Below are 72,089 nucleotides of genomic sequence, written 5' to 3'. Positions count from 1 at the left end.
CACACACACAGACAGTGAGAGAGAGAGAGAGAGAGAGAAAGATAATTAGAGAATGGAAACAGAATGTATTCCTAAGTGTTATTATTTTAAAGATAGAATCCTAAGATGTAAATAGAGAACACGGCATGTTCGTGCAAAGGAGAAATTGGTGGAAGTGCACCAGAATGTGTTACCGGGAGCATATGGACGTTCCCCTAAAGAACAAGTATGCTGTTTTGGATACTTGTGGGGGGGACGACTTACCAGGGGTAAGCAATGGGGTTCAGGCCTCTGGCACGGAGCCTGCCCCATTGCTCAGAAGGGAAGGGTGGAGAAGAGCAGAGCAATAGTTATTGGGGACTCGATAGTTCGGGACACAGATAGGCGGTTTTGTGGGGGCGAGAGAGACTCACGTTTGGAATGTTGCCTCCCAGGTGCAAGGGGACGTGATGTCTCTGATCATGTTTTCCGGGTCCTTAAGAGGGAGTGGGAGCATCCTGAAGTCGTGGTCCACATTGGCACCACGACATATAGGTAGGAGCAGGGCTGAGGATGTTAGACAGGCTTTCAGGGTACTAGGTTGGAAGCTCAGAATTAGAATAAGCAGAGTTGTTGTCTCTGGTTTGTTACCCGTGCCACGTGATAGAGAGTCAAGGAATAGGGAGAGAGAACAGTTAAATGCGTGGCTACAGGGATGCTGCAGGAGGGAGGGATTCCGGTATCTGGATAACTAGGGTTCTTTCTGGGGAAGGTTGCACCTCTATAAACAGGATGGTCTACATCTGAACCTGAGGGGTAACAGTATCCTTGGGGGGAGGTTTTCTAGTGCTCTTGGGCGGGATTTAAACAAACTCTGCAGGGGCATGGGAACCTAGACTGTAGCTTAAGGGTGCAGGACCTGGAGTGTAGGGAGGTTAGGAACATGGCATCAATCTCGAAGGAGGTTGCCTGGAAACAGGAAAGTGGCTTGAAGTGTGTATACTTCAATGCAAGAAGTATACGAAATGAAGTAGGTGAACTGGCAGCATGGGTTGATACCTGGGATTTCGATGTTGTGGCTATTACGGAGACATGGGTAGAACAGGGACTGGATTGGCTGTTGCAGGTTCCAGGGTTTAAATGTTTTAGTAGGGTCAGAGGTGGGGGTAAAAGAGGGGGAGGTGTGGCATTGCTTGTCAAAGTTAGCATTACAGTTGTCGAAAGGACGATGGATGAAGACTCGCCATCTGAGATACTTTGGGCTGAGGTTAGGAATAGGAAAGGTGAGGACACCCTGTTAGGAGTTTCCTACTGGCCTCCTCAGAGTCCGAAAGACGTAGAAGAAAGGATTGTGAGGATGATTCAGGAGAAGAGTGAAAGTAATAGGGTGGTTGTTATGGCGGACTTTAATTTTCCTGATATTGACTGGGAAAGCTTTGGCTCGAGTCTGTTCCATGGTCGGTGTTTGTCCAATGTGTTCAGGAGGGTTTCCTGACACAATATGTAGGCAGGCCAACAAGACGTGAGGCCATACTGGATTTGGTTCTGGGTAACGAGCCAGGCCAGGTGTTAGAATTGGAGGTAGGTGAGCACTTTGGGGACAGTGACCTCAATTCGGTGACTTTTACTCTAGTGATGGAGAGGGATAAGTGTGCACTGCAAGGCAAGAGTTATAGCTGGGGGCAGGGAAATTATGATGCGGTGAGGCACGACTTAGGATGCGTGGCTTGAAAAGTAGGCTTCAAGGCAAGGGCGCAATTGATATGTGGAGCTTGTTCAAGGAGCAACTATTGAGTGTCCTTGCTAAGTATGTACCTGTCAGGCAGGGTGGAAAGGGTCGTGTGAGGGAGCCGTGGTTTAATAAGGAATTGGAATCCCTTGTTAAAGGGAAGAGGGCAGCCTATGTAAAGATGAGGCGTGAAGGTTCAATTGATTAGATTAGATTAGAAGGTTCACTTGGGGCGATTGAGAGTTATAAGGTAGCCAGGAAGGATCTGAAGAGAGAGCTAAGAGCAGCAAGGAGGGGACATGAAAAGTACTTAGTTGGTAGATTTAGGGGAAAAATAAGGCTTTCTATAGGTATGTCAGGAATAAAAGAATGAAAAGGATAGGAATAGGTCCAGTCAGGGATAGTCGTGGGAAGTTGCGTGTGGAGGCTGAAGAGATTGGGGAGACATTTAATGAATACTTTTCGTCAGTATTCACTCAGGAACAGGACATTGTTGCCGATGTGAATACTGAGTCACAATTAATTAGAATGGATGGCTTTGAGGTATGTAGGGAAGAGATGTTTTGTAAATTCTGCAAAGGGTGAAAATAGATAAGTCCCCTGGGCCTGATGGCATTTATCCTAGGATTCTCTGGGAAGCAAGGGAGGAGATTGCAGAGCCATTGGCCTTGATTTTTATGTCCTCGTTGTCTACAGGAATAGTGCTGGAAGACTGGAGGATAGCAAATGTGGTTCCCTTGTTCAAGAAGGGGAGTAGGGATAACCCTAGTAACTATAGGCCTGTGAGTCTCACTTCTGTTGTGGGCAAAGTCATAGAGAGAATTTTAAGGGATAGGATTTATAAACATCTGGATAGGAATAATGTGATCAAGGATAGTCAGCATGGTTTTGTGAAGGGCTGATCGTGCCTCACAAACTTTATTGAATTCTTTGAGAAGGTGACTAAGGAAGTGGACGAGGGTAAAGCGGTAGATGTGATGTATATGGATTTTAGTAAGGCGTTTGATAAGGTTCCCCATGGTAGGCTACTGCAAAAAAAAAGGAGGTATGGCATTGAGGGTGAGTTGAAGGTTTGGATTAGGAATTGGCTGGCTGGAAGAAGACAGAGGGTAGTAGTTGATGGTAAAGGTTCATCTTGGAGTGCAATTACTAGCAGAGTTCCGCAAGGATCTGTTTTGGGACCATTGCTGTTTGTCATTTTTATAAATGACCTGGAGGAGGGGCTAGAAGGTTGGGTGAGCAAGTTTGCGGATGATACGAAAGTCGGTGGAGTTGTTGACAGTGAGGAAGGATGTGTCAGGATACAGCGGGATAAAGATAAGCTGCAGAGCTGGGCAGAAAGGTGGCAAATGGAGTTCAATGTGGGTAAGTGTGAAGTTATTCACTTTGATATGTGTAACAAAACGATGGGGTACTGGGCTAATATTCGGATAATTGGTAGTGTGGATGAGCAGAGGGATCTTGGTGTCCATGTACACAGATCTCTGAAAGTTGCCACCCAGGTAAATCGTGCAGTGAAGAAGGCATATGGCGTACTGGCTTTATTGGTAGAGGAATTGAGTTCCAGAGTCCTGAGGTCATGTTGCAGTTGTATAAGACTCTGGTGCGGTCGCCTCTGGAGTATTGTGTGCAGTTTTGGTCGCCATACTGTAGGAAAGATGTGGAGGAACTGGAACGGGTGCAGAGGAGGTTTACCAGGATATTGTCTGGTATGGGAGGAAGATCGTATGAGGAAAGGCTGAGGCACTTGGGGCTGTTTTCATTGGAGAAAAGAAGGTTTAGGGGTGACTTGATAGAGATGTACAAGATAATTAGAGGTTTAGATAGGGTTGACCATGAGAATCTTTTTCCACGTATGGAGTCAGCTATTACGAGGGGGCATAGCTTTAAATTAAGGGGTGGTAGGTATAGGACAGATGTTAGGGGTATATTCTTTACTCTGCGAGTCGTGAGTTCACGGAGTGCCCTGCCAGTAGCAGTGGTGGACTCTCCCTCTTTATTTAAACGGGCATTGGATCGACATATGGAGGATAGTGGGCTAGTGTAGGTTAGGTGGGTTTGGATCGGCGCAACATCGAGGGTCAAAGGGCCTGTACTGCGCTGTATTTTGTCTATGTTTCAACGATGTTATCTGTGGCTATAATGCAGTTTCAGCCCTGAGAACCAACGCAGCAACTGATGACAATTTCGGACGGACAGGCTGAACTGCAGGTGCCCACGTTTGATCCCCGGGGTCAGTCTCTCCACCGATGGGAAGAATGCACGACTGCTCACAGAAATAGAGAAACGTTTACAACAGAGAAGGATATAGTTTGGTACAATGTATCAGTACGCCTTGGTAAAGGAACTCCAGCCCCACACTATCCGGATTTTCGTTTGTAGGTTATGGACCCTAAGATGTCCCGCCATGGTAATTAACTTCTTAACCACGGAGTAGAAAGAAGAATCTTTGCTTGCCCTCTACATATTTGTTCCCTGCTTTTCGACCTCTTTGTTAACAGAATATGTCTTCCCAATGACAACAGCTAGACCAGAAGCACAGTTTCCACTGTTATCTCAGTATTTTCAGTTGCAAACACGAAGTCTTACTTGATAGGACATGGATTGCAAAGGTGAGACTGGAAGAGGAGGAGATGCACAAGCACATCTCACTTAACAACTGGTGACAGCACTCCAAGAGTACGTGCTATTTCACTTGCAGCGAGATATTGCCACAGTGATGCAACAATGTCTTCGTCAGAAGACGTGGATAAACAGTTTTGAACACCCAAAGTTTTGTTTTTAAATCAGACACAAGAATCATGTGTAGTGGAGTCATGCTCAGATGGAAGCGGGTTTTTGTTTTGCAATCAGTTGGGGTTTTCCTTTTTCCTATCTTTCTCTCTCTCTCTCTCTCTCTCTCTCTCACACACACACACACACACATGCACACAAACACACACAGACGCTCACTCCCCCCCACCCCTCTCTCTCTCTCTCTCTCTCTACTGCAATCTAAAAAGCCTAGTTTCTTTCTACGCTTCCGTATTGTTCCTTTCAGCATTCCTCTCTTTTGGACTGGAAGGAAGATTTTGTTAGCCTCCATAAGTTCATACCTTAGCTTTGACAAAGGGGCAGTTAGACTCGAAATGTCAGCTCTTTTCTCTCCTCACAGATGATTCCAGACCTGCTCAGATTTTCCAGCATCTTCTCTTTTGGTAATATGATTTTAAGCTTTTGTTGAATATTTATTGAATTCTAAGTACTCAAGCTGTCATGGCCGGAATTGAATCTAGGACCCGATTACATTACCTGGGTCTTGGGATGAACGGTCCAGTGATAATACCACTACCCCATCGCCTCCCCGGTGGGGCGAAACCAGTTATTTCCTGTGTAGAATTCAGTGTCTCGTGGTGTAACATCAGGATCAGTCACATCAGGATTGGTTCCTGATGGAGGGTTTATCTACCACACGTTGGTTGTCCTGCTTGTCAGGTGTTGCTTGACGTGCAGTGCTTCTCCAGCAGCACACTGTCGGCCAGGATAAGGGCCAGGATTCCAAGGTTCAGTGCTAGGGCGTAAGCTACTCGAAGGAATTATGTAGGTTGAGAGGCAAGATCTTAAAATCATCTCTTCAGTTTGCAGACAACACAAATGCATGACGAGGATATTGATTTGCTTCGATGTGGTTTGAGTGGTAAATTGCATCACAGAGCTAAAGTGTAACGTGGATCAATGTGAGGAATTTCAAGTAAAAAGAGGAAGGTGCACTATTAACAGAGGAGCAACAGATTGGGAAAGGAGGGAACAGCCAAAAGACGTGTGTGACCTTGATAAACCTGGGAAAGAAAGTCAACATTGCAGGAGCAGCAGGAGGTGATAAAGGAAAACAGTATGTTGACCTTCACTGGAGAACAGAGCAAGGACGTCTTTACTGAAATTGTATAATATTGCACAATCTGGTGTCCTTACCTGAGGAAGAATTTCTGGGAATGGATGAAGAGCAAAGTAGGTTTAACAGCGTGACATCTACGATGGCAGGTCTAATGAATGAAGAATTCATGTTGGACTGTGTTCATTTTACCATATAAGAACGAGGGGATGACTTTGGAAAGGTCTACCAAATTCTGGCAGTGAAAGTGCAGGGAGGATGTTCTTAATGATCAGATAGTTCAGACCAGGCGTGACAGCCTGTGGGTACACAGACTGAGATGAGGCGAAATGGCGTCACCAAGACAGGAGGATGATAATCTGATGATATGTAACCATCTGTATGCAGTTCCACTAGATTAGAGTCATAAAGCCATAGAGATGTACAGCACGGAAACAGATAGTTCTGTATAACACTTCCATGCCGACCAGATGCCCCAACGCAATCTAGTCCCACCGGCCAACGCTTGGCCCATACCCTTCCAAATCATTGCTATTCATATACCTATCCAAATGCCTTTTAACGTTACAATTTTACTCGCCCCTACCAGTTCCCCTACCAGCTCATACATGTACCACCCTCTGTGTGAAAATGTTGTCCCTTAGATCTATCTTATATCTTTCCCCTCACACCCTAAACCTATGCCTTCTAGTTCCGGATTCCCCCAACCCAGGGAATAGACTTTGTCTATTTGTCCTATCCATGCCCTCTATGATTTTGTAAACCTCCATAAGGTCGACCTTAGCCTCCGGTGCTCCAGGAATAACAGCCTCATCCTGTTCAACCTCTCCCTGTAGCTCAAATGTTCCAACACCGACAACATCCTTGTAAATCCTTTCTGAACCCTTTCAAGTTTCACAACATCTTTCAGATAGGAAGGAGACCAGAATTGTACGCATTATTCCAATAGTGGTCTAACCAATGTCTTTACAGGCGCAAGATGACCTGCCAACTGATAAAGGAAAGCATACAAAATGCCTTCATCACTATCCTATCTACCTGCGATTCCACTTTCAAGGAACTATGAACCTGAACTCCAAGATCACTTTGTTCAGCTACTCTTCCTAGGACCTGATCTAAACTCCATCTGCCACTTTTCAGTAAAATAGCCAATCTGATCAAGACCATGTCGTAATCTTCGCTGTCCACTACTCCTCCATCTTTGGTGTCATCTGCAGATTTGCTAATCATACCTCTTATGATGACATTCAAATCATTTACATGAATGATGAAAAGTATTGGACCCTGCACCGATCCTTGCAGCACTCTACTGGTCACACGCCTCCAATCTGAAAAACAACCCTCCAACACCCTCTGTCCTCTACCTTTGAGCCAGTTCTGTATCCAAATCTCTAATTCTCCCTTTATTCCGTGAGATCTAACCCTGCTAACCAGTCTCCATTGGGAACTTTGTCGAACGCCTTCCTGAAGATCATACAGATCACATCTACCGCTTTGCACTCATCAATCCTCTTTGTTTAACTCACTTGTTGACAGAATTATGCTCCTGCTGAGGAAATGTACGCATTAGGGTAAACATAACTCTGCTTGCCTTTATAACTGATGAGACGAGCCAACAACTTAGAGGAGTCAATATATAATGCAATGCCAGAAAGAAGATTCTATTAACTCAAGCTAAGATTGATTTGCTCACTGCTTAACTGGGATAGGAAGCAACCGAGGAGAAGGAGAAGGCAGATAAAGGGCTTAAGTCCAGAATGTCGATTTACCTTTTCCTTGGACGCTGCTTGAACTGCTGTGCCTCACCAGCAACACACTCTCAACTCTGAGTGCAGAACTCACTTTCTACTAACAATTGAGATACCCGCTTGCAGATAAATGATTTGCAAATAGTAACGGGACTAGGCTATACAGCCCTTTGAGCCTGTTCTGCCATTGAAATGAGCCCAGCTGGTCGTTCAACACAGTCCCACGTTCACACTTTCTCTCCCATACACTTTGATCTCCATGTTCCCTCATAACTCTATTTCACTTCTTTTCCAAGACATGCAAAGTTGTGTCCACAACTTGTATGATTTCAACCTAATCTACACATCCCTCAATTTTCTGCCATATTTGTGCTTATCCACCTGTTGCTTAAATGTCCCTACGTCTCTGACTCTACTACCACTGGTGGCAGTACATGCTGAGCACCCACCATTCCCTGAATAAAGAACGTACCTTTGACATCTCCCTTATACCTTGCTCCAATCATCTTAAAATTATGATCCCGCGTGACAGACATTTCAGCCCTGAGGAAAGTCTCTGGCTATTTACTCTATCTCAGCCTCTCATTAGTTTTCATGCCTCTATCAAGTCACGTCTCTTCCTTCATCTCTCCAATGTGAAAAGCCTAGGCTCACTCAGCCTCTCTTCATAAGTACAAGCTCTACAATCCAGGCAGCATACACCTTCTCTAACGCATGTATATCCGTCCAACAATGGACAAGATATTCCACATGTTGCCAAACCAGGGTTTTATAGAGCTGCAGGAACTCAATCTTCTTTTCTTTAAAGGAGAAACACCATACACCTTATTAACAATCCTATAAGTGTGGGTAGCAACTTTAAAGATCTACGTGCATGCATCTCAAAGTCTCGCTGTTCATCGATATTGCAAAAAATCCTGTCTTTAAACGTATATTCACCATCAAAATTCTACTTTCCAAAATGAATCATTTCGCATTTATTGAGGTTGAACACAAGATGCCACTTCTCCGCTTGGCTCTGTATCCTTGTCATGTCTTATTACAGCCTTAAAAACAGCCCAAGATAGAATTTACGACACTTCCGACATTTGTTTCATTGGCATACTTTCCACCCTACTCTTCCACTTATTCATCTAAATCATTTATAAAAACTTGCAAAGATGAAAGGCCCAAGAACACGTCACTGCGGGAGGCCAATAATCCATCCACTGCCACTCACTGACTCTTTTTGGCCAGCCAATTCTCTGCCCAGGCAGCCAAATTTCCAAGTATCCCATACTTCCTAAATTTCTGAATGAGCCTATCGTGGGGAACGTTATAAAATGCCTTACTCGAATCCATATACACCACATCCTCTGCTCGACCATCGGCAACCTGACTCGTTACATCCTCAAAAAACTCAATAATGGCTTAAGAGGCATGACCTGTCCCTTACGAAGCCATGCTGACTATGGTTTATCAAACTATGCTCGTCCAAATCGACAGTAATCCTGTTTATTCGGACTATGGCTTGGCATTGTGTGATTTTGAACTTTGTCTACCCAAGTCCAATACTGCGCCATCCATATCATGCAAGAGCAAGTGTTTCTGTCAGTGCCATATCTGTCCTGGGAGAGTGTGATGCAACTAGTGAGGGGCTTCTTGGTATTTTGTGTTTACATATTTGGTTTTAAAAGAGGAAAGGGTTGTTTTCCAAACTGAGGTCCTGTGGTGAACACATGCATTGGTGTTGAGTCGGTTGCCATTTTCATTTATATGTAAAGAATTTCTATGGGAACGAGGAACATATTGGGAACAGATGGGGACATATTAGTCTCATGTATGAGATGAGCTGCCAGAGGAAGTGTTGGCGGGTCCTAAAATTATAACATTTAAAAGACATTTGTGTAGGTATATTAATAGGAAGAATCTGGAGTGGGAGGAGATAAATTTAGAATGGCAGAACCGTGTTTGACCGAAGGTTATGTTTCCATGCTGTATAACTTTGTGACTCTATGACTTATAATCCTTTCCATCACAGTCGTAAGATTAGCTGGTCTGCAATTTCCAGGAATTTCGCTATTGCCTTTCTTGAACAGAGAAACAAAATTCGCCTCTCTCAAATGATTCAGTACTTCCGCTTGGAGGGTGAAGATGCAAAGATCATCGCCAGAAGCGCAGCAATTACTCTTGATTAGATTACTTACACTGTGGAAACAGGCTCTTCAGCCCCACATTACTCTTTTCACGGAATTACCTCGGAAACATCTCGTCAGGGCCTGGGAACTCATCCACCTGAATACTTCCCAGAAATTTCTGCACATCCGGTTTCCTAATATCAAACTGTCCAAACCTATTAACCTGTTCCATTGTTTTCTCATGATCAACAAGATCCGTCTCTCTGTCGTGAATCCAGAAGCAAAAAAAAAACAATTTAGGGCCGCTTCTACCTCGTCAGAATCCAGACACAAGTTCTCTCCAATATCTAATATTGGCCCTCCTCTCTTAATGTAGATTACTTATTCCTCACGTTATTGTAGAACGCCTTTGAGTTTTCCAAATGTCTTCCCGATAAAGCTTTTGCGTTTCCCCTCCTAGCTCAACTCAGTCTATTCTTTAGTTCTCTCCTACGTGCCCTGTAATCCACTAAAGCTGTGCCAGATCCTTGCTTCCTCAACTTTAAGTGAGCTTCTTTCTTTCTACTGACGAGAAATTCCTCTTCTCTCACCATCCACAGCTCCTGGCGTTAACATTTCTTGTCCATCTCAGTAGGATACTTATGTCAATGCTCGCATCAAGTGTTCGTTGAACAGCATGCACATATCTGTTGTGCGTTTCCCGTGGAACAATTGTTTCCAATTCTCCTGTCTAATAGCAGTATAATTGCCCCTCCCCAATTAAATACATTCCTTTGCAGTCTTTTGCTATCGCTCCCAATGGCTATGGTGAAGATAAGGCAGTTGAGGTCACTGTCACTGGTATGTTCTCCCACCAACGATCTGACTCCTGGCCTCGCTCATTGCTTTGCAATAAAGCCATTATGACATCCTCCCACATCCCCACCACTGCCGCCCCCCACCCCCACTCCCGCACACCCGGTCGGCCAAACTGCATGTTGTGCAAGGAGTCATTCTCAGTCACATCTGACAAAATCGGTTCCACTAAGATAATCGGCACGAAGGAGGTTCCAATCAATACTGGGGAAGGAGAATTCACCAAAAACAACTCTGTTGCTTCTGCCCCTTTCCAAAAATCTGATTTCCATGCTGTTCTTTCATTTCTCTGCTGTTATTGGGGGAGGGTGGGGTGCTACAGCAAACACCCAACAATTTGACAACTCATTTACTGTTACTGACTTCCACCCCAAAGGACTCAGCTGAGAAATGTGCCTCAAAAATCGCCTTTCCTCCAGCTGCGATGCGCTCTCTAAATGACAATGCTATTCCCCTCTTGTTTTCCCAATTCCCTGCCTGACTGTTTGTTTTTCAACAGATCTAAATTTCGGAAAGTTCAACAAAAAGCTTCTCCTCTGATCTGTAGTTGGCATCCACCTGCCAAAACACGTTTAAACCATCCCGAAGTGGTCTATCAATTAAATCGCCCAGGACATTGGAGCCTCTCCAATTTAAGTGCAACCCATCCTTCCTGTACAGAATCCACCTTTCCCAGCAGCACTTCAATGAATAATTTGATTAAAAATATCCAGGCTGGATTTGCTGGCACTTGTTTCCTTGGAATATCGGTGGTCGGGAAACAAGTACAGTTTCCCCTAGGTGGAGGTGTTCAAAACTAGGCAGTATACTTTTAAGGTGAAAAGAGAAAAATATGTCAAGTACAAACGGGCAATAGTCTTACACAGAAAGTAGTTATTATGGGGGAAAATAGATACAGGTTATTTGACAACATTGAGAAGACGTTTCTGTAAGTAGATGTAAGCAGATTTGAACTGAAATGTGCCGCATGTAATCAAGTGTGTCTACGTTTGTTTTTTTAAAATGGAGAACGTGAAGTGGTTGGACTGACTGCTAACTTTCCGTGCTGTATGACACGATCAAATATCCTGGCAAGTTTCGTTGCTTTCTTTGTTTTGTCAAATAAGTGTCTTTACTTGACTGTGTGTCATTTCGGTGCTTGGGAGATGAAAATAAAAGTTTCAGTTTTGAAGCATAGATACGAATCAACTGACCTTGTTGAATTGTTCGTCAGCTAAGGGCATTGCGTGTTGAATAAATTAAGTCTTTTGTGTGAGACAGAAAATCGGTGTTTGTAATTAATTATTCACAGGGTCTGTGATTGTTCAGTTTTAAAATGTGGTTTAGAATTACGTAAACCACTAGTGGGATCTTTGATGTGTTTATATTACAAAATGAGTTACAAATCAGAACATACAGAATCACAGAAGTGCTGCCGTCCCAACAGTTCTGCACTGACTGCTCAAATGAGCATCATTGTTGAGAACATCCATCATGTAACCGAGAATGTGACAGCACAGTCCAGGCCCTTCAGACCTTGATGCTAGGCCAACCTGTGAAACCAATCTGAGCCGAAAATCCCTGCCTGTTACCAACATTCTTGGACACTCTTCCAAGTCAAATAATCATGCAAAGTCATTTCGAATTTCTTGAATACCTGCAATACCAGTCCGTAGAAGGTTCATAAGGTTGCAAGTGTTTATGGAAATGCTATCGTTGGAGAAGAGGGTGAGGAGCTGGAATCTTTGGGATTCAGCAGAATGGGACGTAAACGTGCGTATGAACCAAGTAGGTAGGAAGGAAGTAATTATGGACAGAAATGTTCTTCCTCCTCGTGAATGAATCTAGGACCAGACAGAGTGATCTCAGAGTAAGGGGTCGCACACTTAGGACAGAGCAATGAGCAATTGCTTCACTCAGTGGACACTGAATCTGTGGAATCCTTCGCTGCAGAAAGTTTTCAAAATTGGGCTCTCAAAGATATTCGAGAATGAACCACAGACTGTTATTCGAGGACATAAACAAGTATTATGGAGAAAAGAGAATTACGGGGAGCTGTGATTAGCAGACCATCAATCATTGAAGTGAATGGCAGAATAGATGCGATCATCCGAATTGACTATTGCTGCTTATGCATGTTCTAGTCAAAACAAGGGCCATTGGAACACTCCTCTTGTAATTGTGGTGACAACGAAGACTTCAAATACCCTTTAAAGAAGGGATAGAAAGAATCCTGCAAAACAAAAATAAGAAAAAATGGTTGTCAGGGTGGATTAGAATTCAGTTTTGAGATTGCAGACAGCTCAGCCGTGTCCATAATGAATTATGGGCAAAGTGAAGATTGATACCAAGACTAATTTCTTTAAGGCCACCACTATGTATATCTCCGAAAACATAAAGGGTTATCAATGTTATCCACGCAGTGAATCACCCAACAGCACGGACACTTTCCTGTCTGCACCCAACAGCACGGACACTTTCCTTTAGACCATAGCTTCTTCCTTGTCTATGTGTATATTTCTGATGATGTCCAAGAATTCCTGTGTCGATTGTACAGATTGTCTGGATCCGCTGATCAGGTGTTTCAGTTTCTGCTGTAGTTCTTTGGCCAGTTTGTGTGATGGTGTCCCTGGTAGTGATACTATGGGTCTGAGTGGGATGTCTGGTTTGTGCACTCAGGTGTCCATCGACAAAACACTAGCCAAAGAAACAATAGCCAACTTGCTGGACAGACATAACAGACAACAGGACGTTGAACCTATCAACAAAGACGGCATACTTAAACTATTGGACTTGTGCCAATATTGTGAAGCGCCAATACACTTCACATTCAATAACCAAATATACGAACAAATCAACGGAACACCCATGGGCTCACCGATCTCTGGACTCATAGCAGAAGCAAGTCATGCAAAGTTTAGAACAAACAGTCTTACCACAACTTCAACCCAAACTCTGGGTCAGATACGTGGATGACACCTTTGTAATAATTAAAAACACAGAAATGGAGAACACACACCAGATCATCAACGCCACACTCACAGGAATCCGATTCACTAGAGAGGAAGAAAAGGTCAACCAACTCCCATTCCTAGACGTGATGGTACAGAGAACATCGAATGGAGAATTCACCACAAAGTTTTACAGGAAAGCCACACACACAGACCAAGTCCTAAACTATGAAAGCAACCACCCCAACACACACAAACGAAGTTGCATCAGGACACTATTCAAAAGAGCCATAACACACTGCAGCACACCAGAACTACAAAAAGAGGAAGAGGAACACCTATACAATGTATTCGCCAAAAACGGATACCCTCGCAATTTCATCAACAGATGCCTAAGGGAGAGACAACGGAACGAGGACATGCCACAACCCAAAGGACTAGCCACACTACCATACATCAAGAGCATTTCCGAACTGACAGCCAGACTACTGCGACCACTAGGACTCATAACAGCACACAAACCAACAGCCACGCTCAGACAACAACTCACCAGAACAAAGGACTCGACGATACCCAACATGAGCAAAACTAATGTAGTGTACAAAATCCCATGCAAGGACTGCACAAAACACTACATCGGACAAACAGGAAGACAGTTAACGATCCATATACACGAACACCAACTAGCCACGAAACGACACGACCAGCTATCCTTAGTAGCCACACACACAGACGACAAGCAACATGAATTCGACTGGGACAACACTACTATTATAGGACAAGCCAAACAGAGAACAGCCAGGGAATTCCTAGAGGCATGGCACTCATCCACAGACTCTATCAACAAACACATCGACCTGGACCCAATATACCGGCCACTACAGTGGACAGCTCGAACTGACAACCGGAAGCGGCAGAGACAGGCCACTATAAATGCCGGAGGAAACAGCACAGAAGCGCTTCACAGGAGGTTCCCAAGCACTGAGGATGTCACCTAGACAGGGGACGAAACGTTTGCAAGTTAATTCCCAGCTCGGCGAACAGAACCACATCCCCAACTAAATCACACTATTGCTGATGTTTGAAGGATCGTCATGCTGGATGACGTTTGCCTGCAGTTTGATCCAGCTATTTTTGTATAACCAACAACATGAATGCCCTCTAATATACACTCATCTGATGTGTGAGTTGCTGGTGTGACAATAATTATTGTCAGCTACAAGTTGTCCTGAGAAGGTGATGGGAACTGATTCGGTCCGTGTGGTGCAGGGAACCCCGCGGTCCTGACAGTGAGCAAAATCCAGGATTTTGACCAAGCGACACTGAAGGAGCAGTGATTTAATTCTGTGTAAGAATGATGAGTGAACAGGAGGGGAACTTGTAGTGCTGATGTTCTCAAGCAAATGTTCTCTTGTCTTTTTCTTGTCATGATTTTGCATGGTAATGCCAAAACCATTTTTAAAAAATATCTACAATGCATCGTGAATATAGTATTCATTGCTGAAATAAGCTTTGATGATGATGAGTTTCTTGTGCACAGTTGAAACTGCAGTCATTGGGAAAGTCGGGAATATTCTGACAAAGTTGTGACTTGTCAATGTGGAATAGTATTGAGGAGTCAGAATGTACACAATATTTGGAACATCTGAGCTGCTTGTGGAGCTCGCGCACTTGTCTGAGTAAACCACGTCAGCTTCCACGACGAATTTTCTGGACATAGGGAATTCATAGATAACCAGATAAGCATCATGACAGGCTTGGAAAATAAAAACAAATAGACGCAGAACTTATATGGACAACGTGTTATGTTTGAAAAGCTCAAATACGTGCTTTCAATGAGCAGGTACGTCAAAGCACTCGAGTAAATCAGAACCTGGCAGTGATTCAGAGAGATTACAAATCATCGCGATTGTCCAAGAGGGGACAACTCTCTCGAAAAATGATTGAGACATTTACTTCCAAGTTTTGTTTTGTCCTGAGGCACAGGCGATTCACTTATTTGTATAGTTGAGTCATTCGTTGGAATACAAAGGCTTGAAGATATTGGCAACACGTGAACAGCCACGCAATGGAGTACTACCATTCTTATAGACCCTGGTGTATATCTGAAGTATAGGTACTGAGAGCGTGGGGAATGGAACTTCAATATGGCAGAAATGAGGAAGAACCACAAAGAGAATTGAGTGACTTAGTGTGAGAGAGATGAGGAGTTGTGCAATTTACTCATCAGGTCTGCCACAAACATGAAGAAGACTGTGCAAATGTCCAAACTCTGTTTGGCTCAGTTTGATAGTGTGAAACACTCATCTAGCTGTTTCCAGCTAATGATAGTGCGACACAGAAGTACTCAACCAAACAGGCCTATGTTGACCCTCTGAAACTCAGTAATTGACTAAAATTGGATGAAATCCATCATTGCGTGGTCTTGAGCCACAACTGGGAATTTTGTCAGACCATTTGCAGGGGACGTTTTCACAGATTCCAACTCTGCTTAGTTACTTCATATAATCAGTGCAGTGCATTCATAAGGGAGTCTGACTTTTTCCACTTCATTCCCCACACGAAACATATTTCAGCGTCAGAGGATTACTTCAGCTCTCGGCATTTGTTTGCTCTAAACATTCAAGGAGAAGAAAAAAAAAACACTTTAGAATATTGTGCAACATGAATGTCCCCATGGAGATGCCGATGAGTATACAATTAAGGTCCCGCTAATCGGCCATCACAGAAGCAAACTGAGGGGGATTGCCTACAGAAGCAAGAGACACATTACTGCGCACTGAAAATGCGCGATCTGATTCGAACTGTGAGGAAAATATTTTACGTGGTCATAGCCGTCTTTGGGTTACCTGGTGAGTAAAGACAATCTCCGAGACAATTCAAATCTGTGCCTGACAAAGTTCTGCAATTGTACAGAAAGCAAAAATGTTATCTGCAACAGCACATTGGGTCGAATATCCCGGATCTGATCCCGTAGTTTCACTTTGCTTCCAGTAGTTCAATCTCTCCCCACCATGTTATTGCGCTCAGTGCTGGACCATTCCATGAGCATCAAAATCGCCGATGAATATCATGTTAAGTACTGTAATCAATTGCACAGAGACTGAATAGAAAAAAATTGGGATTTTATACCTCATTCGTAAAGAGGCAGAAACCAATTTTAATAAATAAGCTTAAAAAAAGCATTACAAAAAAAAACTCATGGAGTGAAACAAAAAAAAAACAACCGGACACATTTTGATGGAATCATTGGCTGTCTGTAGACAAAATAATGAAAGAAGCAGGTACATTTACACGGAGCCAGATGAAGAGGCAGAAGAGGTCTTACCAGCAGAAATGCTGCTTTCGGCCAGACTGCACAGTTAGCTGGGGCACGCTCGTGTCGACAGCGAGATCTTTCAGTTGTTTCGACGAAATACAGGAAAAGAATTTTGGATGTGTTTGAGACATGAGATGAAGCTCTTTCAGGCACAGTATACACAGTACGGAAGCTTGGCATTTGAGCCAACTGTCTGCAACAATCTGAAAGCTCCACACAGCTCTCTGTCTTCCACGTCTTCCTGGAAACTTATGAACATTTGAACACATCTTTTCATTTCGGGCAACCTCATGCAGGATGCTCATCCTCTCTTCCCAGTGTTTTGTAATGCTTATTACACAAAACATCAAAAGATCGACAGCCTCAGAGAAAATGGCATCTGCTTTTGTGTTGTTTCTGGTATGTAATTGCTCTGTTTGCTATTGCTGAGAGTAGGATTGCTACTTGTGTGGAAGGGGCTGGGGCTTAAAGCAGTCATCTCGTTTTAACAAGAATGTTGCAATTTCAGGCTTTGGTGTTGCTTGAACTGAAATTGCCCTGAATGAATCAGATAGTTTCTGATCTGCCTGTGCATTTCCTCCTCAGTCAAAATCTTACTGGGCCGCTGTCCTCTTGTATACAATGTGCTTCATGCTTATGTTACACATATATTAAAACTGGAGGTGTGAGATTCAGTGTACTGTTGATTCACATTATTGATTAGATAACTAATTACTTTAACACGCTTGTGTTGATGAAATCGAACCCATACCATTTAGCCTCAGTAATGAAGCATATTGGCCTGCATTGATCATTTTTCCCCTTCTCCCTCTCTTCCAGTCAATTTAGTGACGGTTGGGATCCTACTTCAGGATACGTGTGGACTGTCTTCCTGCAGCAGGCGCCACCTGCTCGCTATTGGTCGTTATCATTGAGATCATACTCAGTCGAATCAATCATGATTTTTTTCCACCATCTTTCCTGGACATCACCCCTGTATGTAGTGTTCATTATGCTCTGTGCCGTGTACTCATAGACTGTTCTGTCTGGTTCACAATTGCTTTCACCTTTGATCGATATGTCACCATTTGTTGTGAGAAACTGAAAACCAAATACTGCACTCAAAGAATTGCAACCGTGGTTCTCGCAACAACCAGCAGTCTGTTTTTTGTAAAAAAAAATCCCTATCTACTTCAGATTTGAACCTTATGAAATAATTAGTAATGTACCATGGTACTGTATGAATTCAGATGCATATTATTATGACCCTGTGTGGCGAGGATTTAACAACTTTGAAAATATTCTAACACCAATATTCCCTTTTGGTTTGATTCTGTTCCTCAACACTCTGACAGTCAAACACATATTAGTAGCCAGTCGAGTCCGGAAAGGTCTGAAAGGTCATGGTAAGGGAGAAGATTCCAGCGACCCAGAGATGGACAGTAGAAGACAGAGTATAATTTTACTCTTCGTCATATCTGGCAACTTCATTTTTCTGTGGATTTGGTATATTTTATATCATTTCAATGTTGACGATCCTTTAGATAGCGATGGTGAATACATATTTAAACAAGTTGCCTACATGCTGCGGAATTTGAATTGCTGCACGAACACCATTGTCTATGTGGCATCTCTATCCAAGTTCAGAGCGAAGCTCAGGAACCCACTGGAAGCTATTTTTGCATAAGGAATTCAACCAGGTAAAAATTAAAGCAACTGAGAGGTACACTTTGAGTGGTCGATCACAAAAGAAGATTAGCCTTCTGGAGTAAATAAACGTCAAAGAGCTGTTATCAATTGACAAGAGGAGACAGGCAACTGAAGAACCAATATAATATTGGTAAGACTTATCGAATATCGAACACTACAGGTTCAAAAAAAGAGAAGGCTGTCGGATAACCTGAGACAAATGAAAAGGAGGAAATATACACGTTAAGGAGCAGCATAACAGGAGCAATAATGGTCACACGGAGATCCAGATGGAAAATATATATATAAGAATCTATACAAAACCAACTGCTGAGCTGGGGTTGAGCTAGGTATATGTCAAATAGAAGCCTCGATGATATAATTATAGTTTCACGATAAACGCTAAGAGTCACTGATATCTAAACTTGGCACTTCCCTCCACCTCACGTTGATCCCTGTTAATGGGTGCAGAACATATCACGTTCAGACCGTTCGTATTTGAGCAGAAATAGAATTGATAGTGATCATTCACACTTGTCGTTTTCATCTTCATGACTTTCATGCGTACATCCCCATGTCAGTCACATTAGTGAGACCTTCATCCATTCCGCTACTCCCCAGCCTCGAATATTGCACGTTTTGGCCTCACACATACCACACTGTATAAACTGGGCATTAGCAAATGCCACACCTGTCTGATCCCGAAATCACACCACTTCCCAATTATCGAACCATCCCGTCTGCTCGCTGGCCATTCTCGGACGCCATTTTGACTGTTACGTTGAAATGCACAGGCTTACTCTTGTTCACCAATTCTTCCTTAACATGCTTCCACCAAACAAACTTCTATAACTCCAAATGTGACAATCCCCTCCTCCACTCAGTTTGCTTATCCTTCTCTGTGTAACATGCTTTAGTCTGGCAAATACACAGATTCTGTACACATGGTCAAATTCGCATCACTGGAAATTCATACAAGTTTTCAGCTCTTCCATCCGCTATAACGCTATACAGCACTGCAAGAATCCATCGTTTTAAAGGCCTCCTAAACTGCGCCTGTTCCTAAATTTACACGGTGTTGACACTTATTAAAATCTCGACACATCTCTAGCTGCTGTTCTCGTCTGTATCTCTACAAACACTACAAGTTCATGAAGCCCTCACATTGCAAGTGACGTCCCATAGAACTGAGAATGTTTCCAATCTGTAAAATATCCGCCATCCATAACAACACACAACGCAACCTCCCCTGCTTCCTTAAGCGCCTCTTCCACTGTGAACTCGTCCATCTACACAAGTTCTCTGTCTTCCTGCAATCGCTTCCAGCCACAATAGTATTCCTTGTTTATGTAATCTTGTTCAGGAAAGGAGCACTGACGAAGATCACAAGTTTATCTGCAGATACAATCTTCCCAATACCGTTTATAAATTCAGGCTGTCGCGATCTATGTACCCTTCACACTCTGCCAAACAACTGACAACCTTTGTAACGTCCTCGAGCCATTATTGTCGACTCTATCGTTGTACCTATCCTGGCACAAAATAATCGTTCCTTTCTCTGTGAAACTCTGAATTCACTCCAGCCGTTCTGCCATCTGTGACAAATGCTACGCTGTTCAAACACACCTATACCTGTGTTCATCCATTCCAGTTTCGAAGACATATGCAAGTCCTTCAGTCCGACAATGCAGCTTCCACCAGTTGCGATGGCATGACTTACTTCTGACCAAATAATTTATTCAACAATAGGGGTGGCATGATGGCTTTATGGTTAACTTGGTTACCTCACAGCGCCATGGACCCAGGCTTGATTCCCACCTCGGATGACTGTCTGTGTGGAGTTTGTACATTCTCCCCGTTTATATGTGGGTTTCTTTTGGGTGATCCAGTTTCCTCCCACCGTCCAAATATTTGCAAGTTAGAGTGGATTGGCCATGGTAAATTACCCGTAGTGTTTGGTGCATTAGTTAAGGGAATGGGTTTGGGTGGTTACTTTCCGGAGTGTCGGACAATACTTGTTGCACCAAAGGTCGTGTTCCACAGTGTCAGAATTCTAATCTAATCTAAAAAAAATTCCAATTGCCAAAATGGTGGCAATCGCTGGGACCGCCAAGAGATCTACACTTTTCTGATCACTCCTATAATCATTGTTACTGAAGTGTAAGCATAATCAACATTTGGCATCGCAATATGTGTGGTTGCTGTTGTTTTGCAGGTCGTTTCGGTGTAATACTCACTGCAGCCATCTCTTCGCAGACAGTTTCACTGCATTCACCATTGCAGATTTCTCTTGCCACATTGCAACACTATGATGTTGATTCAAGCCTCTCCTTGTGGACCATTTTATCGTAATGCTAATTGCAGACAACTCCACACAGTCATTTCCATTTCTATTTGAGTATATCAAAATCCCTAATTTGAAAATGACAAGGCACACATTCCAAGCATTTTCACTGCGTTTACACTCCAGGCTACTGACCGTAGCCCAAGTGACTTCAATTGTAATGCTTATTGCTTGCCCTTCTTCCCAGACTGCTTCATTGAAATGCTGACTTCAGGCAACTCATAGATTAGATTCATTACAGTGTGGAAACAGGCCCCTCAGCCCAACAAGTCCACATTGACCCTCCGAAAAGAAACCCACCCAGACCCATATCCCTACATTCACCTCTGACTAATGCACCAAACACTACGTGCAATTTAGCATGGACAATTCACCGAACATAATTTAATATGAGGAATAATTCAAATCACTCTTCCAACCCCTTTTCGCTTCTTTGCCCATTGCCAAACACTCTCCTCACTCTGCTCCACTGTGTTGCTGAATTCAATTGATACTTTGTGAACTGACCGTCTGCACTTTTCATCGCACGGCAATCTTCCCACATTTTTGTGTGAGTTAAACTTGGCCATGGTGAGGCCACAACTTGAATATTATGTGCAGTTTGGTCTCCCGTCTAAGGAAAGACATTCTGCCAAGAGGGAGGACCGGAGGATTGCTGGGAAGGTGAGTATAACTGTTTAAAAAAACTTACCTCACGCGTCGGTGCCTCAATTTGCCGAGATGTGCGAAGGAGGAGCGGAGCACTGCTGGGAAGGTGAGTGTAACTGTTTAAAATATTTGCCTCAGGCGTCGAGGCCTCCATTAGCCGAGAGGTGAGATAGAGCAGCGGAGGACTTCTGGAGAGGTGAGTAAAAAACATGTTTTGAACAGAGCAGTGAGGCGAGAGAGTGGAGAGAAGAGAGGACTGCCAGAAAGTTCTTTTTAAGTGGGTGAGATCTAAACCCAGACCATACACTGTCGGTCCTCCCTCCCACCCACCACCTCTAATCTTACTGTAGACTCGGTTAGTTTACAGGTTTGTTAATTATTTTTCTTCTCTTCCTTTCTGTTGTCCTGTGCGGACTTTCAGAGTAGTGGCATATGGATGTTAGGGCAGTTGTACACTCCTCCTGCAGAACATGGCAGGTGAGAGACACTTCGCATGTCTCTGCCGATTACATTTGCATAAAGTGCACCCAACTCCAGCTCCTCGAAACCCGAGTTAGTGAAGTGGAGCTGGAGCTGGATAAACTAAGGATCATTCAGGAGGCTGAGCGAGAAATTGAGAGAATGTGCAGGGAGGCAATCACTCCTCAGACACAGGGTAGCGACAGCTGAGTTACAGTCAGGAGGAGGAAAGGGAACTGACGGTCAGAGCAGGGATCCCCTGTGGTAGTTCCCCTCAACAATAAGAATAGCATTTTGTATACTGCCGGTGGGGATGGCCTACCAGGAAAAGTCATAGTTACCAGGTCGCAGGCACCAAGCCTGGCACTGTGGCTCAGAAGGGAAGAGGGGGAGAACAGAAAAGCGCTGGTGGGGGACTCCACAGTGAGATGGATTGACAGGAGATTTTGTGGTCAGGAATGGGACTACCAGAAGATATGTTACCGGCAGAATCCGAGAAGCAGTCGGAAATCATTTCAATTCCTGATGAAGGCATTATGCTCGACTCATCGTCTCACCTGCTCTTCGGATGCGGTCTGGCCTGCTACGTTTTTCCAGCACCATAATCTTCACCTTCTCTTACTCACAAACTAATGTTAAACTGGTTTACCTACTTCTACACTACTCTGCTATCAGAAGCTTCCTTCGCTCTCTTTACCTTGCCTCATCATCTTTGAAATTTAGATATTCCACATTCCCGATTCTCCAAATCTACAGTGAACATTTTCCTAACCTAAATACATCAAAGAAGATTTAAACTGATAACAGAAATCACTGCAGGAATACAACAGTTCTGGCAATGTCTGTGCACAGAAAGCAGAGATAATGTTCCGAGTCAAATCAGCCTTTGCCCCAGATCCCGCAGAACAGGAACATAGTTCCGACGATATGGAAACCAAAACTTCACACAGTACACCCGGATTGGTCCCACCAATTGTAGCAATGCATCCACTCTTGAGTTTAGAGTCTTTTTAGAAAGAAAGCAATCGTTTGAAATTCAATCTGGAAAACTGCCAGGTTGACACAAATGGACTGGGAAAAGAACGCACGAAATAGATGATGAGCAGTGATGAATATGCGATGAACAACAGTCATTTGTGATCTAAATATTCCCTGGACAACTATAAGGTATACAGACGTTTACTTAAGCAGGAAAACAGGAGAGCAATAATGCGGCATTAGACAGCACTGATTGAGATTGTGGAGAATCCAAATACGTGTCTTAAGTATATTAAAGAGAAAAGCATACCAAGACATTCATCAGTGGCACTTTGGTACAGAAATGGGAGGTTACTTTTCCTTCATTAAGTACACTGGTGAGACGGCACTTATAGTATTCTGTTCAGTTTCGTTAACCTTGCCATTAGAAGGATTTTATTAAAATTGAAATAGAGCAGAAGAAATCTACAAGGATTCTGACTGTACACAATAGTCTGAGTTATAGGGAGAGTTCAGAGAAGCAAGGACATTTTCTTCGAGCTGAGGGCACTGATGGGGAAGCCTACAGAGGCGCATAAGGTCATGAGAGGCATGGATAGGGTAAACGCTCTCACTCTTTTTACCCACCTTTGTGGAATCGATGCACCGAGACCATCAGATTAAGATTAAAGAAGAAAGCATGAAAGAGAACCTGAGGGCCAACTACTTTTCACAGAGGGTAGCAGACATATAGAAAGAGCTGCCAGTGGAAGGGGTTGAGACACAGCCATCAAATCATTAAAAAGGCATTTGGATAAAGACATGGATATGAAAGAAGTTGAAGGATATCGGAAAAGTGCACAGACATGGAGTTAGCCTGGCTAGAGACTTTGGTCTGTGTGTACCAGTTTGGACAAAGGGCTTGTTACTGTGATGTAGGTCTCTAAAGTAATGAGTCTGTCAACGAAGGCATAGATTTTAAGTGCTGAGAGGCAATGATATAACTTTATGAAACATACGTTAGGGCATAGCTATTCTGGAATTCTCGTTACAGGAGAGAATTGATAGCACTGGAAAGGGTGAGGGGAGATGTTGGCTTTACTGGACAGTTTTAATTATTAAGAGAGTTTGGACCGGTGAGGTTGCTTTCCTTGACGCAGAGGAATTTGACCCGAGCCATGATTAAGGCATATAAAGTGATGGGACGTGCAGGTAGTGTTTAGAGGATAAATATTACCTGTTAAATGAGGGATGAATGACAGGGAGTCCAACAACGGAGAGTAAGGAACAGGAGGTTAACAGCTGATACAAGGAAAATGTATTCACCCAAAAAGTGATAGAAATCTGGAACATTTTACCAGTTAGGGTGGTGGAACCACCAAAAGTCCCCAAAAATTGTGGTGTACTTCAATGTACATTTGTGATGCAAACGTACAATGGGTTATGGGCCAGGGATTGAAAATCGGTTTATAATAGTCAGATGCTTAGTTTTGACTTACACCGCCTGGATGAAATGACATCTCTTGGCAGAAATGTAATTCCATACGATTGCGAGAGCTTTTTTTTATTTCAGCATATATTGGGAGCTATCAGATACCTTACATTTCTAAACAGAGGAATACCAAGTTGGAGCTCATGGAATAATCTTGCTTAGGTAGGTGGACATTGATGACTGACGTGCTCATATTCCCTATTACGATCGCAATTGCAGTACACGAAGACTGAAGGGAAATGACGGCCTGAAGGTTCCCATTCAAATGAATTTCATTTTCCAGCAAATGCATTATGTTGTAGAGCAGGTCATGCCCCCAAGAAGGTAGCATAAACCGTAACTTAGCATTTTTTTTGATACCTGTACAGCGGATATTGCAGAAGTGACACAGCTAGTCAATTCAATCGCTGTAAAAAAAAACAGAATATATTTCAACACTACAGTTGAACCTTACAAAAGGAAACAGAATTCCGAATAATTAACTATATGAAAACTCAACTTGTATAATATCATGACTTAACGAAGCTGTTGCAATTCTCACAACATCCCATAAACACATCTCTTGGCAAATGGTAAATGAAAACAGAGATCTTCCAGGCAGACGAGTTTTCAGAGAGAAAAATACGGCCTGAAACATCTTTTGATGCATGGAATCTATTTTTCTTGTAGTATCTTCTCTGCTACCAGCCGTTTTTCTGACTACCTGCTCAAACTCAACCCCCTTGAAAAGCCTGAGCTGGGAAAACAGGCCGCCTGTCATAGTTGAAAATAGCCTCCTCCAGATGTCAGCACCTCTTCCTTTATGAGCCCACTTCAAGAAAACCGAAGAATGACATAACCTTGGTAAAGGTGCAGCATGGCCACGATTGCCATCGAACAATCGTATTAAATTATCTCAACGTCACACATAATTAAATAATAGAGGAACGTTCTAACTGATGTCGTCACAATTACTTATTCTTAACCTAAGATCATATGAAACGGAACGAAATATTTCCCATTAAGCAGTTTTCGGACAAAGCTGGATCCATATGTGAAACAGTGGTTTCTCTGTTCCGAAAATGATTAAAATGCAAATCATACTTCAACAGAAGTGTGCATAAATTCCATGCAGATTTTTATTTAATGTCCATATTATGGAAACGATTAGGCTGTTTCAAAAAAGCTACAGCAATGTCACCTACGTTGAGTTGAATTGAAATGACATGAATTTATTGTCACATGTACCAAGGCACAGTGAAAAGCTTTGTATTGCGAGCAATACAGGTAGATTACACAGTTAATTTGCAAAGATAGTAAATACCAAGTGAATAACAGCAAAAACAAAAAGAAAGGTACAGGCGAATGTTAAGAGTTTCTGAGTCAATTTAGTATTCTAACAATAGTGGAATAGAAACTGTTACAAAACCGGCTGGTGTGTGTTGAGGCTTCTGTATCTTCTCTCCGATAGTAAAGCTTGTGGAAAAATATTGTCAGGGTGGAATGAACCTTTGAGAATACTGGCAGCCTTTCTTTGACAGTGGGCCTGGCAGACAGATTCGATAGGTGGGATATTGGCCTTTGTGATTGTTCTCTGATTGTACCTAAAATTTAACAGCACCTTAAGTGAAGAAATGTATCTTCCCTTCAACCCATGCAGCAGCATCCCGGTAAATCTCCTCTGCACCCTTCTTAAAACTTCCAGGACAGATAACAACATACTAACTGTGGTCTAACCAGGTTTATTTCGAGCTGCAGAATAGCCTCGCTGCTCTTAAACTGGATAAATAATACATTAGCTTGTTAAGGATGGCAAACACACTAAAATCCTTTTTGAGTTTTATTTCAGTTGTGCTGTCAGAATAAGGTATGTTTTGCTGAAAATGTCGTGGTAGTGAAATCAAATTATGTCTGGAACACAGTGCCTTACTCTTGTCATTTGAAAAATATACATGTTCGGATTTGTACTATTTCCATAATATGCCATGGCTTGAGGGTTGGATGGGAGTGGGGGTGGGGGGGTGGGGGGAGGGGGCTGGAACATTTGGGGTCTGGTCTGCTCTCGTCCATAACAGTAAAAATGACCAATGAACTTCTGCATTGAGACGAAGTCCTTCAGGAATACTTACGCAACCAGAGCATGATTAGGGAACTGTTAAGTTTTCAAAAAAGTCTCTGCCATTACAAGTTTATGAAAGGAAGTACAAAATAAAGAGAAACGTTGCTTGAACAACTGTTGGTCAGTCATTCAAGTCACATCTCGAACTAATTTGACCACTAACCTACAACAACCCTTCTGAATTACCTTCAATCTTTCCAGATGGATGAATGTGCTCTTTGTAATATGAATACACAATGCTATTTATTGCTGTTATGCTATAATATAAGAAAAATAAAGTGTTCGAACCACAGAAAAATTAATCTGCAGGATATCCTAAAGAAGAAATAAAGTCAAAGACCCTTTGCATTTCTGTGTCATTATAATCAAGTTTGGTGTTTGGACTTTTCAGTCTCTTACAGATTTAGAAACTCACTGCAAGGGTCTAAGGAAACAAAATGAAAACGGAAGGGTGCGATGAAGTTCAAACCGTATGCAAATAATCAACATACACGCATCCAGGATTATTTGTTATATGTTCATCTTACGATATAAAGTCGTCAGGTTTTGTTGAAGAAAAGAGAGGAAAACAGCGCTTCTTGATGGAACTAACGCTGTGGTTCGGTCAGTGCAATAATTTGCTTTTGGCTTTGACCACAAATTGCTGCAAATCTACCAAAGGGGAAATCAAGCGTGGACGGAGCTGATACTCTGTGGCTGAACAACGCAGAGCATGAACAACACTACACACAGGTGAAACCAGAAAGAAAGATGATGCAAGCATAAGAGGTACAGTTAGTAAGTTTGCATTTGATACCAAAATTGAAGGTGTAGTGTTCAGCGAAGAGGGTTACCTCAGATTACAACAGGATCTGGACCAGATGGGCCAATGGGCTAAAAGGTGGTAGATGGAGTTTAAATCAGATAAATGCAAGGTGCTGCATTTTCGGAAAGCAAATCTTAGCACTTAATGGTAAGGTCCTCTGGAGTGTTGCTGAACAAAGATATCTTGGAGTGCAGATTCATATCTCCCTGAAAGTGGATTCGCAGCTAGATAGAACAGTGAAAAATGCGTTTGGTATGCTTTCCTTTATATGTCAGAGTATTGAGTACAGGAGTTTGGAAGTCATGTTACAACTGTACAGGATTTTTTTTTCCGACCACTGCTGGAATATTGTGCGAAATTCTGGTATCCTTCCTATCGAAAGGATGTTGAAAACTTGTAAGGATACAGAAAAAAGATTAACAAGGATTCTGCCAGGCTTGGAGGATTTGAGCTGGAGGTAGAGGTTGAATATGGCTCCTGGAGCGTCGGAGGCTGACGGCTGACCTTATAACAGTTTATAAAATCATGAGCGTCACCGATAGGATAAATTGAAAAAGCCTTCGCCCAGGGGCTCGGGATTCGAGAACTAGAGTATGTAGGTTTGGGATGAGTGGGGAAAGATATAAAAGAAACCTAAGGGTCAACGTTTTCACGCAGATGTTGGTGCGTGTATGGAATAAGCTGCCAGATGAAGTGGGTGGAGTCTCGTGAAATTTCAACATTTAAAAGACATCTGGATGGGTGCATGAATTGGAAGTGTTTGGAGGGATATGGGAGAGATTCTATCAGGTGGGACTAGATTGGGTTTGCAATATCTGGTCAGCATGACCGATTTGGACGAAAGGGTCTGCTTCCATGCTGTACATCTCTTTGACTCTATGAATGTAAATTGGAAGCTACTGCATGTAATGTAACAAGGTATAGTGGGAAACTAGGGAATTTGGAAAGCGTCAATGGTCAAAAGATAATCACGAAGAAAAGTACAGAGAAAAGTAACAATGAAAAGTAAATAAGCTTGGAATATATGTTAAACAAAGAATCTTTTTAACAAATATATAAAACGAAAGCAAGTAACTGAGGTAAGCATTGGTTCTTTAGCAGATGGGAAGCTGAATGTATGAGTGGGAAATGAGGAAATGATAGACGTATTGAAAAGCTATTGTGTGTCCGTCTTCAGTGTGGTAGACACAGATCACGTGCTAATAATTGTTCACAAGGAGTCGAAGGCAGGTGAAGACTTGAAAGCGATCATATCACTAAAGAACTAGTAGTGGCCAAGTTAGTATGGTTGGAAGTAAACAAGTCAGCTGGCCCTGATGAAATGCATCTTTGAGTAGTAAGATGGAAGGGGAGATAAATAACAAATAAGGAATAAAAGAATGACTAGGGAAGGAATAGGTCCAATCAAGGATAGTAATGGGAAGTTGCGTGTGGAGGCTGAAGAGATTGGGGAGGCGCTGAATGAATACTTTTCGTCAGTATTCACTCAGGAACAGGACATTGTTGTCGATATGAATACTGAGGCACGAATAAGTAGAATGGATGGCTTTGAGATATGTAGAGAAGAGGTGTTGGAAATTCTGGCAAGGGTGAAAATAGATAAGTCCCCTGGGCCTGATGGCATTTATCCTAGGATTCTCTGGGAAGCAAGGGAGGAGATTGCAGAGCCATTGGCCTTGATTTTTGTGTCCTCTTTGTCGACAGGAGTCGTGCCAGAGGACTGGAGGCTAGCAAACGTGGTTCCCTTGTTCAAGAAGGGGAGTAGGGATAATCCTAGTAACTATAGGCCAGTGAGTCTCACTTCTGTTGTGGGCAAAGTCTTAGAGAGAATTGTAAGGGATAGGATTTATGCACATCTGGATAAGAATGATGTGATCAAGGATAGTCAGCATGGTTTTGTGAAGGGCAGGTCGTGCCTCACAAACCTTATTGAATTCTTTGAGAAGGTGACTAAGGAGGTAGATGAGGGGAAAGCGGTAGATGTGGTATATATGGATTTTAGTAAGGCGTTTGATAAGGTCCCCCATGGTAGGCTACTGCAGAAAATACAGAGATATGGCATTGAGGGTGAGTTGGAGGTTTGGATTAGGAATTGGCTCTCTGGAAGAAGACAGAGGGGAGTAGTTGATGGTAAAGGTTCATCTTGGAGTGCCGTCACTAGCGGTGTTCCGCAAGGATCTGTTTTGGGACCATTGCTGTTTGTCATTTTTATAAATGACCTGGAGGAAGGGTTAGAAGGTTGGGTGAGCAAGTTTGCGGATGATACGAAAGTCGGAGGAGTTGTAGACAGTGAGGAAGGATATGGCAGGTTACAGCGGGATATAGAGAAGCTGCAGAGCTGGGCAGAAAGGTGGCAAATGGAGTTCAATGTAGCTAAGTGTGAAGTGATTCACTTTGGTAAGAGTAATAAAAAGATGGATTACTGGGCTAATGGTCGACTACTTGGTAGTGTGGAAGAGCAGAGGGATCTTGGTGTCCATGTACACAGATCTCTGAAAGTTGCCACCCAGGTAAATAGTGCAGTGAAGAAGGCATATGGCGTACTGGCTTTTATTGGTAGAGGAATTGAGTTCCGGAGTCCTGAGGTCATGCTGCAGTTGTATAAGACTCTGGTGCGGCCGCATCTGGAATATTGTGTGCAGTTTTGGTCGCCATACTATAGGAAGGATGTGGAGGCACTGGAACGGGTGCAGAGGAAGTTTACCAGGATGTTGCCTGGTATGGTAGGAAAATCCTATGAGGAAAGGCTGAGGCACTTGGGGTTGTTTTCATTGGAGAAAAGAAGGTTTAGGGGTGATTTGATAGAGGTGTACAAGATGATTAGGTGATTAGATAGGGTTGACAGTGAGAACCTTTTTCCACGTATGGAGTCAGCTATTACAAGGGGGCATAGCTTTAAATTAAGGGGGGGTAGATATAGGACTGATGTTAGGGGTAGGTTCTTCACTCAGCGAGTCGTAAGTTCATGGAATGCCCTGCCAGTAGCAGTAGTGGACTCTCCCTCTTTATGGGTATCTAAGCGGGCATTGGAGAGGTATATGGAGGATAGTGGGTTAGTGTAGGTTAGGTGGGCTTTGATCGGCGCAACATCGAGGGCTGAAGGGCCTGTACTGCGCTGTATTCTTCTATGTTCTATGTTCTATGTAACTTTGGAAAATTCGCTTGGCGCTTGCAAAAGATTGGAAACTGCAATTTTGACACGACTTCTTTTTAAAAAGAAGCTAGTCAAAAAGCGGGTAAGTGTACATCTGTTGGGTTAACCTCTGCAATGTGTTAAATGTTTAGATCTTTATTCAAAGAAGATTTAGCGTGACATCTGGACTGAAATTGTCCAACTGGTCAGATTCAGAATGGGTTCATTAAATGCAAGTCAGTTTCACTGCTTCACTGGAATTCTTCGAAGACATTATGAGCACAGTGAACATTGGAGACCCGGCAGATGTGGTGTCTGTGTATTTACAGATGGCATTCGATAAATTGTACACAAACGTTAATTGCATAAAATTAATATTGACTGCATTATGGGTCATGTGTCAAGCATGACAAAAGATTGCTGAATTAACAACAAGCAAAATATAATTAGTTGATTTTCTGGTTAAGCATTAATTTTCCACAAGGATGCGAATTGGAACCGTAATTATTTTCAGTTTGCACACAGGATTTATAGTTTGGGACCAAATGCAGAGTTCACAGATGAATGATAGACCAAAGTATGCAGAAGACACTGAAAGCATACACTTGTTATTCATACGTTGAGGCGAATTGATATGTCAGGTCGAGGACAAGGTTGGTAAATGTTAGTATCATGGACTATCATTTAAATGATGAACAATTACAGCATGCCATTGTGCAGGGTGGTCTGTGTGTCCTTGTCTGCTAATCTCAAAAAGATTATTTGAAATTGCAGCAGGCAATTAAGATGGGAATGCGATATAGTCGTTCATTTCTCGAGGCGTGGAGTTTGAAGTAGGGCGTCAATGAGGCAGCTGTGAAGTGTGCTCGTGAGGCCACACCTGAAGCATTGTGTACAGTTTTGTTTATCGGGCTTGTGAAAAGGCACGGGAGGAGGTGTACAGGAGTTTCACTGAGTTGACTCCGGAATTGAGAGTGTTGGCCTGCGAGGACGGATTGAGTAATTTGGAACTATACTCATTGGAATTTAAAAGACTGAGGAGACATCTTAGAGGAACATAGAGAAATGTGGAGGGAATAGATAAGATAGAAGCAGGTCGATTGTTTCCACTGGCGGGAGAAACTAGAACCAGGAGGCATAGCATTAAGAGAAGGTTAGCAGATTTAGGTCTCAGTTGAGGAAGGACTTCTGCACTAAAGGCTTTGAATTCGCTGCCCAGTAGCACAATGTACGCCAGCTCATTGGAAGTAATTTTTTAAGGGAAAGGTAGTTAGATTTTGAACAGTAAGGAAGTAAGGGCTTCAGTCAGCTGGCAGGTAGGTACAGCTGAGAGCATGAAAAGATCAACCAAGCTTCCTTTTGGATGGAGAAGGAGGGTCAATGGGCGAGATGGCCTACTCCTGCTCCGAAGGTTTGTGTTATTATTGCTCCACAGCCTTTCTGTTGTATTCCAGCCCAACTCGAAATGAATGCTAACATTGTACTTGCCTTCCGAAGTGCAAACTAACCTGCATGTTAATTCAATTCTGAATCAGCAATCCTAAATCCTGTCTCCAAGCTTTTGAGCATTTGGTCTTACTTCTGCATCTCACCGTCACTGCCATCCCACTGGCCAGTCACCACATCCATCATCATTATGAACCCCCACATCACGGTGTCAGACCTTTCCCATTGTGTGTCCCTACCACACATCACTCTGAAACCTTTCCCTGCTCCATGACCACAGCCAGGTCCCAAACCCAATGACTTTCCCGACCTGCTCGCTCTGACGCTCCGTATTATACAGAATGCAAACTGACCCTTTGGCCAAACCTATCCATGCGGACCAAGTTTCGTGAACTGAACTAGTCCAGTTATCCTCCATTTAATCAATACCCCTCTATTTTTAACCTATCCTTTTACGTTTCCAAATGTCATTTAAATATTGCAATTATACTCTCCTCCACCAGTTCCTCTGTCAACTCATTCTATAAACACACAACCCTCTGTGTGAGAAGGTTGCCCCCACGTTCAATTTTAAACTTTCTTCGCTCACCTTAAAATTATTACAATTTGGACTCCCCTGCTCTGGGAAAAAGACTTTGACTATTCACCTTATCTATGTCGAACGTGATGTTTTAAAGCGCTGGGAAGTTACCTCTCAGTCTCCAATACTCCAGGAAAAAAATACCCCAGCTTTTCTAACATTTCTTTTTAACTCAGGCTCCCTTCAATCTCGGTAAAATCCTTGGAAATCTTTTTATTTGCCCTTTCTAATTTAATACAAGTTTTTCTGCAGTCGGGTGATCAGACTTGCATGCAGAGCTCTAAATGTGGCCTTAGAAACATCCTATACAACTGGAACAATGTGTCCCAACGCCTATAGTGCATGCTGTGACTAATTCAGTCAAAACGTCCAAACGCCTGTTTTGCCACCCTCCCTTCAGTGATGCCACAATGAAGACTTATCGCAGTTGAACCCCTGCTTCTCTCGGTTTGACAACTCTGCACCGGGCGCCACCATTAACTGTGCATGCTTTTTTTCTGCCTTGTCTTAATAGAATTCAACACCTTGCAATCAACATTCCTAAACTCCATCTGATATTCTCGACTGACTGGACAAGGAAATCAAGATCACTTTTGATTCTGAAATGACCTCCTACACTGACTGCAATACTTTGATGTGCCTGTCATGTTTAAGCTTACTAACCGTGCCTCCTATATTTTGATTCAAATCGTTTGGAGAAATGACAAACAAAAGTGGATCCTTAATAATCTCACATGAGCACCCTCCTTCTCCGATCATCAAGTCAATCTTGCATCCAATTGGCGAGCTTTCCCTAGATCACATGTAATCTAAACTCGCTAACCAGTCTACCATGCAGCACCATGTCAAACGCAATGCTAAATTGGATGCAGAAAATGTCTACCATTCTTCTTTCCTTTGTATGCTTGGTCAATTCTTAAAACATGAACAATCCCATTTTTGGACCACAATTTCCTACGTGCAAAGCTATTCTGACTATCACTAATCATTCCTTACCTTACCAAATGACATTTTCACTCCTGACTGTACCCGATGACCCCCTTGCCTGTCAGAGACAACAGAAGACCCTCCTGCAGCTCCCGAATCCAAAATACTGGGGGTTTGAACCCAAATCCTGATATAGGCTACACACTCCTTCAATCATCTCACACCAGTGTATTCCACTTACCTGACACCACACTCACCTGGAATGCCACTACCTTATTCTCGTCCTCTCCGAACCATCAACATGTCGGTTATTTTCTTACTCTTTCATAGCGGTCCATCTGGAAGAACACAGCATCAGGACATGAAAAGATCAACGTTTCAGGTGTAACTTTTGTTCAGCTCTGGGGGAGTGTGTCAGGGGATCTGGGCATTGGGGAAGGCTTCTTGGTGGGTAGAGGGTCGCGTTGACAGATAGGAAAAGGTGGACACAGGCAGAGGGTACGCTCTTTTAGGTAGATGGTAAGAGTGACTGTAGTTGGATGCTGGAAGGAATGACAGATCAGAGCAATGGAATCGAGGCGAAAGAGTTGGAAAGGGAGTGAGGGGATGGAAAGGGTGCTTTTTTTGGAAATTGTAGATCACATCATTGAGTTCTCCAATTTCAATAACAACCCTTTCCATTCCCCTGACGACCTTTCCGACCCATTCCCTCCCTTCCATTGCAGGAACTGCACGTTGTCATTCGAATGCCCAGAAAATGAAGTGTTGTTGCTCCAATTTCTGTGCCAATTCGCTTTAGCAGTGGAGGGGGGCAAGGATGGTTAGGTTAGAAAGGGACCAAGAGGAGAAGTTGCAGTGAGTGGTGCCTAAGAAGTCAGATGAGCCCATGTGGGCCCATGTAGGGAAATTACACGGAGGTTATGTTAGGTCTCATCATGCACCCTCCAACCTGGAGGAGACATAATTGTTTTCTCCAATTTCAAACAACAACCCTTCCCATCCTCGTCTTCCTTTCCATCCTCGTCCCATTCAATTCCTCTTATCGACCCTTGCTTCCTACTGCCAACTATATTTGTTTCTCCCATCGATCTACCAAGTAGTACCATTGGCCTATGTTCACCTATCCTGAACTCACTCCCCATCTCCTCAAAAAAACCCTGCACTCGTTTATCTGCAGGTCCCCATGCACTAACTCTCAGTTCTAAAGACGGATTACACACAAAACCTTGGCGTTTCCACCACCTGATTCTGCCTGGTTTCCTGTATACTTCCAGTCTTCTGCTTGCCTGGCTTGAATTCGCTGAAGCTGCAGTGTTTTTGTCTCTACCCTTTCTCAGCGAAGGTCACAGTTGGCTGACTGCGCAGCTGTAAAACAAAATGACAGTTCATGGTACACTGACATTTTAGATTCAACAAAGATCATCTTTTTGAGTGGATTCGTGCATTCCTGCCTAAGCTTGTTAAAGAAAACCATTCCAAAGTAATCACAAGCTGAGAAAGCTTCCAAAGGTACTTGGAATTTCTGAATCTGATCTGAATATCTGTGCCATTCTTTATAAAAGAAAATTTTGTATTCAGAAACAAAGATATTATAATATATCACTGTTCATAATTAAAACTGAGTGCACCATTTTTTGTCAAATGTATGTTGTGCCTTGTGGAGTTGAGGTACTGCAGCAAGGCAGTTAACTCTGCCTAAATTTGAAAGGTTCCAGAAAAAGAAAATACAAGTGTCCTGCTGGCATTGGAATGTTTCAGCTATCGAGAGAGTCTGAATAGTCTGGGGCTGTTTTGCCTGGAGCGTCAGAGGTGAGAAGTGTCCTTACAGAGGTTAAGAAAATCATGAAGGCATGAACAGGGTAAATGAGCAAAGTCTCTTCCTTGGGGTAATGGCCACCAGAAGTGGGGAATAAAACGTTTAGGATGAGAGAGAAACGTTTAGAAATCGATCCAAGGGGAAACATTATTCACGTGGAGGGTGGTGCCTGCATAGAATGAGCTACCAGAGCAAGTGTTGAAGGCTGAGATAATTAAAACAGCTTGGAGGAATCTGGTTATGTACATGAAAAGTAAGTGTTCGGAGGGATATGGGCCAAACGCTGCCAAATGTGATGAGACACATTTAGGATGCGTGGCCAGCATGGCCGGGTTTGACAGCAGGGTTAGTTTCCATTCTGGACATCTCTCTGAATCTACCATATATAACGAGAAAAATCTCCATGTGCAACAATTAGAATTCTGTGAAACAATTTAAAAAATTCTCCACTGGTACTAACTTCTAAGTGGCGTTTAAAGTGACCATATCTTAAATGCTTCAACAGTCATTGAAGCTGAAAGTCAAATGTCACACTAATCCATTGACCGTTCAATAGAGATATAGCACTGTACAGCTAGAATAAAGAGCCTTCAATCCAATTCATCCATCTCCTTTTGGACTCCCACACCAGGGAAATAGACCATGATAATTCAAGCTATCCATAATCCCCTAATTTTAAAAACTTTTGTAAGGTCAGCCCTCAGCCTCTGATGCTCCAGCGAAAATCGCCACAGCCGATTCAAACTCTCTCGATTTTCCTTAAGCCCCTGAACCCTGCAACATTGTTGTAAATCTGAAAATAACCTTTTCAAGTTTCACAACATTCTTTCTATCGCCATCTCACCGAAAAGCTATTCAAGTATCAACCAAATATCATGAAAATCACTTTCTGTCTGCTCGTACTGAAGCAATTCAAGAGGAAGAAAATGAGACGCTAGAGTTGCACACTGTAATCCTGCGAATGAGCATGGTTCATTTCAAGGAGATAAAGAACACTTTCCAGTTGTTTGATCGATATGCCGAGCTAACAATAATTTCTGCTTTACCTGAGCGTACACTGGTAGAACATGAAATGCTGGCAACAGGGTGATATCGTAAAGAGTGGAGAAAGAAACATCTCCGAAGTGGAATGCAAAATAAAATTGGAACGACTCGTTGTTCAAGAGCAGTTTATCCTCATGAGTGGTGTCCCATAGATTACAAAAAAAGGCAATGGTATGAAAATAGTTTATGACTGGTTAATTGAGAAAGTGTGCCAGGACTTTAAATTGGTTTTAAGCCTTAAATTTCGTGATTTGAACAAGATTAACATGCGAAATTTCACTCTGGAGCAATATCCTTACTTCAGGAATGCTTGGGAGTGCTTTGGAAGAAGTCAGAGGGTTTGCTTTGTATATTAAATTGATGGGTGAATTCATGGACAGGATCGATTTTGCTGAGAATCGGAAAAATACAGAAGCTCAGCACATGTGCACATATTTTAAAAAGTGTTGTGAAGTGTCTGACAGTGTGTGCCACCTAATCCAACGCAAGCTTCCTCCAGGATTTTCAGCTTTATTGATTACTCATCCCACCGCACAGCATTAATTGGAAAAGGCTTGAGATCAACGTCTGATACGAAATCCAGGAATTGTTAGTGCTGAATGAAAGGAATTCTTCAAGTTGTTTTTCGGAGATTGGTAAGTGTCAGCACCGCTTTCAAACACGTGGAGGCGAATGAGCTCCAGTTCACCATAAGGTCCAACCGTTCGTACTGCAGGATCCTCAGTCTTTCACTGGACCCCTTCTTCACAGGAAACAGCAGCACGTTCCCAGGACCATTCACACAAAAATACTCCCATTGGGTTTGCAATATTCTGGAAATACATGGCCGAGAGTTGGAAGCCTCCTGTCATGTGTTACTAAAGTTTCAGGAGATGGCCTTCGCTCGAGTCTCTGAGAAAAGATTGTGTTTCGAAAATGAGATTTGATACCGTACCACCTGACACGCTCCCAGTTCCTGTCCAGGTTCCTGATTGAACTTTTGGAGAGAAAATGCTTCTGCCCAGAATTTAGTTTGCAAATTCCCGCCACTCATCATCCAAGGTTTTGTGTCTGCACTCTCTCAATTCCTCACTCCAGTCAACGGAAACATTCAGAAGCTCATCCGTGAATCCCACAGCAATGTTGAAGTTCTGTTATAGATATTTCTCTGTTTTCTTTGCTGGTCTGGCCTCCACACAGAACAATGTTGAACAGTATCTCGGCCCATTTTGTCATCATGCAACCTCTTGCCTGACTTACTGGGTGAAGGATAAGTTTTAGAGTATGGTGTGCAAACATAAATACTGGAAATGTAAAGAGGAATCACCAGAACGTATTTCACTATGTGTTCGAGTCTCACAATAAAGCACTGGCTCAGGTCACTGTGTAATCTATGCAATCACTTGCATTTAGCGAGCTGCGACTGAAACGATTGAGTGTGTGGTCCTGTCTCAGGCTATTGGTCTCTGTGTGACAGTAAATGTGTTCGATTTAGAAAGATTCTGGTTCTGAAGTTCAACAATGACTGGGATGTGTTCTGCACATTGCAGTAATTCCTGGTTTCCAATTGATGGATGAGTTAGTGGTCAGAAATGCATTTTGTTGTTGCTCTGTCATAAACCGAACGAGTTAAACCATTAAACGACAGAAGCAGCTTCAACACGGAAAGTATCAATAATGCAAGGAATCATTCCGTTATTTTGACAGCGCTGGAGAATGTAAAATTGATCGTTTTTGATCAGGAGTGATTTTACAGTCTATGTTCACTCAGCAAGTCGAGATCACTGCAAGTGGCTGATGTAATTATTGTAATTCAGCTAATAAGGCTAGATGGTGGAACATAAATACAACAACATTTTTATTAACCAGTACCTATGTCAGTTGATAAAGAGGTGCAAAATGTAAGAAAACACACAAAACGTGAAAGCAACAGAATACCAGGAGTGCACACATTTCAGTTATTCATTATTTATGCCATAATGTTCCAAAAATAATAATGTAACTTGCCTTAAATAAAACGTACCGCAGAGAACACCCCCAACTTACTACATTGCGATGGCGATAATATAGTAAACGTCCGTCATTTCTGGAGTGAAGCTTTTGCCAGTTTTAATAGAGTGCTCGATCAGAAGGTGCCAGGTAAAACAAAGTATGCTGTACCTGCATAATGTACAAGCTCACAAAAAAAGTAAAACGTTGTTCTCAAAAGGCATTTTGAGAGACCAAGTTGAATTTGGACTCATAATCGTTCCACACTGAATCCAATTGGGTGTTTTGTCAAGGGAAGATTTCTATGTTGGGAAAATAGAAATTCTCTTAATTTAAAATGCTATTCGCATTCTTGAGGATTCACGCTCGTAAACCTCAACCTCTTAAATCTAAAAGGTTGTGAAACAATAGCCCTAGAGCACAGTCACATAACAACACTTCAAACACTTTGGGCAGGACCTTGGAAATCACAGTGTCACCAGGCATTTTATCCAATCCATTTCAAGTGTGAGATAAGTCTCTGCATGGGATGTTTGGGAAACGTTTACAAAACTGACCATTATGCAGATAAGGTTACTGTAATGTAAAGGCTGTGGTCACCTCCAACAGCACTTTTGATCCTCAGAGGACTAAGATAAGATAGTGGTTTGCTGGAGGCACTGATAGTAGTTTGCCCACCCCTGAACGTAGTTGAGTAGAGCGCGATTCATTGTGAACGCTGGATAAATCTATTCCATTCCCTTTCATAATTTTATTTTCTGTAATAATATGCGTTCTAACATCTGCAACAGCAAAAATTGCATTATCAGAAGCAAGGTTTGATTTGGGCAGCTTCTCATTCCATTTGCTAAGATTGGGTTGCAATGCACGGGGAGATTCAAGTGTAAAAGTGCGCTCTGAGTCTCTGAGAAATTCAGAATGCAAGATACAGAAACTGCAGTAAGTACCTGAATGAAATTATATTTTTAATAACTAAATGTTTGACACTGCGTGTTTTACTGATATCAAGCGCAGAGTTATCAGTATTCACTGGAGTTGCTTCAATATCTGTTTCCCTTTCATCATCACATATGATTCACACGCAATAATAAAAAAAATCTCAGATGCTTGTGCTGAGGACCTCGCTTCGGCTCTCAGTACAAACGGGTCACTGATGGATCTGAATCAGGGTAGTAGTGAACTGGAAGATACAGGAGTGAAGCTAGGGTTTACGGTACTGAAAAATCAGGATTGAAAACACACACACACACACACACACACACACACACACACACACACACACACACACACACACACACACACACACACACACACACTTGAGTAAATGGCAGGCTCTCTGAAAATGTTGAAGGCACTGTTGTTCGACATGACAGAACATTTGTGTATTGAAGTAGAAGCTGTGTACAATACCTTTCAGGGAGAGTGAAAGCTGGCAAAAGCTTGCATGTCTCAGAGTGTACTGGAAAATTTAAAGGGAAGAAAGGAAAGGAGGAGAATGTTAGACATCGAGGACTCAATACTTAGAGGGTCAGATAGAACGTTTGTTGGGAACAAACCAGACTCACAGTTACATCCCTATCAAGGACCCGCAGTCCCTGTTCCTTAGACAGCTCCACGTTTCCATTGCTTACATTCCCTGCATTTTGCCACCCCATTCTATGCATCCTAATTCTTGCCTAATCGCATTGTAATTGCCCTTGCCCCATCGATAACTCTTGAACTAGGGTGTACCCAGTCCTTTCCATCGCTAAAGTAAACGTAAGTGAACTCGGGTCACTCCCTTCAAAAAAAACTCACCTACAACTAAATCAAACACCTGGGCTGGTTCATTATCATGCACCAGATCGAGTGTGGCCTCCCCTCCTGCCGGCACTTCGAAATACTGAGTCAGGAAGCCCTCCTACACACATTGGACAAAAACTAATCCATCCGACGGACTGAAGTTATACCATTTCCAGTCAATGTTGTGGAAGTTTAAGGCCCCCATCATGACAACTCTGTTCCTTTCACTCCTACCCAGAATCATTTTGCCAATCCTCTCCTCCACCTCCCTGGAACTCTGCGGAGGCCTATGAAACACTACCAGCAGTGAGACCTCTCCTCTCCTGTTTATTACCTCAGCCCATACTACCTCAGTCAACGAGTCCTCGCCAAAAGTTCTTTCAGCCACCGTTATACTATCCTTGTCTAACAAGACCACATCTCTTCGTCTTTTACTGCCTTGTCTGTTCTTAATGCACTATCAAACCCTGGAACCAGCAACATTTATTCCTCACCCTGATCTATCCATGTCTTTGTAATGGCCACGACATCAATGTCCTCGGGACCTATCTTTGCTGCAAACTCACCTACCTTATTTCACAGACTTCTGGCGTTGAAGTAGACACACTTCAAACCAGCTTGCTCTCTGCCAGTACATTACTGTGACCGTGAAATCCTGTCCCTGTCCTCCCTAATCTCATTCTCCTCTGCACTGCAACTAAACTTCAGGTTCCCATCCCCCGCTGAGCTATTTTGAACCCATATCAATAGCCCCAGCAAATTTCCCACCAGGATATTCGTACCCCTCTGGTTCAAGTGAAGACTGCCTTGTTTGTACATATCCCAACTTCCCCAGAAGGAACACTATTATCCAAGTATCTGTTATCCTCCCTCCTGCACAATCCATGCAGGAACGTGTTCAGCTGATATATCTTCCTTATCCTTGCCTCGCTATCACGTGGCATGGGTAACAAACTCTGTTTGTTCTGGCTCTCAGCTTCCACCCTAGCTCCCTGAAATTGTTCCTTTATACCCTATTCTCCTTTCTACCTATGTTGCTGGTCATCCTCTGCCTTCAGGACCGCAAAGATACGATCTGATACATCACAGACCCTGGCACTGGGAAGCAACACACCAACTCCCCTGTCAGGCAGAGAGGAAGTGATAAGGTAACCGAACTGTGGTTTACTACACAATTTGCACCTCTTGTTAAGTGGAAGAAATGTGTTGATGAGACAAACTTTTCAGATGAGGCGATGGAGAGTTACAGATCAGCTAGGAAGGATTTAAAGAGAGAGTTAAGAAGAGAAAAGAGAGGACACGAGCAATCATTAGCAAATAGAATAAGGGGAAACTCTAAAGCTGCCTATAGTATGTGAGGAATAAAAAAGGGTGAAATAATGGAAGTCAAAGACAGAAATGGGAAGTTGTATGTGGACTCTGTGGAGATCGGGGAGGTGCTAAACGAATATTTCTTAACTGTTTTCTCTCAGGAAATGGAGAATACTGTAGAGGAAAAGAATGATATACGACGTATTAGAAAGGATTGAGGTTAGTTATGAAGAGGTATTATCAATTCCAGAATGAGTGAAAGCAGACAAATCCCCTAGGATCAATGGGATTTATCTGAGTATTCTCTGGGAAGCTAGGGAGGAGATAGCAGGCACTTTGGCTTTGATATTTGAGTCGTCACTGTCTACAGGTTTAGTAACAGACAACTGGAGGATTGCAAATGTTGTGTCATTGTTGAAGAAGAGCATTAGAAAAGACCCAGGTAATTATAGATCAGTGAGCCTTACCTCTGTTTGCAGGAAAGGTTTTGGAAAACATTATAAGAGATAGGATTTATAACCATCTAGCTAGCAACAATTTGATTTCAGATAGTCAATGTCGTTTCGTCATGGGCAGGTCGTGTCTCACCAACATCATTGAGTTTTTTTAAAGAAGGTGACCGAGCATGTAGATGAGGGTAGGGCAGTTGACGAGGTGTACGTGGGCTTCAGTAAAGCATTTGATAAGATCCCACATGGTAGTCTGTTGGAGAAAATGAAGTGGCATGGGATCCAGGGTCGTTGAGCAGTTTGGATTAGAAACTGGCTTTCTGATGGAAGGCAGCGAGAAGTGTTTAATGGAAAATAATCAGCCTCGAGTCGGGTTACCAGTGGTGTACCACAAGGATCTGTTTTGGGACCACTGCTATTTGCCATTTTTATAAATGACTTAGACGCAGGCATATGTGGATGGATTAATAAATTTGCAGATGACACTAACGTCTATGGGCAACGTGGGCAATGTGGAAGAATGTTACGGTTTGCAGGGGGACTTGGATAAACTGCACAATTGGGCTGAGGGGTGGTAAATGGTGTACAATGCTTCTAGATGTGAGGTAATTCACTTTGTGAAGAATAACAGGAAGGCAGAGTACTACGTCAAAGTAAGATTGTTGGTAGTGTGGATATGCAGAGGGATTTTGGGGTCCATGTACATAGATCTCTGAAAGTTTCCACCCAGGCTGATCGTGCTGTTAAGAAGGCATACGGTGTGTAAGTTTGATTGGTAGAGGGATTGAGTCCTGGAGCCACAATATCATGCTGTAACTATACAAAACTCTAGCGCAGCTACACTTGGAATATTGTGCTCAGTTCTGATCGCCATATTTCGGGAATGATGTGGAAGCATTGGAAAACGTGCAGAGGAGATTTACCAGGATGTTACATGGTTTGAAGGGAAGGTCTGATAAGGAAAGACTTGGGTGTGTTCTCATTGGGAAGAAGAAGGATAAGAGGGGAGTTGATAGAGACATACAAGATGATCAGAGGACTACATAGAGTCGACAGTGAAAGTCTTTTTCTGAGGATGATGACGTCATTTTGTAAGAGGAAGCATAGCTACAAGTTGAGGGGTCATAGTTTCAGCACAGATTTCAGAGGCCGTTTCTTTACTCAGGGCGTTGAATGATCTACCTGCCAATGTAGTTAACTCAGCCACATGAGGGAGATTTATCAATCCTTGGATAAACATATGGATGATGATGGGATAGAATGGGGGATGAGCTTCGGCGCATCATTGAGGGCCGAAGGGCCTGTTCTGCTCTGCATTATTCTATGTTATATGTTCTACGTTACAGTTGTATCAGTTTAGTTCGGCCACGATTGTCAAACTGCGTACAGTTCTGGTCGATTCATTACCAAAAGAATGTGAATGATTTCGGGAGGGTGTGGAAGAGATTCCGCAGGAGGTTGCCTTGTATGGAGGGTGCTAGGTATGAGGGGAGTTTGAGGAGAATTGGATTATTGTCGTTGAGAAGAAAGATGCTAAGTCGAGAACAAATTGATACTCACAAAACCATGAAATGTGTCGACAGGGTGGATAACATGAAAGTTTTTCTTCCCATACTGGAGGACTCAACTCACTCGAAGTCACGTGTTCAAAGTGAGAGGCGAAAGATTTCGGGAGCTATGCATGGAACGTTCTTTAATCAGACGGTGGTGGGTGCCTGGAATGTGTTGCCAGCGGAGGTGGTGGGCAGTCAGGGAAAGATAGAGTACATGCATGATTAAATGGCAAGGATACGGATCATTGGGAAATAGGTGGCAGGTTTAGACAGAGAGTCTGGATCGGTGCAGACTTGGAGGGTCGAAGGGCCTGATCCCGTGCTGTAATGATCTTTGATTTTGTTTATTTGTTAACTGCGCAAACAGATTTTCAGAAACAGAAAAAAGGAATAAGGTCAGACTTCTTTTGAGTTCAAAGAATTAAGTAATATTGATGTATTGGCGTGGGCCTTAAGTTCCAGAAAAGGCCCATTGGATGATAAGAAAGATCATTGTGCTGGAAGAGTTTAAAACATACTTCGTGAGATGAGAACAGTTCACGTGGATCAACGGAAAACTAAGGAAGTGACAAGGGCTTTGAAGATGGCAGATGAATATACATTGGTGCATAAGACAAAGATGAGCTTCTCGTGATAATTTCCTCCTGTCAGGGATAGAAATTGGGAGAAGGGGAGATCCTACACTACGAAAAACCTGAATAGGTAGAGGTCAAGGAGAAGTGTTTAGTTCTGAATGGCCAATGAACTTACAACAGGAAGGCGAGACAATAAAAGTTATCTACTTTGTGCACATCCAGTAAAGAAGGCAGAGATTATTCTTGAGGTTTCTTATCTCAATGATAGAATACTAAGACGAAAATGGAGACCACGTAACTTAGTGCAACGGAAAAATTGGCAGAAGTGCACCTGATTAATTGATTTGTAGCATTCAGCGAGGAGGTGTTACGGGTAGTCGATGACCTAAGAGTCGGAAGTCACCGAGGTGTATGGAGGCCTCAGGCTAAGGTATAAAAATATTTATATTGGGCTGATATGCGCAAGGATGTGGTTAAATGTTGCCATAGTTGTTATACGTGCCAAGTAAGCCACAGGCAGTAGTAAAACCCGGACCTTTGTTGCGATTTCCCACATTCAAACAACCTTTCACGCTGGTTATGATTGAATGTGGAAGTCCCCTCCAGGAAGTAAAAGTGGGAACCAGGACTTGGTGACCATTTTGTTTGTATCTCCCAGATTTCTGGATGCTATCCCATTATGGAACATTAAGGCAAAAAGTTTAGTGGAGGAATTAGTACTTTTCTTCTTGCGGTATGGGCTTCCCAGGAAGATTAAAATAGACCAAGGGGCTAATCTTTCTGTTCATCTTTTTTCAGAAATTCATGTATAGCGTAGGTATACAGTACTTTCGATCAAATGCATATTATCATGAACCACAGGGAAATTGATAAAGGTGGTTTCAAACCCTGAAAACCATGTTGAGTCTTTCGTGTCAGGATTTCATGAATGATTGCGATAAAGATACATCTTTTGTACTGTTTTCCATTAGAGATGCCCTCAAACGAATGTACTCAGCTTACTCCCTTTGAGTTAATACTTGGACATGAAATGAGGGCTATTTGAATTAATCGAAGAAATATCGACAGAACGAAAGTATCTGTCTCAGGAGCAGAGAGCGCAGTTGAAAGGTTTGTTACAGCAATATGAGGCCATATGCAGAATACACTGGGGAGGGCTAATACTATGGTGTGTTAGGTAGACTGAGGGAATACTGCTCCGACAAAACAATTCCCCGACAGGCTTTCTCCTTCATAACCAGTGAGCAATAGAAGGAACTGGAGACAGTGCTCAATGAAGATGTCATCGAACCGAGACCGAGCGAGTTGAGTACAAGGGTCGTCTTAGTCATAAACCTGACGGGTCTCAACGACTGTTTGTGGACATTAGGCAGGCCAACGTCGTATCAACATTGGACTGATACCCCATTCGGAGATTGGAGGACTGGAGAGAAAGTTCCACAAGCCAGTGACATCACAAATTAGGACTTCCTGCGTGGTTATTGGCAGTTTCCTTTATCAGTGGAAGCAAAAAGAAAAGACTGTATAAACAAAAACCAAGAGGCAATTTAAACGCAGTATTAATCACAGCACAAGTTAGCCACATCAATCTCTTTGAAACTCTTCAAAGTTGCAATCCAAGCTCATGACCCAAGAGTTTGAGCTGTACTGCCACCAAAAGTTAATGACGGAATTCAACTGACAGTTGTTTACTTTACAAAGAAGTTCAACACCCGACAGAGAAAATATTCTACAATCAAAAAAGAATTATTGAGTTCGGTACTGGCTTTCCGAAATGTTACATTTTTTATGTCATGAACAATGAGTCAGAAACGGTTGTGGACACGTGTTAAACTTCTCTTACATTCTTGGAACGCTTTGAAGACAAGAATATGGGATATTTCATTGGCGCCTTATGTTATAGACTCCGAATTTATAATTCGTGCAGGTTGCGGGTAGGAACGTTTTGACAGCTCATGAGTTATCATGGATTCAAAGGATAAAGTATGGGTGAGATTGAAGCGCTGCTGATGGTACATATACATGCATGTGTGCAGAAGTTAATATTAATTTAGATGAATGTCCGACATATTTCATGATAATGGGTTAAGAGCTAGATAAAATAGAAGCCATCTTTCCAGGCGTCCACAGCACATCTATGTAAAACGTACATTTTGCATGTAAAAATATATGCAGACCGTATCTTTGAGGTCCTGAAGGGAGAGGCTGACCAGCCTCAAGTCGTTGTCCATGTAGGTACCAACGACATAGGTAGAAAGAGGGATGGGGATATAAGGCAGGATTTCAAGGAGCTAGGGTGAAAGCTGAGACCTAGAAACCACAGAGTTGTTATCTCTGGTTTGTTACCCGAGTCATGTGATAGCGAGGCAAGGGATAGGGAGAGATGTCAGCTGAACACGTGGCTGCAAGGATGGTGCAGGAGGGAGGGTTTCAAGTTTTTGGATAATTGGGATTCATTGAGGGTAAAGTGGGACTTGTACAATCAGGACGGTCTTCACTTGAACCAGAAGGATACTAATTTAAATTAGCTGAGCAGGGAGATGGGAACCGGACGTGTAGTTGCAGTGCACAGGAGGATGAAAGTAGGAAGGACAGGAACAGGATTTTATGGTCACAGAAATGTGCTGGCAGACAGAAAACTGATTTGAGGTGTGTGTCCTTCAACGCCAGAAGTATCCTAAATAAGGTAGGTGAGTTTGCAGCATGGCTAGGTACCTGGGACTTCGATGTTGTGGCCATTTTGGAGACATGGGTAGAGCAGGGCGAGGGATGGATGTTGCGGTTTACAGGGTTTAGATTTTCCACTAAAAACAGGCAAGGCAGTAAAAGAGGTGGTGGTGTGGCCTTGTTAGTCAAAGATTTTATAACGGTGGCTGAGAGAATTTTTGTTGAGGACTCGTCTGCTAAGATAGTGAGGGCTGAGTTGAGAAACAGGAGAGGAGAGATCACACTGCTTGGAGTTTTTTCATAGTTCTCCGCAGAGATCGAGGGAGGTGGAAGAGAGGATTAGCAAAATTATTTTGAGGAGGAGTGAGAGGAGCAGAGTGGTCATTATGGGGGACTTTAACTTCCCCAACATTGACTGGAAATGTTATAGCTCTAGGACGTCGGATGGATCAGTATTTGTCCAATGTGCACTGGACGGTTTCCTGACACAGTACGTCGAAGGTACGTCCGACAAGAGGTGAGGTCACACTCGATCTGGTGCTTAGTAATGAACCAGGCCAGGTGTTTGATTTAGTTGGAGGTAAGCACTTTGGAAAGAGTGACCATAATTCAGTTAAATTTAGTTTAGCGATAGAAAAGGATAGGTCCATGCCACAGTTCAAGAGTTATAGATGGGGCAAGGGTAATTATAATGAGATTAGGCAAGATTTGGGATGCATAGAATGGGGTAGCAAAATGCAGGAGATGTTAGCAAACGAATTTTGGAGCTTCTTTTATGAGCAGATATTGCATGTCCTTGATAGGCCCTGTCAGACAGGGAGGGAGTGATAAGGTGATTTACTTCAGAAGTTGTATCTCTTGTTAAGAAGAAGAAGGAGGCTTCTGTGTTCATGAAGCAAGATGGTGCAGAAGAGGCGATGGAGAGTTACAGATCAGCTTGGAAGGATTTAATTAGAGAGTTAAGAAGAGCAACGTGAGGACACGAGCAGTCTTTAGCAAATAGAATAAAGGAGAACCCTAAAGCTTTCTATACGTATGTGAGGAATAGGGCCAGTCAAAGACAAAAGTGGGAAGTTGAGTGTGGACCCTGTGGAGATCTGTGAGGTCCTAAATGAATATTTCTCAGCGGTGTTCACGCAGGAAAAGGAGAATATTGTAGAGGAAAAGAATGAGGTACGAGATATTAGACTGGAAAGGATCGAGGTTAGTGATGCACAGGTGTTATCCATTCTTGAAGGAATGAAAGTGGACATGCCCCCTGGTCCGGATTTCTCCCTGGATTCTCTGGGAAGCCAGGGCAGAGATAGCAGAGTCTTTGGTATTGATATTTTAGTCGTCATTCTCTGCGGGTTTAGTATCTGAGGACTGGAGGATTGCACATGTCGTGCCCTTGTTCAAGAAGGGCAGCAGAGGTGACCCAGATAATTATAGACCAGTGAGCCTTACTTCTGTTGTTGGAAAGGTTTTGAAAAGGATTGTAAGAGGTTTATAAGAGATTTATAATCAACTGGCAATCAACAACTGGCTTTCAGATAATCAACATGATTACGTCAAGGGAAGGTCACGTCTCACAAACCACATTGAGTTTTCTGAGAAGGTGACCAAATATGTAGATGAGGGTAGGGCCGTTGACGTGGGATTCATGGACTTCCGTAAAGCCTTTGATAAGGGTCCACATGGTAGTCTGATGGAGAAAATGCAGAGGCATGAAATTGAGGGTGAGTTAGCAGTTTGGATTAGAAACTGGCTTTTTGAAAGAAGGCAGCGAGAGTTGGTCGATGGAAAATATTCAGGCTGGAGTCCAGTTGCTAGTGGTCTGTTTTGGAACCACTGCTGTTTGTCATTTTTATAAATGACTTAGACGCAGGCATATGGGATGGATTAGTAAATTTGCAGATCACACTAAAGTCAGTGGCGTAGTGGACAGTGTGGAAGAATGTTACAGTTGCAGCGGGACTTGGATGAACTGCAGAATTGGGCTGAGATGTGGCAAATGGAGTTCAATACAGCTAAACGTGAGGTGATGCACTTTGGGAAGAATAACAGGAAGGCAGAGTTTTGTGTCAATGGAAAGATTCTTGGTAATGTGGATGTGCAGAGGGATCTTGGAGTTCATGAGCATCGATTCCTGAAAGTTGCCACCTAGGTGGATAGTGCTATTAAGAAGGCAAAGGGTGTGTTAGGTTTCATTGGTAGAGGGATTGAGTTCCAGAACGGCAATATCATGCTATATCTGTACATAACGCTGGTGTGCCCACATTTGGAATATTGCGTGCATTTCCGGTCGCCCCATTACAGGAAGGATGTGGAAGAATTCGAAAAGGTGCAGAGGAGGTTTACTTCGGTGTTGCCTGGTCTGGAGGGAATGTCTTCTGAGGATAGGCTGAAAGACTTGGGTCTGTTGTCATTGGAAAGAAGAAAGCTAAGGGGGATTTGATGGAGACATACAAGATGATCAGAGGATTTGATAGGGTAGACAGTGAAAGACTTATTTCCTCAGATGATGGCGTCAGCTTGTACGACAGGGCATAAATACAAATTGAGGGGTGATAGTTTTAACTCAGATGTCAGAGGCAGGTTCTTTACGCAGGGAGTGGTAAGGGCGTGGAATGCCCGACTTGCTAGTGTAATCAACTCAGCCACAATTGGTAAATTCAAAGAATCCTTCGATAAGAACATGGATGATTTTAGGATAGTGTAGGAGGACGAGGTGAGAATAGTTCACAAGTTGGCGCCACATCGAGAGCCGAAGGGCCTGTTCTACGTTGTATTGTTCTATGTTCCATGCTCTTGAAGAGCGAAGACGACCCAGAAAGGTCTGCAAACACGACATTCGACACCCGCAGAAGACTTCCATGGTCTAGATTTGAAAAAAAATTTGCTGTTAATTTCGAAGGGGTTTTATCGGATAAGTATATTGTTATAAAGTGGGAGGTAGACAACAAACCTTTAAGAGCAGGAGACTTACAGTTGTAGACAATTGTTTAATATTTTCTTTTGAAGTTGTTTTTAAATGGTGGAATTCTGTATTTCTCTGTTACTCATACAGTAATAAATGACGAGGCGAGGTGAGCTTTCCTGTTTATTTAGTTTAATTAGCGGAAGATGTCGTATCACTTGTCATGCCAGTGAATGTTTTTCATCAACTTTACAATATTGATATCAGTAATACGGTTATTATTGCAGCATAATTTGTATCTTTCGTAGTGGACAATCATCTGGGTTTACTGCGATTCTTGATAGTTCCTACTCTGACTCCCGTTGGCCTCTCAGTGTCCTGCGCTGAAGACTTCTCCTCCATTATCAGCACAAACCAATCACTACGAAGGCTGCACTTGAGCAATAATGCACAGGGGATTCATGAGTGAAACTGCCATCTACAGTTCTGAGGAACACGGCTTATAAAATTCAGAAGAAGCGTTATTACCGAACTCTGTAACGTAGTTTTTAAATAAATGTTGTCTATCATTATGAATGTGCACAATATTGTCATCATTGAACACTTTTTAAAACTTCAATTGTTTATTTCGCACTCCCATCACCAGTCTTCGGGATTTTTTTTCTGTCAGTTTCTGATGTGGATGATCTTGCCTCTGATCTCAATCCAACTGGTCAGTGACAGTATTGATCAAGTACCCTCCCAGACACATGACTTCAAATACAAGTTCAGGTCTAGGCATCCTTAACGTATCTGGAGGGATATCGATCTGGTCCATAACAAACTGGTACTTCGACCTGAGAACTGGGAAAGGTGATGGTGTGACAGGAGAGTGCAATCAGAGGTGATGCCCGATTGGTATTAAAGCTGGACTGTTGTCCTCACTCATTCTGCAGGGTGAATCTGAGAGCGAAAGTCAGTACTATTGGATTAGGAGACAACATTCTCCTCCAGTATGAAGGTAAAATACCTATATCTGGAGTCTATGTATGGGCAGGATCGAGACAGGATTTATTCAAATGAGATATGTCCCAATATCCAGTGAAGACCCCTTCCACCTGTCTAATGTGTCTGTGATTTGTCCCCTCAGTCTCGTGTACCTAGTTTTGGTGACACGACATGGCAATGAGGCTGTCACTGTTCTGCATTGATAATGAGGTTCTTCAAAATTTCAAATAATAATCCACGATCTGTGTATCTATTTTCAGCACATTTATCTACACCCCCTTAAGATTCCTTAAATCCTGGAATGCCTGGATAACTGGATGCGTTATTGCCCAGGTCAAGTCGTGGGCTCTGAAAGGCTGGAGGATAGATCTTCTAACCACTCTATTTTTTCGAATGTGGGAGGAAAATTGAAAAGAGGGAATTATAGACTTGTTAGGCGGACATCAGTCACGATGGAAAAGGTTGGAGTCAAAGGTTGTTTTAAGAATTGAGCACTTTGAAAAATTGTGATGAATCGGACAGAGTCAGCTCACATTTCCAAAGGGGAAATAACACTTGGCACATCCACTGGAGGTTTGCTTTACGGATGTAACCATTAGAGATGCTAATAGAAATCGTTTATTTGAAAAGCCTTTCCATAAGGTCCTGCAGGAGTGGTTTGGAGGCAAAACTGAAACACGTGTCACACACTGGCGTGGGGAAAGAATGGGCTGACAGACAGGGAACGAAGTGTGGCAATGAACTGGGTATTTTATGTGAGACACCTTTTGACGATTGAGTTAACGTTGAAATCAGTGTCACGACCCTGCGGATCAGGGATAGGACCTCAGTTATTTACAGTAATCATTCATGATTAGCAGCAAGATCTTAAAATCATCTCTTCACTTTACAGAAACACAAAGATATGAGGAGGATTTAATAATGCTTCAGTGTGGTTTGTGCACATTGAGTGAGTCGTGAAAGGCAATGCAGCAGGTAAAGTATAATGTGGATCAACGTGTGGTTTTTGAAACAAAAGTGGGTTATTATCTGAGTGGTAATTGATTTGGAAAGGAGGGAGCTGCCCCAAGACTTGTTTGCCCCTTGTACACCTGGGTTAAAAGTCAGCAAATCAGGAGCAGCGGGCGATGATGAAAGCAAATGGAATGAAGACCTCCATCGCGTGAGGATTGGTGCACAGGAGCTGGGATGTCTTGCTCCAACTGGAAAATGTTGCACTGTTTGGTGCCCTTACACTAAGAAGGATTTCTCGAGATGGGTGGAATGCAACAAATGTTCAGCAACGACACCCATAAGGTGGCATGACTGATGAATTAAAAACTCACTTTGAACTCACTTTGCACTTATCCGAGTAATGGGGTGATGTTTTAGAAATCTACAATAGTTTGATGGGACTAAATAAGGTAAATATGGTCAGCATGCTCCTGATGTCTAGGGAGTCCAGATCAAGTGTCACCGGCTGAGGAAACACAGTGGGCCATTTGAAACTGAGGTAAGGGGAAATGTCTTCACCCAGGGACAATATAATAATATTTCATTGTGCAAACATGCATATGTACAGCCACTGGTTTAATTCAATTGTTCATGGAATTATGTTGCTGTTGACAAAATATAAGGGGCGAAGTGCATCACTATGCTTGACACGTATATTTGATGAGATTGATTTGAAAATTTTCGGTGACTATATAAAAAAGAAATATCAGAAAGATGATTCATATAACTCAAGCGAAGACTGATTCACTGAATGATCACTTGGGAGAGACGATTGCCAGAAAGAATGCGTGGAAACTAGGAACAGTAGCAGCCTGTTCAGTCTTCTGAGCCTGCTCTGCCATTCAGTATAATCGTGGCCGCACGTTCAACTCAGTCCTCGTTCCAGATTCACCACTTATCCTTTAATGTGAAAGACCGGAAGGAGTGTATTTCACTCTTTCTACAGGACACACAAAGTTTTGAGCACAAATTGTATGGCCGAGAACTCCACAGGCTCACCATTCTCTGGTTAAGGACGTTTATTGTCATCTCAGTCCGAAATAAAATAAATTGCAACAGAGAAAGAGAGAGAGAGAGAATACAAATTTGTCTGGCAGGAGTGCGACCGCTGTTGTCGAATCAATGTAGTCCGGCAGTCTTCAGAACACTCAGGGTACACCAAAGTGCGAAAATTTCAAGGAAGAGTTGATTGTGGATTCGGAGGATCAGCACCAATGTTAATACATAGAGGTCTCATAAAAGGCACTAACTAATCAGTTTAATCAAATAAATTCAAGTACTCTTCAAAATGAACCAAATCGAGTTGTGTTCGCTGAGCAAGACATTTTCAAAGGGTAATCAGGATAACTCTTGACGATAGGGAGGCTTGTAGATGCGATACAAGGTGGAGTATCTGTAAGATTGCTGTTGCAAATAAAAGTGCATCACCTCCATATCAAATCTTTGAGACAAAAATCAAATGAGTTGCTTGCTGTATGAGGAAAATCAAACCAGTCAGTATCCTTATCGTTCGGAGGTCAATGGTGACTTCATGTAAACACAGATGATCCTGAGCAGACTGAACTCAGTCCACTGGGAGAGGATATTTCCTATTGTGCGGAAATGTAGCAAAATGGCCAGAGTTGAAAAAGAGTGATTGACCATTTCAGACAGAGACGAGGAAATGTCCTTCTATATTCAGGCTGAAGCACTCGTGCAACGCTTGTCTCAAAAGGGAGTGCGTATAGAATGTGTCAATGCTTCCACGGCAGAGTAAGGTCAATCTTCCGTGTGAATTGCGACGAAATATCATCAGGGGTACGCACATTGCAGAGCTGAGGTATAAATTATATCAGCCATGAACTTATTGACGTCTGGAGCAGGCTTAAAGAGGCGAGAGGCTTTGTACATTGCTTGTAGATCAGTGAGACAGCACAACGAATTGTTGCATTAACTGATATAGGTCTTCTTTGTTGAAAAAAGGAGCGATATTAAGTGATATCCATTGTTACAAGTAAATCGTCAACCTCCTGTGAAGCTGATCATTGACTCACCATGATAGAAACCAAATTGTAAACCTAAACAGGGTGAACTATCAAATTTGCAGCATATTCAGTACCACTGAATTACTTTAACGAACGGTCAAGCTTAATTCAGACAGACAAGCGACTTATTTAATTTTGAGGAATGTCTACTTATGTTGGAGGTCCGTTAAAACTATGTTTCAGTTTAACTATCCTTGAAAAAAATCAGTACAAAGGTTTTTTTTTTCTCTCTCTTTCAGTCTTCAACCCCATCAATATCTATCGTTTCTGCAGCCTTCCCTTGCAGCAACTGTGAGCTTCTGAACTTAGAACCATAGAATCCCTACAATATGAGGTAGTCGGCAAACAAGTCCACACCGACCCTCCAAAGATTAACCCACCCAGACCCATTCACCCGACCCAATTGCTGGATTAGATTACTTAAAGTGTGAAAGCAGGCCCTACTCCATATACACCAGATTAATGTACACATTAATCTACATATCCATAAAAACTTAGCATGGCCAGTTTTCCAAACCCGCACATCCTTGGATTTTGGGACAAAACCAGAGCACCCAGATGAAACCCACACTGACACGTCAAGAATGTACAAATTGCACACAGACAGTTGCCTGAGCTTGGATTTGAATCCAGGTTTCTGGCGCTGTAAGGCAGCAGTGCGATCTACTGAGCGTCCCCTAAATGGCCCTTCATGGGATTACAGACACAAGCAGTTTCACGCCTGACATTGAAGTTATTGACGCATGTACTGCTGTATCAATGAAAGACAGAAATAATTCTAATTAATTTGAAGTCTTCCAGGTTGCATTTATTTGCCTTCAAATTATGGCAGAACATTTTCAGACAGAGCATAAACATTCGTGCACAGGTGAGGGCGAGAAAGAGAGACACAGAGACAGAGGGATAAAATTTTGATTCAGAATATATTGGCTTTCACTTTCTGCACTGCATAGAGCACTGTTGATCAGCGGATAAGCCAAACAGTTTGCTTCCAAGTTGTGAAATTTATGAATTTCGGGAGGAGAAGTTGTTATGCCTTTTGAGATAAATACAGTTCTAAGGTTTAAAGTCTGCTTATTTAAAAATGTGTTTTCTTGAGCGATTAATATTCACCTTCAGTGGATCCTAATTGTGTCACTGGAGGGTTGCCCTCTTTCCATAATAAGAGGCAGTTTTCAGCGTGTTAACCCACAATGTCAGTGAGAGCGTCATCTTCAACACTAACAGGGATTAGCTGCTCCAGAGAGAACGAGAGCAGAGGTTGGATCTGAGAATGGGTGATTGGACAGTTGTGACAATAGATAGGGATTTATCCTGGTCTCTCTACGTTCTTTCTGTGGCGACTGTGTCAGACTTTTGGTTCGCAAGTTTGATTTCCGTGATCCAGTACTTTTCCTACCCAATCCTGGCTTGTGTTGGAGTCATTGGTAAGTCTCCCATACAGCTATTGATGGTTTAACAAAAGTGTATTCCTGATCATTCGTTATGTCACACTTCCTGCTAGCGTTGTTCCGATTGAGACTCATTATTTTTTTGATTCCTACCTTTAATTTCCTGATACAGTTATTGAACCTACGAGACAAGCCTCAGATAACGTCTGCTCATCCTGAGGATGCTTATCGTTCCAACAAGTAACTGTGCAGGAATTAAGATGTTCTCTGGCTTACCCCCCCCCCCCCCCACCCCCCCCACCACCACCCCTCCGCTGCTTCGGAAATGCATTCACAAATGTCCTATCTAAATTCGTCTATCCATATGAATAAACAGCATATGCCCATCCCCAACTTTGCCAACAAAAGCACGCCACTCATTTCTGTGATTTGAAAATTTCTACGGATTGTTCACAGATTGGCCTATCAGTTTCTTGATCGCTGAAAAACTATATTTGAATAATCAATAATATTTTAATGATCCGAGTTACTATCTCACCCTCCTTATTTCTTTGAGCAATGGCCAACACTTCGGATTTTGGCTGCTACACGAAAGAAAAACTAGTCCACTCTGTGAAACCTCTTTTTAAATCAAACATTCTGTAGTGGTGAGCAACATCCTGATCAATCTTCTCTGCACTCTCTCCCGTGGACCTCCTCCTGTCAGTGGATTCCGAATGCTTCTCGAGTGGATAGTCCAAAAATGTTCCATGCTACTGCATATATATTTTTGCATTTTGAGCAGGAAATTAGGAATGCGTACGTTGAGAAGAATTCCTCTGGGCAGTTCTGAGAGACTGAAAAGTCACAGAAACTAACTAGCCCACTGAATTTATTTATCTTTTTTCGGGATGTCAGATAACTTTGCAGCAAGATGTCCCAGAGTGATAGAAATGTTATACTGCAGTTAATATTTGTCTGGAGAAGGATTCAACGATCTACTCTTCCATGGTCTGTCAACAGTTTCTCATCTAAAGTGGAATTTGGAGTGTGGCAAAACTTGATTCGTGTTTTGTTAGTAAATGGGACAAGGCGGGTTAGTGGGAATATCGGTAACTGATTATTCCTGAGAGGAGGTCATGAGACTGGGATTCAAGGCCTGCCTTTCGAGAGCAAAGGATTTGACTTCAACGAGAACAAAATCTTGAACATAGAGTCTAATGGTGGTCACGAATCCATTTCCAATTGTTCGAGCATAACCCATCTGGTTTACACGCCCTTTAGTTGAGGGAAATCTGTCATCGTTATCTGATGGGGGTTACATATGACATCAGACACACAGCAATACTGTTGATCCTTAAATGTCCTCTGTGCAACGAGGAATGGGCATAACATTTTCCCCTGACCACTGCTACCTACATTGCATGTTTAAATTAAAACAAAGGGAGTGCATAAGCACACAGTGTTGTTTCTATTTTGTTTCGTAAATGAAAACTGTTTAAATCCAGATCTTCTCCAGAATTATGTTTGGCTCCCAATTCTACATCTCTTCTAAAGCCTGAAGTCTTCAGTCAATATTTTATTTTCCATTTAGAGCTGAATAGTTTTACATTTCCTTGGTTTTCTTTAGTTCTACTTTCGTTAGCTACTACTTTTGCCACTGACGACATCTGTATACTTTTAACTGTTTGAGAGATCTTATCGATTTGAATGAAAGCATGAGAATTCAAGGGCACTAATGTTTCTTAAATTGCGCACTCCCCTCTCACTCCATAATCCTGCGCTTCTCCATCCTATCCTTTAACTTCTTACACCATTGCATTACATACTCCCCTGATAACTAATGCCGTAGCTGAGCAATACAACTATCTTGCCGCTTCATACTGCTCTATTACTCTCTTATTCCTTATCAGGGTTAGCTCTGCTGCCATTTGATACTTCCCTGGCAATCACAACTCTGTTCTCACTCTATGTTCCCCGACCTCTTGCAGATCAGTGGTAAATCTATGTACACCTAGTACTGCTGGCACTTCCATCAGTCTCAAGACCTCATGACCCCAGACCCTCCATCACTTGTTGCTCCATTGTGAGTCTTATCTTACCATCACTTCCAAGTCCACCACGTCTCAGCTCCACTGTCAATCCCGTTTTCTCCAAATCCCTCCCTGATTCTCTCTGAGCACTGAATCTCACCCCTATCTTCTGCATTATGTAGTGTATTCTATGCATTGTATTATCCAATTCTCCCCTCTCAAACTAGCGTAGACAAACACAAGCACACACATGCACACAAACACACGTGAATTCAGACACGCACAGATAGACAGAGGGGATGACTCGATTTTCCAACAAAAGTGTTAGAAATTTTCAATCAGTGTTTGTGTTTTGGTCAATTGTATCGCATCTTTCAGTCGCACAATGTTTATATGCTCCATATTATGGACTATTAAATAATTATCAGGGTCTATTCTGCGGTGATCTAATGGTGACAGACTCGTACATGAGCTTGTGCATGTGTACCTGTTGGTATGAGGACTGACGAAATTAGATTAGATTACTCACAGTGTGGAAACTGGCAATTCGGCACAACAAGTCCACACAGACCCTCCGAAGAGCAACCCACCCAGATCCATTCCACTACATTTACACTTTCATCTAACACTACGGTGTCGTACAGCATGTCCAATTCACCTGACCTGCACATTTTTGGACTGTGGGAGGAAACTCCACATAGGCAGTTGCCTGAGGCCGGATTTCAACCCGGGTCTCTGGCGCTGTGAGGCGGCAGTGCTAACCACTGTGCCACCGTGCCGCCCTAGCACGGTGGACATGCCGCTCTTGGATTGAGGTGAACAAACCCAGAAGCCATCAACGCCACGTCTTCGTCCAATAAACTCATTTCAAGTCACATGCTTTTGGAGTGCCGCCTCTTCAACAGGTTGAGGGAACAAAGGGTCAACCCAACAAAATATTGTGATTTCAGATGAACTGCTTGGAGTGTAACCTGCTGTCTTACAACTCCCTGTCGTTTGCACTGATTTTAAAAAAATCAGACAATGTCATTTTGCAATTCAGATGCAAACATTTTTGTTGATGAGCAAATGTATAAATCTCAAATGATTTTCAATCAAACTGATGTCTTCACCTATCGGCTGATGACTGATTTTTTGTTTCCTTTCCTTCTTTTCAGCTAATGCAATAACAATTTTCATCCTGATTCGCAGAAACTGCGGGCTATCTCGATGTATCATTCACTACCTGTTGGCTATGGCTATTGCAGATCTCTCCGTCATTATTATTGATCTGATATTGAGGCACATGCCAATTACTTATTCGATTTATTCCCTGATGTACCTCGATGTGTGCAATATCCACGCTGTCCTGGTATATGCAGCCACTGACTGTTCTGTCTGGTTCACAGTTATTTTCACCTTTGATCGATTTATGGCAATTTGTTGCCAGAAGATAAAAAGTAGATATTTCAGCAACAAAACGACGACTGTGGTTCTAGCAACAGTGACTGTGACAAGTTGTGTAAAAAATATGTTCTGGTATTTTATATTTGAGGTTTGGTATAGGATAGGTAACTTCCCCTGGTTTTGTTTGGTAACATCCACTGGTCAGTGGTCTCAAGTTTATGGCGCAATTGAACTCCTTTTTGTTGTTTTAAATCCATGTGTTCCATTTGTCCTGATATTGTTCCTTAATGCTTTCACGGTCAGACATATTTTAGTGACCAGCAGAGCCCGCAGGCGACTCCGGACTCAGAGCAACGCACAGGCTCCCAGAGACCAAGAAATGGAGAGTCGAAGAAAGTCTATGATCCTGTTGTTCCTCCTCTCTGCCAATTTTATCCTCCTATGGTCACTGCATATGTTTTTTTCCGTCAGCTGGCGGCTGGAATCCATGTTGATAATGAATCTAAATCCACCCCTTTATGTGCAAGAATTGGGTTTTGTGCTGCAGCTTCTCAGTTGCTGCACCAACACTGCAATTTATACCGCGACCCAAACTAAATTTCGACAGCAGTTAGGAAAATTGCTGACATGTCCATTTACTCAAATTTATCAATTAACCAGATCAATTTATTCATCTATCCTTTCACGATTCTGTTGCAGTTCTTATATTTCCAATAGATATCAAACTGCAGGTGGGCTTGTTGCTAAGGAAAATTGCAGGACACATTTTCCTGATGACCAGGAAGGGAAAGTCCCAAACCAAGGAGCACAATCTGAGAATAAGGACTTGGAATGAGATGGGTAAAATGTCCAGAGACAGAGAGTGTGTGCTTGTGTCTGTGTGTGTGTGTGTGTGTGTGGTGTGTGTGTGTGTGTGTGTGTGTGTGTGTGTGTGTGCGTGCGTGTGACCGAAACAATCTGAGAGATTATATGGTTGATTCTGACACAAAACAAAATACTGCATGATCGTTTTCCTTTGAAACATCTTTGCAATATAAAGGGTCAAGCAGCAAGTTACAACTGGCAATGGGTGCCCTCGCTCTATAATGTGTTCATATTATCTGATTGCAGAACTGCCACGTTTCAAATTTTCGGGTCACAACACGTAAATGTCAAATTGTTCTGTTGGAGTAGTTACTCTGAAATTTTAAATCCTGTGCGGTTGGTGAGTCCTGATCACTACAAAGCTTCCAAGATGCCCTGTTCTGTCTCGGGACCATTGAATATTACATTGTTGGCACAACGTTCTGCACCGTTAACATTGTTGACATGTTGCCACTGATCGGACTAAATCTCACTGCAACTTTTCTGACGCAGCGTTTCAGGCAGCTGTCTCGATGAATGCTTTGACAATCTCATAGGTCTTTATGAATAAACACATCTGGATGAACACCGGCTGAGAAAACGTCATCATAACTGATAGTGGGGGAGGGGGGGGGAGGGGGGAATGGGGCTATGCCACCGAACCATTAAAAATTGCAGGAGATGGCTTGCTTGAGAGAGCAAGATCTGCTGACGATAATATGCACGGACGACAGCAGCTCAAAACAAATGGCACACGGGACCAAGGGCGCAAACAGAATTCCTCTCCCTCTCTCCCCAAATGCTTCCAGACCTGTTCAGTTTCTCCAAAGTTTTCTACCTTCACATCAGATCTCCAGATGTTCTTTGCACTGCTTTTACTTGAAGAACGTTTGCCTGTGAATTTCAGGTGAAAAGCAGGCTCTATCCAAACCAATTGCACAAGAAGGGTGTTAGGAATGATTGAAGCAGGAGCCCCAGAACGGGCATTGCTGAAAACACTCCCCTCTACATGTCTTCCCTCCTGGGTAACAGTCGAAAGATTGCCACGCATGGCAACAGTGTCCAGCCAGATACAGTAGTGAGAGATATAACAGCAAGGAGGACACCTTCATGGTATGTCCATGGAATCATAAAGGGTTGCAGAAAATGCCACCCTCCCCTGCTAAATTTCACAAATTTGCCCCGAATGCATCTTAATATGTGACCTAGCACCTCATCCCTCTTTTCAGCCTAGTTGGATCCGAATTCTACTAACCCGCTCCCTTGGAAATGGGTTCCGACAAGTGACACGGTCATTAACCCACACCGCCCCCTCTCCCGTCCAGTGGATTACTCCCATTGGCAAAACTATTGTCATTTGAGCAGCAATTGGAGACTGATTGAGACCGCCCTATCATTTTTGCACTTTGAAGGGTCTGATCATCTGTCTGCGTGTCTCTATTAACATGCACATATTTATCCAACTGAACTGGTCTCTGATTCACAAACAGAAATCATGATTGTGCTCAAGAAAAGTGACTGGTCCTGAAATGTCGACTCTGCCGCTCCCACGCACACGCACATCTCTCTCCCTCTCTCTCCCCAGACCTGCAGACTTATCTTTGCCATTTCAGACTTCAAGCAAGACGATTCTCATTTTCACATCCAATCACTTCCTGGCTCCCACGAAATTTCAGACCGGGCCCTTTCCCCAACCGCTAGGACATGGGCTGTCTGAGCAATTGGATGTCTGAGTTCCACACAATTGTTAGTTAACATTAAGTAAAGCGCTATGTGGGCAAAGGGCAGTGGAGAAAATATTCACGGCCAAGTGAAAGAGTTGGCGGCGGTGATGGGCGAAGATTTGCGGTTGAATGGTCTCCTCATGTTGCCCAACTTCTTGTATCAGAGAGGGGACCGCCATGACCAGTGCTGACCCCCTGCCACTTCCACCTTCAGAGTAGATGTACGACAAATTCCATCGGGGAGCCAAACTCTGGACCATCACGAGCAGTATCAAGTAAAAGTTGCGAAGGGAGAAATTAGATCAGCTTATGATGGATACCAGATCCCATCCCAAACTCATAAGTAAGAAGGGTGGAACCCAGGACCCAACTCAGACAATGATTAAGCCCATTCAGTCCTCTCTCCAACCAATTACCTCATTTAATCGGATTGTTATCGATCTGCCTCAGCATCCTGACCTCGCAGTAATGTCTAGAGACATGCTGGGAAGCATTTAGACAGGAAGACAGTATCAGAATGAGGGCAAAACCACTCCTGCCTCCATCTTGCAGCCCAACAGGAGTCCAGCTTTCAGCCCAAACATTGACAAATTGATTTCGTTAGAATAATTCAAAGCGGCCAGTAGGATGCGAGGGTGGTGGAGTGTCAGCCTGTGTTCCTCCGACATGGGATCAAATCTCAAAGCAGGCCTTTAATTAGAGTGAAACTGATTTAAAAATCTGCAAAACTAACTGAATCTCAGTACCAATTACTTCTTAACTGATTATCAATTGGCGGGAAAACCCAATTAGTTTCACTCCCGTCTCTTTAGGAAATGAAATCTGCCATCATCATCTGGTCTGGCCTGCAATTCATTCCATATCGACCCCTCTTTGAGGAGGAATCGGATTTTTCCATTCATCCCAGCGACGTGTGTCTTTAGAATTTCTTCCTTCAGACAGAGGTTGGTTGTGGAGGGGATCAAGTGGAGATAGCCAAGGACGCAAGCATTCTCAGTCAGATCCATAGCTCAGGAAAAGTCTGTTCAGCCCTTTGAGTCTGTGCCAACTACCTCACTATTCTAATCCATCTTTCCCTAGCCATTGTCCCACTGCCTTGGCCTGGCAAGTGCCTACTTAAATCAACTTTCATTGTGATAAGGGCTGCTGTACATAGACATCAGGGTCCTTCCGCACATCCGTGCATCCGTCTTAGTTCTCATCAAATATTATCGTTCCAGTTTTGAATGTTCTGTGCTCTGCATTTGCCTATGTTAAATAGGACATTGCCCACAACTTTGCTGGTAAAGGTGTGCCCTAAATTGCATTACTTACAGTGTGGAAACAGGCCCTTAGGCCCAACAAGTCCACACCCACCCAGACCCATTCCCCTACATATACCCCTTGATTGCGGGCAATTTAGCATGGCCAATTCAACTAACCTGCATATTTTTGGACTGTGGCAGGAAACCGGAGCACCCCAAGGAAACCAGCGCAGACACAGGGAGAATGCGCAAACTCCACGTAGTCAGTCGCCTGAGACGGGAATTGAACCCGGCTCTCTGGAATTCTGAGGCAGCAGTGCTTACCACTGTGCCACCGTGCCACCCACGGCGAGCATAGACGCATCCGAAATAGGTTGAACATGTCACCTGCGAGAGACATGAATTGTCCAATAGGTCCATCTCAGTCTACTCTCCATAGCAAACACAGGTGCATCAAAAGCTCACATCTTATCACCCGGGAGTTTAAACAGGTCGTACAAGCACCTTCATGAGCGGAGTTAGAGGCACATCCATTAAATCACCAAGTTCATAACACAACTCAGACATCGATGCTCTATCCATTCCTCATTTCTAAACTTTGACCCTGAATCAGTTTGAAAGTCTTATCTGCAAATCCCACTTTCTAAACACTGACATCCCGCTTCTCTCAGTTGATTCTTTGGTGACTGATTGGAGCATTTCCAATGTAAGGGATTTGCAAATTCTGCGGGAAGGATTTCAAGTGGTTTAACCTCTCAAACGATTTTGAAAATATTCATTAAATCGTGCCCCTTGGATCTGACTACATTTAAATCATTGGCACAAGAATTCAGAAGCAGAGGGAGCATTTGTATAATGGGCCGTGGAGTGCAGATGTAGTACAATGCAGAAAAACTCGATCTGCTGCATTGTGGGAAGACAATACACGGCAGGTCTTAGACAGCTAGCAGCAGAGGCCTGGGGAGTGTGGTTCGGGGTTAGGGTGCAGCGATTCCAGAAATTGCGTGAAAGGTCGACAGCGTGTTGAAGAAGGCGTTTGGCAGACTTGCCTTCATTGGTCAGTGCACAGCATTTCAGAGTCGGGACATCATGTTGCAGACATTGTTAAGGCTACGTTTGGAGTACTGTATACAATGCCGGCCCTCCTGCTAGAGGAAGGATATAATTACATTTGGAAGTGCGCAATTATATTTCTAAGGACATTACTGATTCTGAAAGGTTTGCGTTATTGGGATATGTGGGACTGTTATTCCCTGAAGCGCCGGAGATTTATAAACTCGTGAGCGGCACAGTGGTACAGTAGTTAGCACTGCCGCCTCGGAGCACCAGAGATCCGGGTTCAATTCCCGCCTCAGGCGACACTCTGTGTGGAAGTTGCACATTCTCCCCGTATCTGCGTGGGTTTCCTCCGGGTGCTCCGGTTTCCTCACACAGTCGAAAAAAATATGTGCAGGTTAGGTGAATTGGCCATGGTAAATTGCCCGTAGTGTTCGATGAAGGGGTAAATGTAGGGGAATGGGTCTGGTTGGGTTACACTTCAGTGGGTTGGTGTGGGCCTGTTGGGCCAAATGGCCTGTTTCCACACTGGAAGTAATCTAATCTAATGAGGTACGTAGAAAGAGTAAGTAGCTGAAGGTATTTTTCCAATGATATTGGACACCATAAATAGATGGTCAGAGATTGAAGATGAGAGGGGAAAGATTTGTAAGCGACCTGAGGGGCAATGTTTTCATTCAGATGACATTGCATGTATGCAGTGAGCTGGAAGAGGAACTGGTGAAGGAGTGGACACTTGCAACATTTAAAAGGCAACTGGATGGAGACACGATTAAAAAATGTAAAGAGGGAAATGGGTCAAATGCAAGAAAATTGGATGAGTTTAGATTGGCAAGGGTGGTCAGCATGGAACAGTTGGGCGGGAGAGTTTGTTGCCATCCCATGTGACTCTGTGTCAGAGCAGTGAGGAAAGCATACACTGCCCTGGACTTTGGTAACAGGGGCACAACCTCAATCGGTTATATTTTAACAAAGAGTGACTCAGAACCAAAACGTCGAATCTGCTCATTGTCTCCCTCTGCAAATGCTGAGTTTCTCCAGCAATTCCTGGCTTTGTTTCAGAATTCACTTGTCAACAAACCGAATTGAAATTCCTCCGCCTGTTGAGGGCATGGGGTGCGAACCCCCGTGCCCTCCAAGGCCATTACGCTGGGTTACTAAAGATGCGAACTCCCCCAACCGCTGATGCCACTTACAATCGGATCATTGTTACCAAGGCCCCGACAGAGGTAGCAAGCTGCCCAGAGCTGACTCGCTCTGGGTGCAGTTTATATAGTGTGCTGCCCATTCCCATAGTAACCCAGAGACATTCCAGTTTCCGCATCTCCCGGATCTTGGCCACCACAGAAAGAAAACTGCACCGCAGAGCTGGGTAGCTCGTCCGTACACCTGCTTGACAGTGATGCTGTCATCACACGTAATCTGCAGCCTGTGTTTTTTCAGTGTAGCTCAGACATGTGTCACAAAGCTGCTCCTTCAGTTTGAAAAAAAACTGTTCTTTTTGTTATGGTACATGATTAAACCCGCCCCCTGTTAAAGTAAACCAGTAACACTGATATCCCGTGCTGTAATACGCTAAAATTCGAGAGGCAAAGAACTACTTAAAGTAAAAGTTATCAACTTCATTTCTTAGTGTCCAACAGAAATCAGATAACTATCGATTATTTACAACTGTTTTCTCTGAACTATCTTTTACCTTCCAATTCTATGATTAAGATTTGCCGAAAACTTCAAGTTTCAAAATCAGCTAGCTTTCAAATATTCTCTGTGTATCCTCCTTTGCTGATGTCCTGTCCATGTCGGTGTCAATGTTTTTTTTCCCTCTGTGGCAAATACTTCTCAAAGCAGGTACTGCTTCGAGAGTTCTGATGAGTAGCCAACGTTTGTGGCAGATCTCCTCCAACTGTTGGTTTTTGTTTTGGTTTTATACCCCAAGGTTTCGGATTGTTTCACTGGGTGTAATACTGTCAAAATGCTAAATTCAAACTTGTTTGAAATTTGTTTTTTTAGGGCAAAATTTAAATTTGTTTTTGTATTTTCGTCTCCAGACAACTCAACTACTCTAGCCGTTCGAACACATGATACATTGTTACCTTGTTCAGAACATTTGGTGCTGTGTTAGGCAATTCAGCTAGCTTTTAATTCCCTTAAATGTACAGTGCGATTGACACATTAATAACACATCTCCCGTTAAGAAAGAGTTAAGAACCATACTGAAAAGATGGCTTTATTTATTTTCGATTCTTCAAACACACAGATATATTTAATCGGCTCACTGGAAAAGCACAGCAGGTCAGGCAGCATCTGATGAGCAGGAAAATCGACGTTTCAGGCAGGAGCTCTTCATTAGGTTTGAAGGCAGGGAGCCCCCGGGGTGGCGAGATACATAGGAGGTGGTGGGGCTGGGGAAAAGGTAGCTAAGAGTGCAATAGCTGGATGGAGTTGGGGATGAAAGGGACAGGTCAGAAAGGAGGGTGGAGCGGTTCGGTGGGAAGGAAGGATGACAGGTGGGACAGGTAATGAGAATGGTGCTGAGCTGGCAGGTTGGAGTTGGTGTCAGGTGGGGATAGGGGAATGAGGAAACTGGTGATGTCCACATTGATGCCCTGGGATTGAAATGTTCTGAGGGTGGAAGATGAGGCGTTCTTCCTCCAGGCGTCGGGTGGTGAGGGAATGGCGGTGGAGGAGGCCCAGGATGTGCCTATCCTCGGCAGAGTGGGAGGGGGAGTTGAAAACTTCGGCCATGGGGTAGTGGGGTTGATTGGTGTGGGTGCCCCGGAGATGTTCCCTAATACGCTCTGCAATAAGTCGCCCCGTCTCCCCAATATAAAGGGTGGAACGGATGCAAAAAATGACACTTGTGGAACTGCATGTGAGACGTTGATGCATGTGGAAGGGTGCTTTGGGCTTTAGATGGAGGTGAGGGGGAGGTGTGGGTCCAGGTTTTGCAATTCCTGTTGTGACAGGGGAAGGTGCCAGGAAGGCAGAGTGGGTTTTTGGGGGTGTGGACCTGAGCAGGTAGTGACAGAGGGAATGGTCTTTGTGGAATCTGGATAGGGGTGGGGAGGGAAACATATCCCTGGCAGTAGGGTCTTTCGCCTTCAGATATCATTAATCTAATTTCACCTTAACATTTTCCCATATACCAAGATATACATAACATTAAATAAATACAAATCTCATCTAAACATTATCAGTTTAATCCACAATAATTCATCCGTGATTCCATGCTTATGACTCACAACATGTATGATTTTAAAACTAAAAATCTATAACATAAGATGCCAAAGAAATAGTCTCAAATGAATGTCTTTAAAGTGTTCTAAGTGTGTAAGAGGATTGTGATCCGTGTACACAACCGTCTTTGACACATTGTTCATGACATATACATTAAAATGTTGTCAAGCCACTTATCAAACTCAATAGTTCTTTTGAAATCGTGGAGTATTTCCTCTGGTGGAAGTTGAGCTTCTCCGTGCACTAACACACTTGAATTTCAGTCCTATTCTCATCTTTCTGGAGCAGTACAACTCCAACTCCTATGTCACGAGCATCGATGGCGACTTCAAACGTTGTTGAAAAGTTTGGTATAGTTAAAGCTGGTTTAATGGCTAATATTGCTTTCAAGTGTTCGAATGCCCCGTGGCATTCTATTTACTGAAACATTGTGTTGTTCTTCAGCGAATCGGCTAACACTGCCACTAAGTTGCTGAAGTTTGGAAAAAACTTCTTATACAATTCTCTAAGTCTGTAGAATCGAAGGACATCGTTCTCCGACGTTTGTCTTGGAAATTCCTCGATGGCCTTCGTCCTTGTGTTCCGTGCAGTCAGAATTCCATGAGTGATGTCGTGTCTCAAGAATGTCACCTCTTTTACTACGAATTCTGATTTGTTTCAGGTTATTACCAGTTTTGCTTCACGTAGGCTTGCAAAGTGCTCCGGCAACAGGATGATGTGATCTTTCCAGGACTTACTAAACAGGACTGCAATATCAAACAAACTGCAAAGGTTGTTATCCCAGCCACAAATCTGTTCATGTGTCTTTGGAATGTGACGGGTGTGGTCTTCATTCCAAAAGTCATCAATTGAAACTAATTTAGTCCATTTGGGGTTGCAACCACAAACATTCCTTTTGCCGTCTTAGATAAAGTTGCCTGCCAGTGAAAACGCAGTAAGTCGAAGTTGGTGATGTAACTGGCTTGCCCGACTTTCCTGATACAGGGCTTCAATCTCGGAATTGGATATGAGCCCGATATTGTAACGGCATTGACATTACAATACTCCACACAGAATCGTTGAGTTCGGTCCGGTTTGAGAACTAAGTCTAAAACCATTCACTCTGGCTTGGTTCGATGACATCCTTGTTGCACATGGCCTCCATCTCCATGTGGACCTCTCTGGCATTGACAGGATTAAGCCAATATGGGTATTGTTTTATCAGAGCAGTATTCCCTATGTCAACTTCATGTACAAAAGCTTTTGGCCTGTCCATCTGATTCTTACTTATCCTGCAGTACCTCGCTCTCCTCTCGTTTTTTATTTGATCTCCCTTTCTTTATTTCTCCATTCAGCTAAGAAACATCTCGCTCTCTTTTCCTTTCTTTCTCTCTTCCATCTCTTTCTTCTCTCTCTTTGAATTTCTCTCTCCCTGTTTTTACTTTCTAACTCCATTTTCCTTAATTGCAATTTAAGTTTTTCAACCTTTACTGCACTTGTCTGTTGCTCTGATTGACCTAAGTGAATAAGTAATTCCTTTACAAGTTAAGCTTTCATTTGCCTTTGGCAAAACCCAGATCGAACGCCTTTGCTAATACAAATTGTATGGCCTTTTTAATTTCGTTCTAAAGTGTCTTGTCAAATTTGAGAATCACTTTTAAATCGCAGAACCCTTTTAGCAATTTCATTTTCGATCAGTTTTAATGCAATTAACCACAAGTCACCAAAATTAAACAAATTGTCTCAACTATGATTAGGAGATGCCGATGTTGGACGGGGGTGTAAAAAGTTAAAAATCACACAACACCCGATTATAGTCCAACAGGTTTAATTGAAAGCACACTCGCTTTCCGATCGATGCTCCACAATCACCTGATGAGGGAGCGTCGCTCCGAAAGCTGAGGCAACGATGCGGCCATTTTGAAAACTGGAGACAGAGGAACTGCCATAGAGACAGAAAATATTAGAGATCCAAAATTCTGCTAGGCAGGGATTTAGGAAACACTATCGATCAAAAGTGTCTTTTGACATTAACCATACTCGCAATAAAAAGGAGGAACATGCTCCACAGAGATCGTCAGCTGGAAGAGTGAAGTCATAGAAACCGACAGCTGCAGTGTGGATTTGTAATGAAGTTGATGTAATTGTGAAATAAGTGTCTTATGAAAAAAACACACTGAGATGGATTTGGAGTCAGATAATAAACAATTAGGATAACAGGAGGCTTAAAGTTGCAAATTGTTGTTGTTAAATGTTCACTTTTAGATTTAAAAATAAATTGATGCTATTTTCTTTACTTAGTGGAACTTGGGAGATCTCTGCCGCTGATATTTGAACAGATTGTGAGGCGAGGCGAGCTTTTTCTGCGTGTTTGATTTAATTAACAAAGGGTTCACCTCCCTATTGGAACAAATTGGTGGCTCAGCTTCGACATTTGGACAGATTTGAACAGCTCCACTTTGAGATTTGAAAAGATTTCGGTAACAAAAGGTCCCAGCAGATTTGCATATTTGCCAAATATAATCCTCGATTTTAAGTAAAATGTAGGTCAGACAATTTATTGAATTTTAGTTAGTTGCGGTTGGTTAAATTCAAAGTGAGGGAATTGGCTCTAAAAATGACAAAAGTGCTAGGGTTAGAAGTTGCTTCAAACATTTTCAAGAACATCTCCTAAGTAAGAGGAAGGGCATACATTTAGAATGAACAAATCGGTTAGAATTCGGTTTAAACAGGGGCAAAAAGTAAACTGCGCATATAATAGAGTTGGTCAAGCACTTGGGTCGATCAGGGAAACATTTGCAGTGGAGTTAGAAAACCTCAAATTGCTTGGAAGCAAATCGAGTTAGCTGATGAAAGAAGAGAGAGAACATTATTGGCTGATCAAATAGAAAGAGAAAGAGAAGAAAACAGAACAGAGAGAGAGAAGAAAGAGAGAGAGAAGCTGAACGTTCGCAATTGAACATAGTGAAGAAAGTCAAGTTAAAGGGATGAAGATGACGGGAGAAGATAATGTTTTACCTATGTTAATACGTTAGTACACTTATAATGCGAAAGATATCGAAGCTTTTAAAATTTCATTTGAACAATTGATTCCGTAGATTGAGTGACCAGAGACCCTGTGAGCAATACGAGTTCAGGCTAAGCTGGGCGGCAGCGCTCGTGAGATATTTGCAGTGCTGTAAGATGAGGGGTCAAGAGATTCAGATACCAAAAAGGTTATTTTGCGTGCCTATGAATTGGTGCCAGAAGCGAAAAGACAGCGGATCAGAAACATAAAAAGGAACGAAATCAGTCTAATGTTGAATTCGAAGGAATGAAACATAATAATTTTGATAGATGGGTGCGGGCTTCAAAATCATTTACGACCTTTGAGGCTCTAAGAGCGAATATTCTGCCGGAGGAGTTTTAAAACCTCACTTCCGGAGATAAAACGAATTTATGTGGATGAGCAGCAAGTTCAAGAAGTCAGCAGAGCGGCAGAGATGACACATGAATCTTCACCTTTCGTAAGGTAAAATCTTGCTTCTGACAGGAATGTCATCCTGTGAATCATAGAACTTGAGAGAAGGAGAGATCCTTCACTGCAAAACAAAAGTAGAGTACATTTGTAATAGCTTACTGCAGGTGAATAAAGAAGTCAAAGAAGGTAGAGCAATATGAAAGGTCCTAGGTATTTTCACTGTAATGGAGTGGGACACGTAAAACTTCAGAGCTGATTGATTAAGAAGGGGATTGTAAACAGGCATTTTCAGTGCCTTAGGACGGGACATTTAGAATCGCAGTCCTGTTTGTTGAAGAAATACAATGTTGGACAATATTTATTTAAAGAGGCTAAGCCAGTGAAAGTGGTAAAGGATAACCCAAAGAAATGCAAAGTGCGAAAGGAGAGTGCATAGCCTCATCAGTGACTGGGCATTGAATTAGTGACAGATCTCTATAAAGACTTCAACTCCGTTGGTAAAATTTACTCATGGAGGACAGGGAGAGACGGGAAAGAAGTTGCAGTTTTGAGAGATACGGGGGATTGTCACTCTCTAAAAGCAAGAGATCGAAGTATTTGCACTCTTCTGACATGTTATATCAGAGCGGCAATCTTTGGAACAGATGGACAGAAACTTAGTGCTCCACTCTGTGAGATCAGATTGAAGATCCAAATCAAACTAGGAAGTAATGGTTGGACTGATTGACATTGTTTTAGTTCCAGAAATACAGTTTGGTCTTGGAAACGATTCCGCAGGATCAAAGTTAGCAATTATGCCGCTTCTTGAAGAGAAGTCAAAGGAAATCCATGGAACTGATGAGAGAAAAGTGAAATACCCTGGAATAATTGAAGGCTGCATAGTAACAAGATCCCACTACAATAAGTGACAGCACGAAACGAAAACTAAAGAGAACGACGAAGAAGTTGTGGTTCGGTTAGTTGAAACCCGTTTGATGTAAGGATGTAGGAAAAATCTGAATCGGCAGAAGGTCAGGCAGAGGTACATGTTCCTGAAAGGCTGAACAGCATGAGTTTAATTCCGGCACTGTTTGAAGTTACCATGACTGACCCTCCTTCTGTACCTCTTCCCTCACCTGATGTTTGGCGTCTGTCAGGTTAAATCACCATCAATCGCTTTGCTCTAATCAGAGAGCCAACCCTTGTTCTGGTAAGAAAATGACGTCAAATGAACACCCACACACACACACACACAGACAGTGAGAGAGAGAGAGAGAGAGAGAGAAAGATAATTAGAGAATGGAAACAGAATGTATTCCTAAGTGTTATTATTTTAAAGATAGAATCCTAAGATGTAAATAGAGAACACGGCATGTTCGTGCAAAGGAGAAATTGGTGGAAGTGCACCAGAATGTGTTACCGGGAGCATATGGACGTTCCCCTAAAGAACAAGTATGCTGTTTTGGATACTTGTGGGGGGGACGACTTACCAGGGGTAAGCAATGGGGTTCAGGCCTCTGGCACGGAGCCTGCCCCATTGCTCAGAAGGGAAGGGTGGAGAAGAGCAGAGCAATAGTTATTGGGGACTCGATAGTTCGGGGCACAGATAGGCGGTTTTGTGGGGGCGAGAGAGACTCACGTTTGGAATGTTGCCTCCCAGGTGCAAGGGGACGTGATGTCTCTGATCATGTTTTCTGGGTCCTTAAGGGGGAGTGGGAGCATCCTGAAGTCGTGGTCCACATTGGCACCACGACATATAGGTAGGAGCAGGGCTGAGGATGTTAGACAGGCTTTCAGGGTACTAGGTTGGAAGCTCAGAATTAGAATAAGCAGAGTTGTTGTCTCTGGTTTGTTACGCGTGCCACGTGATAGAGAGTCAAGGAATAGGGAGAGAGAACAGTTAAATGCGTGGCTACAGGGATGGTGCAGGAGGGAGGGATTCCGGTATCTGGATAACTGGGGTTCTTTCTGGGGAAGGTTGGACCTCTATAAACAGGATGGTCTACATCTGAACCTGCGGGGTAACAGTATCCTTGGGGGGAGGTTTTCTAGTGCTCTTGGGCGGGATTTAAACGAACTCTGCAGGTGCATGGGAACCTAGACTGTAGCTTAAGGGTGCAGGACCTGGAGTGTAGGGAGGTTAGGAACATGGCATCAATCTCGAAGGAGGTTGCCTGGAAACAGGAAAGTGGCTTGAAGTGTGTATACTTCAATGCAAGAAGTATACGAAATGAAGTAGGTGAACTGGCAGCATGGGTTGATACCTGGGATTTCGATGTTGTGGCTATTACGGAGACATGGGTAGAACAGGGACTGGATTGGCTGTTGCAGGTTCCAGGGTTTAAATGTTTTAGTAGGGTCAGAGGTGGGGGTAAAAGAGGGGGAGGTGTGGCATTGCTTGTCAAAGTTAGCATTACAGTTGTCGAAAGGACGATGGATGAAGACTCGCCATTTGAGATACTTTGGGATGAGGTTAGGAATAGGAAAGGTGAGGACACCCTGTTAGGAGTTTCCTACTGGTCTCCTCAGAGTCCGAAAGACGTAGAAGAAAGGATTGTGAGGATGATTCAGGAGAAGAGTGAAAGTAATAGGGTGGTTGTTCTGGCGGACTTTAATTTTCCTGATA

This window comes from Chiloscyllium punctatum, chromosome 35 (assembly GCF_047496795.1).
Source record: "Chiloscyllium punctatum isolate Juve2018m chromosome 35, sChiPun1.3, whole genome shotgun sequence".
Taxonomy (NCBI): domain Eukaryota; kingdom Metazoa; phylum Chordata; class Chondrichthyes; order Orectolobiformes; family Hemiscylliidae; genus Chiloscyllium; species Chiloscyllium punctatum.
The sequence above is the reverse complement of the archived record's forward strand: the minus strand, read 5'-3'. Positions refer to the sequence as shown.